This window comes from Cajanus cajan, chromosome 1 (assembly GCF_000230855.2).
Source record: "Cajanus cajan strain Asha chromosome 1, NIPB_CcT2T_4, whole genome shotgun sequence".
Taxonomy (NCBI): Eukaryota; Viridiplantae; Streptophyta; class Magnoliopsida; order Fabales; family Fabaceae; genus Cajanus; species Cajanus cajan.
Window position 1 is genome coordinate 86,408,744 of NC_138517.1, and position 72,089 is coordinate 86,480,832.

The 72,089-nt window shown below is 29.9% G+C and overlaps 5 protein-coding genes, 1 long non-coding RNA gene, 1 other non-coding gene and 1 pseudogene across 7 annotated transcripts; 2 read left to right on the top strand and 6 right to left on the bottom strand.

Annotated features, from left to right (window-relative positions):
- Positions 1-13,359: 13,359 nt before the first annotated feature.
- Positions 13,360-15,063, bottom strand: LOC109817771 (senescence-specific cysteine protease SAG39-like). Its single transcript, XM_020383117.3, has 2 exons — positions 14,567-15,063; positions 13,360-14,075 (listed from the first exon to the last, which is right to left on the bottom strand). The coding sequence occupies exons 1-2, from the start codon at positions 14,979-14,981 to the stop codon at positions 13,495-13,497; spliced, it is 996 nt and encodes a 331-aa protein (XP_020238706.1). The 5' UTR covers positions 14,982-15,063; the 3' UTR covers positions 13,360-13,494.
- Positions 15,064-23,727: 8,664 nt separating this feature from the next.
- On the top strand, positions 23,728-26,258 carry LOC145954439 (uncharacterized). Its single transcript, XR_014431641.1, has 3 exons — positions 23,728-24,095; positions 24,512-24,545; positions 25,481-26,258. It is a non-coding gene; the product is annotated as an uncharacterized LOC145954439 (long non-coding RNA).
- A 1,396-nt stretch (positions 26,259-27,654) lies between these two features.
- LOC109817777 (fruit bromelain pseudogene) lies at positions 27,655-32,213 on the bottom strand (annotated as a pseudogene).
- A 4,161-nt stretch (positions 32,214-36,374) lies between these two features.
- LOC109817776 (fruit bromelain) lies at positions 36,375-38,029 on the bottom strand. Its single transcript, XM_020383121.3, has 2 exons — positions 37,474-38,029; positions 36,375-37,244 (listed from the first exon to the last, which is right to left on the bottom strand). Exons 1-2 carry the CDS (start codon positions 37,964-37,966, stop codon positions 36,658-36,660), a joined length of 1,080 nt encoding a protein of 359 aa, XP_020238710.3. The 5' UTR covers positions 37,967-38,029; the 3' UTR covers positions 36,375-36,657.
- Positions 38,030-43,991: 5,962 nt separating this feature from the next.
- LOC109817774 (KDEL-tailed cysteine endopeptidase CEP1) lies at positions 43,992-51,091 on the bottom strand. Its single transcript, XM_029268698.2, is given in 3 exon segments — positions 43,992-44,785; positions 49,975-50,236; positions 50,945-51,091. Coding segments are annotated over 3 exon segments (993 nt in total). The 3' UTR covers positions 43,992-44,201.
- A 10,193-nt stretch (positions 51,092-61,284) lies between these two features.
- Positions 61,285-63,406, bottom strand: LOC109817766 (Ribosomal protein L34). The gene is made up of 2 exons (XM_020383110.3): positions 63,156-63,406; positions 61,285-61,680 (listed from the first exon to the last, which is right to left on the bottom strand). The coding sequence occupies exons 1-2, from the start codon at positions 63,343-63,345 to the stop codon at positions 61,430-61,432; spliced, it is 441 nt and encodes a 146-aa protein (XP_020238699.1). The 5' UTR covers positions 63,346-63,406; the 3' UTR covers positions 61,285-61,429.
- Positions 63,407-63,503: 97 nt separating this feature from the next.
- Positions 63,504-63,576, top strand: TRNAA-UGC (transfer RNA alanine (anticodon UGC)). Its single transcript has one exon. It is a non-coding gene; the product is annotated as a tRNA-Ala (tRNA).
- A 3,155-nt stretch (positions 63,577-66,731) lies between these two features.
- On the bottom strand, positions 66,732-67,806 carry LOC109817773 (F-box protein At4g00893). The gene has a single exon (XM_020383119.3). It carries the CDS (start codon positions 67,804-67,806, stop codon positions 66,889-66,891), a length of 918 nt encoding a protein of 305 aa, XP_020238708.1. The 3' UTR covers positions 66,732-66,888.
- Between the last annotated feature and the right edge of the window lie 4,283 nt (positions 67,807-72,089).

Consider the following 72,089-nt stretch of genomic DNA (forward strand, 5'->3'; position numbering starts at 1 on the left):
GATGATTGATTATGTTTATTGATTGTATTATTTTCTTAGACTATGGCTGGTAGAAATGATCGTGCGATTGCCGATGCTCTTCAAGCATTAGCACAAGCTATGAATAATAACAATAGGACTGAGGTCGCTCCTAACTGGTTGGAGCAATTTCAACGAAATCACCCACCTACCTTTAAAGGAGGATATGACCCAGATGCTGCTATGAATTGGCTAACAGAAATAGAAAAAATTTTCAATGTTATGGATTGTCCCATCGCTCAGAAGGTGAAGTTGGCCACATTCATGTTGACTGCTGATGCTCATTTTTGGTGGGAAGGAGCACTTCGGAGGATGATTGATGGAGGGGTGCACTTGAATTGGGACAACTTCAAGAAGGTCTTTCTTGAGAAGTATTTCCCGGATGATGTGAGAAGTCGGAAAGAAATGGAATTCCTTGAGCTGAATCAAGGGAACGACACAGTGGCTGTGTATGCTGCCAAATTTGATGCTTTGGTTCGTTATTGCACACACTACCATGGTGAGGGTGGTGAAAGAGCTAAATGCATAAAATTTGTAAATGGTCTGCGTCCTGAAGTGAAAACTGCAATTAACTATCAGGAGATATATCACTTTCCCACTCTGGTCAATAAGTGCAGCATTTATGATCATGACAACCGTGCTCGTGCTGCTTTTTATAAAGGAGTTGGAGGTCCTATCCGTGCTGTGAGTTCTAGTACTTCGGGAAGGAGTAAGCCTTACTTCGCTTCTAATAGATTTCAAGGGAGTAAAGCTGCTGCTAATAAAAGTAAGTTGCTTACTAGAGGATCCACTGTTAGTGCTACTGGAAGTGTTGGAGGGTCTGTGTCCACTCCTTCAGTAAGATGCTGGAAGTGTGGACTTGTTGGTCATAATCAGTCTGAGTGTCGTGACAGGGAAGTTACCTGCTTCAACTGCAATGGTAAAGGTCACATCAGTACCCAATGTCCTGAATCACAAAGAACACGTGTTATGGGATCGGGTTCGCAAACTGAGCGTCCAAAGACTGTGGGGAGAGTATTTGCTCTTAGTGGTGCTGAAGCTTCTCGGTCAGAAAATTTGATACAAGGTACTTGTTTCATAGCTGAGACTCCTTTTGTTGTACTATTTGATTCTGGTGCAACTCATTCCTTTATTTCTGTCTCTTGTGTCCAAAAATTGAATTTGCCTGTGTCTTTGTTAGATTTTGATTTAGTTGTGGAAACCCCTACTAATGGTCCTGTGACTACATCCTTAGTGTGTTTGAAATGTCCTTTGACAGTTTCTGATAAGCAGTTTCTAGTTGACTTAATTTGTTTGCCTCTTAGTCAATTAGATGTAATTCTTGGTATGGATTGGTTATCTTCTCACCATGTCCTTTTAAACTGCTTTGAGAAATCTATTTCCTTTGGTGAATGTAAGAGTACGGAATTTCTTAGTGCTGCTGACATTAAAACTTGTTTAAAAGACAATGAAAAAGTGTACATGATCTTAGCTTCTTTAACACTTGAGACTGATAGTAAGCTAGATGAGATTCCCTTAGTGAGAGAATTTCCAGAAGTATTTCCTAAGGATGTGTCTAGTTTACCACCTGAAAGAGAGATTGAGTTTAGCATAGACTTAGTACCAGGTACCCCACCTATATCTATAGCACCCTATAGGATGTCCCCTACAGAGTTAGTTGAGCTTAAGAAACAAATAGAGGAATTACAAGGAAAACAATTCATTAGGCCTAGTGTCTCGCCTTGGGGAGCGCCTGTTTTGTTGGTTAAGAAGAAAGATGGGAGCATGAGGTTGTGCGTAGACTATAGGCAACTGAATAAAGTGACCATTAAGAATAAGTATCCTTTGCCTAGGATAGATGACCTTATGGATCAACTAGTTGGAGCTTGTGTGTTCAGTAAGATAGATTTAAGGTCAGGATACCATCAGATTAGAGTGAGAGCTGAGGATGTTCCTAAGACTGCCTTTAGAACCCGCTATGGGCACTATGAGTATTTAGTTATGCCTTTTGGTGTGACTAATGCACCTGGTGTTTTTATGGACTACATGAATAGGATCTTTCACCCTTACTTGGATAGATTTGTAGTGGTCTTCATAGATGATATCCTAGTGTATTCCAAGACTAGGGAGGAGCATGTTGAGCACCTTAGGATCGTTCTTCAAACCCTTAAGGAGAGGCAGTTGTATGCAAAATTGTCAAAATGTGAATTTTGGTTGGATAGTGTGAACTTTCTAGGACATGTGATATCCAAGGGTGGAATAGCTGTAGATTCTGCTAAGGTAGAAGCTGTGTTAGAGTGGAGAACACCTAAATCAGTATTTGAGATTAGGAGTTTTCTAGGACTAGCTGGTTATTACAGAAGGTTTATAGAGAATTTCTCTAGGCTAGCTCTTCCTTTGACTAAGCTGACGAAGAAAGACCAACCTTTTGTGTGGGATTCTAAGTGTGAGGAAAGTTTTCAAGAACTTAAGAGGAGATTAACTAGTGCTCCTGTGTTAGTATTACCTGATCCTAGTAAGACTTTTGAGGTATTTTGTGATGCTTCTAAATTGGGTTTAGGAGGAGTGCTTATGCAGGAGGGTAAGGTAGTAGCCTATGCTTCAAGACAACTTAAAATTCATGAGCAAAACTATCCTACCCATGACCTTGAGTTAGCTGCAATAGTTTTTGTGCTCAAGTTGTGGAGACATTACTTGTTTGGGTCTAGATTTGAGGTTTTTAGTGACCATAAAAGCCTTAAGTACTTGTTTGACCAAAAGGAATTGAATATGAGGCAGAGGAGATGGTTAGAGTTTCTTAAGGATTATGACTTTCAATTAAATTATCACCCTGGCAAGGCTAATGTTGTAGCTGATGCTTTGAGTAGAAAATCTTTGAGAATGTCTTCCTTGATGATTAGGGAATTGCAATTGATTGAGGAATTTAGGGATATGAGCTTAGGGTGTGAGTTGACCTCTAAGAGTATTAAGTTGGGAGCTTTGAGAGTGACTAATAGCTTGATAGATGAGATTAGAGAAGGTCAGAAGATGGATCCTTTCTTATTGAGTCGGGTAGAGAAGTTGAATCAAGCTGTGAAAAGTGAGTTTAGAATTGGAGTGGATGGAGTTTTAAGATTTAAGGATAGGTTGTGCATTCCTAGTGTGCCAGAACTTAAGAGAGCAATCCTGGAAGAAGGTCATAAGAGTATCCTTAGTATCCATCCAGGAGCCACTAAGATGTACCAAGACCTTAAGAAGATGTTTTGGTGGCCTAAGATGAAGAGGGAAGTGGAGGAATTTGTGTATGCTTGCTTAGTATGTCAGAAAGCTAAGGTAGAACACCAAAAACCTTCAGGTTTGATGCAACCTTTAGATGTGCCTGTGTGGAAGTGGGATAGCATCTCTATGGATTTTGTAGTTGGGTTACCTAAGACTGTGAAGAACTTGGATGCTATATGGGTCATTGTGGATAGATTGACTAAGTCTGCCCATTTTATTCCCATTAATATTAGGTACTCTTTGGAGAGGTTAACCAAGTTGTACATCAGTGAGATCGTGAGGTTGCATGGAGTTCCTACTAGTATTGTGTCTGATAGAGATCCTAGGTTCACCTCTAGATTTTGGGAGAGTTTGCATAAGGCTTTAGGCACTAAGCTTAGATTGAGTTCAGCTTACCATCCCCAAACAGATGGCCAAACTGAGAGAACCATACAATCTTTGGAAGACTTGTTGAGGGCTTGCATCTTAGAACGTGGGGGTAGTTGGGATAGTTTCCTACCTTTGATAGAATTTACCTACAATAATAGCTACCATTCTAGTATTGGGATGGCACCATATGAGGCTCTGTATGGTAGGAGATGTAGAACACCTTTATGTTGGGTAGAACCTGGAGAGAATGTCATGTTAGGACCTGAGATAGTTCAACAAACTACTGAACAGGTTAAGATGATCCAAGAGAAGATGAGAGCAACCCAGAGTAGGCAAAAGAGTTATAATGACAAGAGGAGAAAAGACCTTAAGTTTAAAGAAGGTGATCATGTATTCCTTAAAGTCACTCCTTGGACAGGAGTAGGCAGAGCACTGAAATCCCGTAAGCTTACTCCACGTTTCATTGGTCCTTATCAAATTCTTAAAAGAATCGGTGAAGTGGCCTATCAAATTGCTTTGCCTCCATCTCTTTCAAATCTCCATAGTGTCTTTCATGTTTCCCAACTCAGAAAGTATATCCATGATCCTTCCCATATCATTGAGTCTGACAACATTCAGTTGAAGGATAATCTTACTTATGAAACGGTTCCTCTAAGGATTGATGACAAGAGAGTGAAACAACTAAGAGGAAAGGAAATCCCTTTGGTTAAGGTCGTTTGGGGAGGAAATATTGAAGAAAGTGCTACATGGGAATTAGAAAGCAAGATGCGAGAAGCTCATCCATTTCTGTTTTCAGGTAAATTTCGGGGACGAAATTTCTAAAAGGAGGGGAGAATTGTAACACCCAAATTTTTATTATTATTTTAATGGCATTTTCGTAATTTTAATAAAGTTATAGGGGTATTTTGGGTTCTGGAACGGGCCGTTCCAAAAGTGGAACGGGCCGTTCCAAATGTTGAAAATGTGAGGTTTTTGTAGTCCCAGAACGGCCTTGGAACGGGCCGTTCCGGTATGGAGAACGGGCCGTTCCGGAAGGAGAACGGGCCGTTCTTCTGAGATTGAGAACGGGCCGTTCTGATTTCAGAACGGGCCGTTCTGGTTTTTTGGGAACGGGCCGTTTCGATTTTGGAACGGGCCGTTCCAGTTACAAATTTTGCCCAGATTTGAAGGATCCGGAACGGGCCGTTCCGAAATCAGTACGGGCCGTTCCGGGTGCGTCAGATTGCCTATAAATAGGGGCAGGGGGGGTGAAATTTTTTATACAGAGGAAGAAAGTGAAATTTTAGAGAGAGAAAGAGAAGAGAGAGAGAGAGAGAGAAAGAAAGAGAAAGAAAGAGAGAGAGAAAGGAAGAGGGAATCCAGAGGAGGAGGCTCTGCCTAAGTTCAGCTCCGCTTATCCAGGTAAGGGGGGGAGTGAGAACCTCGCTCAGGGGTGTAGGGATAATTGTTGGATAGTTGTTTGTCGGATTGGCCCCCAATCCTTTGTCGTTATTCTGTCTAAATTTCTATTTACTCTACTTTGCTTTTTTGTTGGAGGTGCCGTTGTTCTGTCTAAATTTCTATTTACTCTACTTTGCTTTTTGTTGAAGGTGCCGTTGTTCTGTCCGATTTTCTATTTATTCTACTTTGTTTTTGTTGAAAGTGCCGTTGTTCTGTCTGATTTTCTATTTACTCTACCTTGTTCTTTGTTGAAAGTAATAAATGAATATGAAATTAATATTAATAATAAATGAGTTTTAATATGAATAAGAATGCTCTCTGGATCTCTGTGAATACCTATGCGGACCTTAAGAGGAGTATTGATGACATGACCATGTGAAATATGGACAAATGACATGAGACCTAAGAATTGACTATTGAGACAAACTATGATTATGAGACTATGACAAATGAGGACATGATGTACTAAATGAAATCATGTAAAAAGTTAAATATTGAGTCAATGAGATTATGATGGTATGACATGCATCATATGCATATATTATTACAGGTGTGCCGCTGAGGCCGCATACCAGTGATGTAACATGCTAACAAGGTGTATCTTAGGGTCACCAGTGATGTAACTTGTAACCAGGTGTACCTTAGGGTCACCAGTGATGTAACCAGGTGTACCTTTGGGTCACCAGTGATGTAACCAGGTGTGCCTTAGGGTCACCAGTGATGATATGTGAAACTTCCTTATGGCGCCACATGCATGCATTTATAAGTCAAGATCATGACATCATTGCATGATAAATGAATATATATGTGATATTGATGATGTATGTGTATTATTTATAAGTGACTTATATTTGTTGTGTGTGTGAGTGCTATCTAGCCTTTATTTCTGCACCTGTAACTGAGTGAGATGTTTCTCACTCCCTTGTTGTTTTTGTATATGTTTAAATTATGTTGCAGGTGATCAGCATCATGAGGATGTTGGTGATGAGGCTTAAAGGCTTCAATTGGGCATGCTCTGATAGGATGTGACATCGGGGCATAGTTATTTTAGTTTAATATGTTATTGTTTTTATAACTTTAGTTTCTCTTCTTTTGTAATTTCTAACGAAGAAATAACGTAGATAACATATATAATTCAAGGAAAATATATGTTAAGAATTGTAATTTGAACGTTCTTGATAAAAGACCAAGATGTACATTTTTGTTATATTTTTTATTATATGATTTGGGAGTATAAATTAATTCCTAACCAGGAGGCACTGCCACCTTTACTGGAGTTAATTTATATTTCCTTTATTATTATTTGTATATATATGATTTCTTGTGTTACACTAAATTGTATTGAAAATCTTAACTTCTTTTCTTTCATAATTTTTACACTGGAGTTATGATTTATGAGTTACGAATGTGAATCTTCTACCTTGTTATATTTGAAATATTTGTCAACTATGAAAGATTTTATTTACCCAAAAAGAAAATAAGAAATATTTTATTGTTACATTTGTTGTATATTAATAACGGGGTAGAGGGTGTCACACTCGGCTTAAAAAAACTAAGGTTGGCTTAAAAAAACTAAGCTCGACTTAAAAACTGCACTCGATGTCAAGAACTGCGCCCGACATCCCAACGCGAACTTGCATTACTTAACTTCGCAAAATCTTGCGTAATCACAACCAAACACGTAATTACAACATTCAATCGGTAAAAACACTCCAAATAACACCCAGATCACGAATCTATACTCAATTTTATGTAAATTACCTAAAATATTGTCAAAAGATCATACCCCTTGTAACACCCCAAATTTTCTATTAATACAATGTTGATTATTATTTATTTTTGTATAGTTATTTTAGTTAATTAAAGGGTTTTATAAAATATTTTTTTAAAGGTTTGTAATAATTTAATTATTTATGAAAATTTTATGCAAAATTCTGTTTCTTTATGCTGGAACGGGCTGTTCCAAAGGTGGAACGGGCCGTTCCAAACGAAGAAAATAAGTTATTTTTGAAGCAGTAGAACAGGCCGTTCCAAAAGTGGAACGGGCCATTCCAAAGTAGAAAAAATGCCTATGTTGATTTCTCCATAACGGACCGTTCCCAAAGGGAAATGAGTCGTTCCGAAAGTTTAAAAATGCCTAAAAAAATTTGTTAGAACGTGTCGTTTCAATTATAGTCAATATGTGTTAGATGGAACTCCAGAACGGGCCGTTATAATTTTAGAACGGGTCGTTCTGCTTTTTGGAAACGGGCCGTTCCAATTGAAAAATTTACGTATATTTGAAGGCTTCGGAACGGGCCATTCTGAAATTAGTACGGGTCGTTCCGGGTGTGCCAGGATGCCTATAAATAAGGGTAGGGGGTGAAAATTTTATAACAGAATAAGAAAGTGAAATCTTAGAGAGAGAGAGAGACAGAGAGAGAGAGAGAGAGAAAGAAAGAAAGAAAGAGAGGGAAAGAAAGAGGGAATCCAGAGGAGGAGGCCCTGTCCAAGTTTCAACTCCGCTTATCCAGGTAAGGGGGGGAGTGAGAAACCTCGCTCGGGGATGTGGGGATAATTGTTGGATAGTTTGATTGTCGGATTGGCCCCCAATCCCTTGCCTGTTGTTCTGTTTTTCTGTTTGGTTTACTTTGTTCCCTGTTACTTTGTTCCTTGTTACTTTGTTCCTTGTTACTTTGTTCCTTGTTACTTTGTTCCTTATTACTTTGTTCCTTGAAATTAAGTAATAAATGAATATGGAATTAATGCTAAAAAAATAAATAAGTTTTAATATGAAAAAGAATGTTCTCTGTGAATTCTTGTGCGGACCTTATGAGGAGTATTTATGACATGACCATGTGAAATATGGACAAATGACATGAGACCTAAGAATGGACTATTGAGACAAGCTGTGATTATAAAATATGAAAAGTAATGACATGATATACTAAATGAAATTCTGTAATAAGTTAAATGTTGAGTCAATGAAATTATGAATGTGTGACATGCATCATATACATATATGACTCCAGGTGTGCCACTGAGGCCGCATACCGGTGATGTAACATGCTAACAAGGTGTACCATAGGGTCACCGACAATTGTGATATGCTAACAAGGTGTACCTTAGGGTCACCAACAGTTGTGATATGCTAACAAGGTGTACCTTAGGGTCACCGACAGTTGTAACCAGGTGTGCCTTAGGGTCACCAGTGATGATATGTGAAACTTTCTTGTGGCGCCATGACATCATAGCATGATAAATGAGTACATATGTGATATTGATTATTTATGTGTATTGTTTACATGTGATTTATATTTGTTGCGTGTGTGCTATCTAACCTTTATTTCTTCACCTAAAACTGAGTGAGATGTTTCTCACTCCCTTGTTGTTTTTGTATATGTTTAAATTATGTTGCAGGTGAACAACATCATGAGGATGTTGGTGATGAGGCTTAAGGCTTCAGTTGGGCATGCTCTGATAGGATGTGACATCGGGCATAGCTAGGCTTATTTTGGATGTTATTGTGTTAAAAAGCTTTAATTTTCTCTTCTTTTGTAATTTTGAACGTTCTTGAGAAAAGACCAAAATGTACATCTTTGTCATATTATTTTTATTACATGATTTGAAAGTTATAAATTAATTCCTAACTAGGAGGCACTGCCACCTTTACTAGAATTAATCTATATTTTACTTTATATGATTTCTTGAATTTTAATACTTACATGTTGACTTTTTATGATTGTTGAGTTACGAATGTGAATCTTCTACCTTTTGAGACAATTGTTTTATCCATGAAAAATATTATTAAACTATGAAAGATTTTATTTACTCAAATGGAAAAAAAAAATTTGTTTACATTTATTGTGTATTAATGTTGGGGTAGAGGGTGTCACACCCCTAATTGTTTCTCATAGGGTTTCCCACAGGAACCTATAGAGCACTCTAATTTATATCAAAACTTATCTAATTTGAAAATTAAACATATATTCATGCATCACATCCAACTAGAAACCAACAGAAAACTCAAATATTAAAACAGAAAACTTTTATAATCTGCCTGTTCCTAGAGCATGCATCAAGCAAGGGATTGTGACCAATCCTACTACCCAACAATTATTCCCACAATCCCGAGTGAGGTTTCTCACTCTCCCCTTTACCTTGATGATCAAAAGATGAGGCACAAGCGAAATTCGGTTCGTCTCTTTCGCTTAGTTCTCCTTGATCTTCGAAGACCGTAAAAAGAAAATGAATAAGGAGAAGTCAGGAGAACGAAGCGTAAAGTAACTTCTGATAACTCTCTTGTTAAAATAATAATAATAAAAAGACTAACACGCCCTTCCTTTGTTTTCATAAAATAATTAATATAATTAAACATACCTCTTCCTTTAATCAAATAACATAAGCATAGTTATTAATATAACATATTTCATAAAAGTTACCTATATATCACTAATCAAAATAATAATTATAAATCACATCTCATAAATAAAATAGTGCTCATATAATTATTTAAATAATATCAAAACTCTAAATAATTACATTAAATATCAAAATAATAATTACAAATCATGCTTTATAATAAAATAGTGTTCATATACTTAAATATAGGGATGGCAACGGGGCGGGTCGGGTAAGGGTTTCATGATACCCCGTCCCCGTCCCCGCGAGTTAAACTCATCCCGTCCCCGTACCCGTACCCGTCGGGTATGTGATTTTCATCCCCATCCCCGTTCCCGTCGGGTATCGGGTATACCCGTACCCGTACCCGTCAATTTTTTTATTTTTTATTTTTTTATAAAAAAATATGATATTTTTAAATTATTTTTTTATTATATTAAATTATAATTAAGTTATTTCTCTATCTCATTTTATAATAAATAATCACACATAAAAATATATTAAAATTCCTTAATATAATTAAATTAAAAGTGGATATTAAATTAAAAATGTAAACGGGGACGGGTACGGGTACGGGTACGGGGCGAGTAAGTACATACCCGTACCCATACCCGATTTAAAGTATCAGGTTTTACCCGTACCCAATCAAACCGGGTATTTCCCGTCAAAGTCGGGACGGGTTTGGGTATTACCCGCGGGTACGGGTATATTTGCCATCCCTACTTAAATAGTACCAAAAATCCCAAAATAAATACATTAACATATTGAAATAATTTCTAAAATATTATTAATATAATTTATGAAAACTGAGGTGTTACAATATTTATTAAATATTATTTATAGACAATAATATTATAAAATATTATATTTATTAATTTTAACAAATTTAATATAAAATAAATAAATGTATAACTTTTTATAATAATCTGCATGCATTCGAAGCATATCATTAATGTAAAATACACATACCTACAAAAATAAATATAATATTTTGTTACTACTTAATTATTTTATAAATTTATAAATAAGAAAATTTTCTTATACATTATTATTTATTGTATTTATTAATGATTTCTAACCATCTAACACTAATTTTATACTAGATCAACCTAGAAACCACTAGCTAGGAAATGGATGTTGGAATGTACAGAACAATAGTGATAACTTTCTTGAGCATGAAAGGATATAATAAATGAAAATTCACTCGTGTGCATATTCTCATAAACTCTAATGAGGTTATATGCATGTCACTTAAAAAGTAAGGTTTCAAAACTGAGGATAAATAGTCTGTTTATTTATGTTTCTTTTCCACTTTTAATTTATACACTCATCCTCTTATTTTTAATATATTTTTCATTTTCATATAGGTTTGTACATAATACACTGTCAATATATTTTTTTTATTTCCTCTATGAATATTTGTAAAAAGAAAATAATTAACAATTTTGTAAATTAAGAGTGAAAAAAAAAATTAATTCTTATATATTAAACACAAACCTTTATTAAACACAAACCTTTATATATTAAACACAAACCTTTTAAATTAAATTATTAATAAATAAAAATAAATTTGTTACAATACAAGTACAAAATATTTATTATAAAGGTAAAATATAATTTATATTTAAAAATATATATATATATATATATATATTCATTTTAAATATAATTTTATATATTAATATATAATATTTATATATATATATAATTTATTATAAATTATTATTATATATAATAAATATGTCTGTGTATTATACAAATAAAAATAATAATAAAATATTAAAACAAAATAAATAAAAATATTGATAAGCTCTTAAAGGTGAATGATTTTATTCATGTAATATTAGAGACGTGACATGATGTATAATTATATATAATCAATAAAATGTGACATGATTAATAAATAATTTTATTTTTAAGAATATAGTTAGAAGATTGATTCTTAATCATATGTATGAAAAGAAATGTCTAATAGGTGAATAAAGAAATTACTCTTTAACTACATGATTAATAAATAATTTTATTTTTTAAGAAAATAGTTAGAAGATTGATTCTTAATTATATGTATGAAAAGAAATGTCTAAGAGATGAATAAAGAAATTACTCTAACTTTTAACTGGTTTAACTGGCTGATACCCTGATTTAGAAGATAAATGTATACAATTCACTGATTGAGAGACTAATAATTATTCAAAGCTTACAACTTCATACATATACCGAATATAGACAAAAACCTAGTTATAACTATGGAAAACGACATCTCCGTATAATATATTCGACACAAAGAAAAGACGAGATTCTTGAAAGAAAAACATTATGTGCAAATATATGATTAATTGTACATATAAATTTGATTCATTTTATTTGAGATGTGTCTAAAACTAAATAAACACGATTATTGTATATAGTTATTGAATATTGATATATATAATTCTACATGTGTAAATAAAGATATCTTTGTTATACAAATGGTTACACTATTACGAAGTTATTGATTGTTACACCAAACTAATAGCATATAAAAATATTATTAGTTGTCATATGCTAAGGGTAAATAAACATCATTACATCAATGATCAATGGTTAATATTATTACATATTATTAAAATGTTTATTAGTGGTTAATTTTATATTTGATTAATGATTAATCTATAATTTACAACTATAATTTATAATCTATACATATTATAAAAAAAATTTGAAATGATGTATTTATTTTGATCTCTATGTACAGTGAAACATTATACTTAAAAAAAAATCTCATTTTGTAAATGATCACTCACAATCACTTTTAATTTTTTTTTTTTTATCTTTAAGAAAAATTAAGAGACATGAAGTGCCTTTTATCCCTACTAGACTATTATATAACTTTCATATACATATTTACTTTGACCTTTTTACCTCTTAATTATAGATTTTTTAGTTATTAAAGAATAAATTTTGAAAATAAAATAAATGTTACACAATTTTTTAAATAAAAAAAAACACAAAATAACATGTCTTTTTAATGTACATTTTAGTTTCAATTTTACTCTTAAACTATTTTTTCATAAATTATAAATCATCTACATCTTTCAAATAATCATCATATGGAACATACACATTTTAGTTTTAATTTTACTCTTAAATATAACATGCCTTCCTTACTTGTATCGTCGGATTGAAGAAGCCTGGGTGCAGAACCGGATTTATCTTTGCTAAACGCAAACTGTGGCAGGTAAACACTCAATGGAGTCCCCCAAAACCATCTTTGGTTAAGTTGAATGTGGATGGATGTTTTGTTCCCTAGCTTAATGCTATGGGGTCTGGTGGTAATTTGCAGAATTCAGTAGGAGAGTGGAAACTTGGGTTTGTAGTTGGCCTCCAGGGCGGCAACTCTCTCTGGGCCGAGCTTCTAGCTGCTGTTGAAGGCCTTGAACTTTGTTGGAAGGAGTGGTGTAAGAGGGCTATCTGCGAATTCAATTACTTGGATGTTATCAAAACAGCTCAGAGTGTAGAGAGGGAGGCTCACCTTAGACATAAATACGATGATATATTATTAGGAGGTTGGCTGATCAATGTTTTTGGACTTGGGAGGTAGAGTTTGTTTGTATCCTCGTGAGATCAACCGTGTGGTCCATTCTCTAACAAAGTGAGATGTCCAACATTTGGACTTGAATGTTTCATGGAGGAGTCCTCCAAATTCTATTTTGTTCGTTTTAGGGGTTAACTTAATGTCATCCTAGTTCTAGTGTATTTTTGTCCATCATCTTTCGTAATGATACCAAAAAAAGTAACCACCATACTCTATTATTTTTTCTTTGTTTTAATTTTTTTAGAATAATTTTTTTTAATAACGCAGTCACAGAGAACCTTTTTACGCCGTTGTATATAATGTCACATTAGGAAGTTACGAAAATATATATCCAATAATAATTAACAAATAAAAAAAATAACCATATTTATTTTCGGATTATGATAATCCCTGCTGATGCTTAAATTCAGCAGAATACTACTATTACAGCACAGAAACACAAGAACAAATCGGAATTCTATAATTTTGCTTTGAAACTACATAGTTGGATAAGAAGGAGCTTTGGCGAGGCCACAAACACCTCCAGGTTGACCACTTTCCCTTAGCAACCTCATGTAACCATTTTCTCCCCATCCCTGGCTCCATGAATTCTTGACCAACCAGTACTTAGTGCCATCTTGGCTTGTCCCATAACCAATTACAGTAACCGCATGGTTGAGATCAGTTCCACATGGTCCTTCAAATATACCTGATCTGTATTGCCTAAAGTTATCATTGATAGCAACATAAACTGATACTGGTTGCGTGGCCACGGCTTGTAGCAGATGCTTTTCACTATTTGGAGTTACATCTATAAAACCACTTATTTTAACAGCAGGCCGTTTCATCTTACTCCTGCATGTTTCGACAGATCCTTCATATGGATAATCAATTTCGCTAGCGATACCCTGGTTTGTTATGATGTACTTGAAGGCAACATCCATGTTACCTTCATGACATCCATCGTTCTCTCTATTACAGTCTACTAGTTGTTGCTCTGACAACGAGATCAACTTATTTGTTTTGATTCGGACAAGGCCTTCTATAGCTGCCACACTTGTAAAAGCCCAACAGCTTGCTGCAACATAGAATTAAAACAGATTACCTTTTGCTTCATTAAATTTCTTTTCGTTAAACATTCTTTTGGGATAATCAGTTGTTTAGCGTGCATAAAATGCCATCATACTATATATTTAAACTTTCTAGATAAATGTATCAGATTGTAAGAAAAGAACATTTAAAAAATGAGATAAATCTATTTTTGCAGGCATAAAAGTTAAAACCAAACAAAAAAACATGAGAGGTTAAAACTAAAATTGTCAAGAGTTTCTCCTAATTATTACTAGATATTAATGTCGTTTATAGTATTATTACTATTATTAACCTAACACATCCATACATACAATGAAAATCAAACATAAATTTTTTATAAGATATATTATCTTCATAACGTGTGACCACCTATGTTTAAATGTTGCACCAATTCATGAGGTTTGCAAAAACGTATAAACAATATTATTTGTAAGTATAATGATTATTATCATAAAACAAAAAAAGGTCTTTACTCACAACATACGCCTTGGTCCTTAACAGCGGTGACGGCTCCTTTGTCTCTCCAGTCAAAGTTTGATGGAATACCAGTCAGGTTCAATGGTATTGTATCTGAGGATGAATCTGACACTAGTGGGCTAGAAACCTTGATAGTATGTGAAGCGATAAACTCTTGATCGGTTAAATCAGAAAATTGATTCAGACCCATCTTGTAACTCGTATTCTCAGCATTGTTGAACTTCTCTATGTATTCTAAGTTCTCCATAAATATTTTGAAGCGTTTCTGCTTTTCTGCTTCATCGGTATAGGAGCGTTGATGTTTGGACATCCATTGCTCGTGTGTTTTAGCAACAGAAGACTCAGACAACGTTCGGGACATGACTTGATATGTACATGTCCAGAAGATGACACAAACAACAATAAAATGCTTCATTTCAACTGAAATACACTTCTTCTTTCTTCTTCTTTTTTTTTTTTTCACACAAGAGAATATATTGTATGAAAGTGATTGAAAAATGTAGCGTGCATTGGGATATTTATAGCATTCAAAACCTATTGCTTGCTATATTTTAGGTTGACTGGAAACACAATTGTCTTCTGTATGCACGTCTATATCCAATGAATAAATGTATATATATTTTAAGTTAAATTATATTTTTTGTCTTTTATTTTTATTTTTTATTTCATAAATTTAGGTCGATAAAATATTTTCAAAAAATAATGATTCCTTATAAATTTTGTGACATAATTTTTAATTATTTTTTAATCAATTTAAGATTTACATTTATTTCACGAGATACACACTTATATGAAAAGTATCAAATATAATTGAACTTTAAACAAAAGGATTTTGCAAGCATGGTGAAAATCTCATAAACATAATAAGTCCAAAAAATAATTATTTTTTTAATTTCATATTATGTGTAAATATTTAGTAATTTTCACAATACTTATAGTTCTTTTGGATTAAACAACAATTGAATTTTATAATTTTACATAGGTAAATTTATTATTATAATTTTTACATCTTGAATTAATCAAAAATTAATTTATAATTATGTTACAAAATTGAAAATGATAACTTTTATAAAAGGATCACATTGATCCAAATATAATATATAAAGAATCAAAATAAATATTTTAACAGATAAATAATTAAAATTAATATATAAAATTAAAAATGTACCAAAATCATAATTTAACTTTCTTTTAATCAGTAGTCAACATATAATTTTATCTTAATGACTTATATAACAATATATGGTCAATATAAATTATTAAAGTAAAATTTTAATTTTGATTAAATAATGATACAAAAAAATATGTATCAAAGTCTTATTGTTTTATTTATACTATCAAGATAAATTAAAATATTTTAAATAAAAATTAATATTATATAATTACATTCTTATTTAGTGACATATATTTAAATTATTTCAAATTTTAAAGGTGATAACTGATCATTTCGTGTTTATTTTTATTTATTATTATTATTGTTGTTATTTAAGTGAAATTTAATCTAATTATGTATGTATAAAACTATTTTTTTTTATCAAATGTACGTCTCCTAAAGGGACATATATCAAATTTATTTTAAGTATATGGCATGCATGTTATATCTTTAAGGCATACTTCTTTGATACATGTATGTGATGCCTTGTGTATGCAGCCGCGTTAAATCTTAAGGCTATTTATCCCATCCTTTGAGATGTCTCCCTCGTAACGAGAAGATTAGTCACCGCTATCGACGGTGGATACTTGAACCAAAAAAAAAAAAACATGATATATCTGTAAGGCATATTTTTCTTATGGATAAATTACTGGTCTTACATTTTATTTTTAAAATTTGATTTTGTCTTATTATTTTTAAATAGTTCAATTTGATATTCTAATTTTTAAAAAAAGTTTTATATTTTTATTTCAATTTTATTAACGTTATTAATGTCAATTTAGACAAAAAAGATAAAATTGAACATTTTTTAAAAATTAGTCTTTAAAAAAGATAATGAAACTGAATTAAATATAATAAATAAATAAAAATATAATTTAACCTTCTTTTATACATATATTTTATTATTTTAAAAATTTGGATGAATTTAAGCTCACTTTTTGCCATGAAAGAGAAGAGTACTTGATATATTTCAATAAAGTATTTTTAAAAATTTAATACAATTTAGCACTAATTCTCTTAAATAATTTTTTTTACACCAATAAGGTATTTTTTTTATTATTTAAATAAGGTATTCTTAAAGAAGGTATTTTTTAAATAAGGTATTGAATTTTACTTTTAAAAATGACAATAAAGTTCTAAACGAAAAACTTATATAATGATAATAAAGTTCTAATCTACAATTTAATATAATTTAATATTTGATATATGTGATAGTTACTATTTATTTTATTTAATGTTTTTTTTTACTAATTCTCTTAAATAAGGTTTTTTTTTTACAACAATAAGGTACTCTTTTATTGGCTAAATAAGGTATTTTCAGTAAGGTATTCTTAAAGAAGGTATTTTTAAATAAGGTATTGAATTTTACTTTTAAAAATGATAATAAAGTTCTAAACGGAAAATTTTTATAATGATAATAAATTTATAATCTATATTTTAATATAATTTAATATTTGATATATGTTATAGCTACTATTTATTTTATTTAATGTTCTTTTAACGTTATCTATTATAATAATATAACTGATATTTAATCTAACAGTGATTTTGTTTTCTTCATGTTTCGTATTTAGTTAGACTCAATTATATTATACTAAATTTGTTTCCTATGATATACTTGAGTTATTTTAGTAACACATGTAATATGATATCTAAACTTTTTTTCATCACAATACTTGTTATATAATTTGAATTAATTTTTATAAGTTATATAACATAAATATTTTAGGTGAATTTTTAATGCAAATGAATAATTTTGTAATTAATAATAACGTTGAAGCAAGAAAATAATTAGTAATTAGTAATAATATTAAAGGGAAATATAATAATAATTAATAATCATTTACATTATAATCAATAAATAAAAATAAAAATAATTATTAAAGTATTTTTATCTAAATTTTTTCTTTAATTTTCAAATATATTTTTTGATGTATTTTTTTTTAATTATTTTTATTAGCAGTTTATTTTATGATATTACAAAATCTAATAATTATCAGTAATTATTAAAATATTTTTATGAAAATTATTTCTTTTATTTTGATATATTTATTTTTAATTATTTTATAATATTGCAGAAGTCTAATAATGATTAGTAATAATTATTAAAATATATTTATCCAAATTTTACCTTTTATTTTAATATATTTGTTTTGATATATTTATTTATTTATTTATTATTTTTAGTTACAATTTATCTTATAATATTGTTAAAATCTAATAATGATTAGGAATTATTAAAATATTTTAATCCAAATTTTATCTTGTATTTTAATATATTTGTTTGTTTTTCATTATTTTCAGTAAAAAAAAATTGATATATTTTTTTTTTAATTTTTTTTAGTTACAATTTATTTTATAATATCATTTTTACATAAAAAAAATATTTAGATCAAATTATTGAAGAAAATAAATATTTACAACACATTTATTGAAAATAAAAAGATTATTAGAGAAAATTATTAGAAGGAAACTTATTGGAGGGAAGGAGTTATTTCATATATATATATATATATATATATATATATATATATATATAATAATAATAATAATAATAATAATTAGAATATACTCTAGATATATCTCAGTTAACCACAAGCGTGTGGTTCAGTGGTAGGGGTTGATCCACGCTTAAGCAAGGTCAGGGGTTCGAATCCTGTCTTGTGTATGCAGCCGCGTTAAATCTTGGGGCCAGCTATCTATGTATATTCTCATTTGTAGCAAAATTATATTTATATTCCTCTATTTTTGGCTTCTTTTGATTTTACGATAGTTATCTTTATTGTTTTTTTATCCGTTTAAATAAAAGTAAGTAGAGTTATTCTTTTTTTAGTGTTAACTTCATACTAAAATATTTTATTTATGATTAAAATTATAATATGAAAAGATTCATGCCTTTATGAAAAAATTTTAATATGCAAATTATAATTATAATTATATATTTAAAAATTTTATATGCAAATTATTATGGATTTATATAAAAAAAAATATTATATTTATTTCACAAATTAGCGTATTTTTCATATTTGATATTTTTTTTAGAATTTAATAAGCATAATATGTGAACAAACTTTGCAAAAGATTTTATATATGAAGAAGAACTCGAAAAATTAGAATCAATGATTGATGGAAGATAATTAATTAAAAATTATTTAAATGTATATTTATTTAGACCACAATATAATTGTTATTTTTATAAGTATATATCATTTAGTTTAACTTTAATCTATTGAATTAATTTTAGGAAAACTTCAATTAATTTGGTATAGAAAATGAAAATATGATTGATTTTACGAAAACCCCGATTAATTTGTCGGTAATATATAAATATAATGGACTTACAATTTTTTAATTAATGGGTATAACTCTCCATATTAAAGTTAAAGAAAAAGTGATACCTTTTAATTACAGTTGAAATTTAAAGTAAGAATTAAACTCCTATTTTTAACTAAAGAATAAAATTTTCAAATTATTTATCTTAGCAACTTTAAATCTATTGGACTTACATATATAATATTAACAAATAATATCTATTAAATATTGATATGACTTGATACTATGCATGTCTATATTAAGTAAATAAAGGTCAATATATAATTTTATCTTAATAACTTTTATAATAAAAGTTTATATAAATTATTAAATTAAATTTCAAATTCCCGTTAAATTTTGGTTCGAATCCTGCCTTGTATATGTAGCCGCGTTAAATCTTGGGGTCAGCTATCCCACTCTTTGAGGTGCCTCCAACGTAGCAAGGAGATTAGTCACTACTATCGGCAGTGGATACTCCAGGAACGAACAAAAAAAACATATATGTATTTAAGTATTATTCTTTTATGTATAGCATCAATATAAATTGAAATATTTTAATTAAAAATTAATATTCTTATTTATTCATATATATATATATAATTATTTCAAATTTTAATGGTAAAATTTGTGTTTCTTTTAATTATTACTGCTATTATTTAAGTCAAATTTAATTTTGAATGCATACAACTTTATATTTTTTTTTATCAAATGTCTCCGATATATATATATATATATATATATATATATATATTATAATTTATTATAAGTATGCAAGGGTGATGATTTATTGTTTTCCGTGTGTTAATTTTGAATAAAAGATCTATTTATTTCAAGAATAAATCTTGGTGGATTTTATTATATTGATCAATAACTTATGTTTTATATCAAATATTAACAATCTAATTGATAAATTAAAAGTTTTTAATGAATAGATCAAATTTACAAATTAGTGAAATGAAAATTAATTTTCAAAATTTTTAAAAATTGTAAACTTGATTTATACATTAAGACTTCTAATTTAACAGTTGGATCATTAAAATTTGATGTAGAATATAAATTATTTAGTAGAATAAATATACCGAAACTTACTTTTAGGGAGCGTTTGGTAAAAAAAGTTTTTTCATATTTGGGAATCATGATTTATGAGAATTACAAATCTCAAAACTTATGATTCTCAAAAATTATGATTCTTAAATGTAACTAAAATTTGTTTGATTATTTATTAAATATTAATATAAGTTTCCTAAAATAAATATTATCATATTTAGTTATAATTTTATTTTTTGGTTATATAAATATTTTTTTCCTAAAATAAAGATTATCATATTTGTTCATAATCTAACATATTTAACTTAAAACAACAAATTAAAAATTTACATATAATTAAACTGTACACAAATTTACACTAAATCAATGTGAAAAATATAGTTTTCATAGTTTATCAAAATAAGAAAAAAAAATATTAAGTTAAAAATTAACAATTAAAATATAAGTAAACTAGAAAACAATAAAAAAAACATATATAGCATTATTTTGCTTAAATAATTTATTAAATTTAGAAGTTAAAAATCATAATAAAAAAATTAGTAGTGCAGTTTTTATAATTTATAAATTTTAAATAATTGTAAAATATCATATCTTATGAATATTATATAAGTATTAGTTTTTTTATTATTAGATTAACGAGAAAAGTAATTAAAAAAAATAGTAATTCCTACCTCAACATTGAGCTTAGTTAAAATGAGGAAGATTTATTTTATAATAGCTTTTTATCGGTGCCAAAAGAGGGAATAGTTTATGTTTTTATATTTTTTTTAAATTCTTTGAAACTCTTGTTAATTTTAAGTTTTTGAACAGTTCCTGATTTATTTGGTTGTAACTACTATGCACAATCCATACTTCTTTTATGTGTTTGAACATAATAACTCTGATTATGCATGTTCACAAGAGGAGTTACTTTCACTAAAATCTCTCATTTTGGTCTGATAAATTATATTTCTTGTTCTACTAATCATGAATGCTTTGATAAATATCAAATAGGCTATGATTTGTATGATATGTTATGCTTTGTATGATATGCTTTGATATAAATACTACATTTGCTCTGATACATGCCCTATGATCTGCTTTGAAATATATGGTTATACATATTCCTTGAGTATGACTTGATTTCTTGATGTTTTGGTCTAATATGTGCCTCATACAATTTCGTTTATCTCCAAAAAGCTTCGTTAAAAATTCTTCACAAACAAATTTTTCTTTATATGAGAATTTACCCTGATTTCATCTAGTGTTGTATGAAATCTTCTTCAAGAAAAGCAAGCTTTTTCACTCATAAAAAATTTTCAGCAAAATTGAACTACTTCGTTTTATTACTCAAAAAAGTTGTCTTTCAAACTTTTCTATTAAAACCTTATTTCAAAAACAAATATTTGTTACCATAAAAAAGGAGGAAAATGTTAGGTCAAAATATAATGTTAGACTCCCTTAGTCTTAATTTTGGCTGATGACAAACATAAAAGATTTTGATCTATAGTATAAAGTTTTTGAAATGATTAATGACAAATATTTCTCTAAATTCACATAGTAAGAAGAATCTTGTATATAAGACGATGATCTCACTAAGATGAACCTGTAAATAGACAAGACGAATCATTAATCATGACAAGTGATATGCATTAAATTTTCATTATTCATGATCTCTAAATGAAAAACTGATTATGTCTAAACAATCCCTCAACAAATTGCACATAAAAATGCTTCATTGATACCAACATTATACAAAAAGGAAAGAAAGACATGTTTTTCATTATAAAAGAACAAACAAATCCCTACAAACACAAAAAGTTGCAGTCAAAGTTGTTTCATCACTATAATGACCCAACAAACACGTGATTTACCTATTTGGTGCCAAAAGGTGATAAAGAGTTTCCTTGATGAGGTAAGAAGTGACAATTTGGTGAAAACATTTAATGCAAACATTTATTATGCTAATGAACATTTCTCTACTCAAGAAGCAAATCATGAAGAAAGATGAAGCAAGTCATGAGAGAGAAACTCAAGGATTTGCAATAATCATCTTCATTGGAGTCATATGAAAGGAAGTTTTTTAAGGCTTAGAAAGAGAGAGATTGACAACTACAAAAACTACATATTTTTTTTCAATAAAAAAAGTCTTTGTACTTAAATTGTTGTACCATGTCTTGATAAGAAGATGAAATAATGTTGTAAATCTTAGTAACTCTGAGTTAATAGATTTGAGCCTAAAGAGACTTGACTGTAAAAAAATATTTGTTGCTTGAGCCTGAAAAGGCTTGATTATTAGAGAATACTTATTGTTGGAGTCTAAAGAGGTTTGATTATAAAAGAATACTCGATGTTGAAGCCTATAGAGGTTTTGTGTGAAAAGAATACTTAGGTAAATTGCTTGAAGAGAGGATTTGAGGAGTACTTAGAGTTGAGCCAAAAATGACTTGGTAAATAATACTTGTATCTTTGATAAAATAATGTAACTTGATTTGGTTGAATAAAGAACTAAACATAATCTTGGTGGTTGAGGCAAACTAGTATAAATCTTTGGATTAATTCTTTACTTTGTCTACTCTCTTATATCTATCACGATTACTACTTCACTACACTACAAAAAGTGGGAGTTTTTGAGTAACATTATTGAACCCTTCTCTTTTAGTGTTCCTTTTTTTCTCCACAATGTATGTATCTACCTTTGTGTCCTATATATATATGTTGTTTATGGATAAGATGTATTCTCACTCCGTGTGGCTATATATTTGTGTTTTGATTGAATGTCACTTACAAGATTAGATCAGGTACAAAAAGACGTGTATGATGAGGGAGAAATATAAAGAAAGGTTTTGCTTTGATTTTTGTGACATTAGGGCATAATAGGTAGATATTATTGTTGTCATTTTCTTTTTCAATATATTTTCTTGTTAGAGACTTTATTGAAATTAGGTGAATATGCCTTACTTTTATTTAGATAATATTTTATATGTTTTCTTCATTTAATAGATTATGTTGAACCATGTTACAAAGTATTAATGAGAAGAGTTTTATCAAAATTTTCTTTATCTGACATAATTATTATATTTATGATTATTCATTTATTTAGAATAGAAGGGTGTCACAATAGCAATAAAATATTTTATAATAAAATATAAATAAAAGTGATAAAAAAAATAATATGTCTAATGAATTATATAAATTAATATATATTTTAATGAGTTAATTAATAAAGTTAATGTGTTTTCTTATTTGTTGTTCAAGTGATAATAGATAAAAAAAAATATTAATTAGGCTTCCAATTTAAAAAAAAAATGATATTGTGGTCTATTTATATACATAAATTTTTTCCTCTAAGTCGAAAAAGTTGAATTTTCACCCTCCTAAAAAAATTTTCTGTGAAAAAGCGGAGAAAAATGGTTCCCTTTAAACTATATTAATTTCATGAAATTTTTTTAAAATAGCTACCAAATATAAAAAACTTATATTTCTGCTTTAAGATTCTCAAAAATGTAAAAAGATTTCATAGACCAAAAAATTTACAATAAGTGGATTTCTTTCTATAAATATATATATACACGTGTGTGTATAACGATCTATAGGGGTGTGCAAAAAAACCGAACCGAACCGAATTGTTTAAAATTAAACCGAACCGATCTAGAAAATAACCGATCCAAATATAAATTATCCGAACCGAACCGGTTTAAAAAAACCAATTAACCAAACTACTTTATTTAAAACGGTTCGGATCATACCCTTTAAAAAACCATTTTAACCAAACCAGTTTCTTTTCTACCAAGTACCAACTGCTCCAAACTCGTGCTCCAGCCTCCAGCTCCTAGCGACATCTTCTACCGTTTTACGCGGTGCACTGCACTCTTTTGAGTTCTTTGCATAGTTGCATTGCAGGTTCATTATACAAAATCCCTAGAAATCCCTTCTTAATTTGTTGTCTCTTCTTCGCACTCCTTTTTCTCTCTTTCGAGGGTTTCTTCCTAATTTGCAGGTTCATTAATTTGTTGTCTAAAGTTCTCAACTATTCCGGTGAGTTCATCGATTCTCCCCGTTTTTTCTTCGATTGGGGTGTTTGGGTGATGGGTTTTGGTTTTAGTTCAGTTCTTTATTTTTTCTAAAACTGTATAATTTTCTCCTCTTAACTTTATTTCATTGTTGATTCTCCATGAGCTTTATGCTTTCCCCCTTTTTTGTTCCTTTATTATTTTCACATCCTCTGTTTTTTTAAAGAAGGGGTTGGTGTATGTGTGTGTGAGAATCTTAAAGATGAATGTATAATGCTATGTAATTAGCATTTGGAGAGGGATATTGGTATGCAGTTAGCATTTGTATAACATTGCACATAAGAATATGCTACTTCTATCTTTGAATTTTACAAATATATAATTTTTTTGAGGGTTTTAGTGTATTAGCTTCTAATGAAATGTAAATATGATGGATTGCAGGTGTTCCATGTATTGATTGGCTCTTCTAATTTGGGTTAGTTGCATTTTACTTTAGACGATCAACTATATTCTTACTTTTATGGTTAATTTAAGCCTTTCAGCTTTTCATAGTTTGCTACAATATATGAGCCCATTCTGATATTTTATCTATTGCTTGTTATAATTGATAAATGATTGGGTTTATTAGATAGATTTGGTACATGACTATTAATGCCTTGTCTAAGATGGCTATAGCTCTAGTGTTAGTGTTACTCTAATTGTAGTTTTACCAGGAACTTAACATTGCTTGGGCCTTGGTTAGCATTCTTTAGCTTGTTGGTAGACTTATAGTGTGTTTGTATAACACCCAAGAATCAATTCTACCCCCACAAAATCATGGCAATACCATGACAAAGTAGAAGCAACTATTTGTTGTTTTAATTAATTACTTATCACCATGAAGCTAATACAAACACAATATTAATTAATTGGTTTGTTAATTGATGGCTGCTTTTTTAATCTTTATTTAATTTTCCCACAATTGTTTTCTTTGCTTAATGCTGAGTTGGCCTTTGTCAAGTTTTCAAGTGTTGGTTTATGCTTTTCTGTTACAATTTGCATGCATTTAGCTGTTTTCTCTAGAATCTGGATACCTGGTTCCTTCTTTCTTCCATCATTCATTCCACTCGGTAGCTTTTGTCTCTTACCTTAAATTTCATTGATGTCAATGTTCTATTTGAGCTTTCATTTATTAATAATAAAGAAACAGAAGAAGAATTAGAATTAGTCTCACTATACCTTTTGTTTGTGTTTGGGGCGTTAACGAATATATCTTAACTAGGAATGCATTGTGCATTGGCTTCATAATTTATTTTGGTTTGGTCATTTTTGGCATCATGTATTGTATGTTCCTTTGTTACTATTTTAGATAAATGTGTTTGGAATGTTTGAGAACATCTCATTTTTCTCTAATTTTTGTTCTATGTTTAGGTTTCATCATTTAGAGTGACAGAGAATAGCTACCAAGAATAGCAGCGTATTATTTTGTGAAGATGGTACTAGGATTAAGATCAAAGAGTAGAAAAAGTGTCTCAATCCAAGTTCAATACATCATCCATGTTCAGGAGATCAAGCCGTGGCCCCCTTCACAATCACTGAGGTCTGTTCAATCGGTAGTACTGCAATGGGAAAATGGTGATCAAATTTCTGGGTCTCTGGCATCCACAGCTGGCACTGGATGTCTTTATTTTTTCATGTTATAGTTTATTTTTTCAGTTCAAGAAGTTTATCATTTATCTGGCAAAAATTGTTCTCCAGCTGCTCAATCTTGTTGGTTTTGGAAGTCGTCAAATGAAATGAATGCACACATGATTGAAGAATGTATTATGTTGCAGTAATCAAATTGAAGTCTTTTCAAACTGGTTAATAAATCTGGTTCAAAAAATTGATTTAAAAAATCTGGTTCAAAAAACTGGTTAATAAATCTGGTTCAAAAATCTGGTTTAAAAAATCTGGTTCAAAAATCTGTTTTAAAAAACTGGTTAATAAATCTGTTTTAAAAAATCTGATTTAAAAAATCTGGTTCAAAAAATCTGGTTCAAAAAATCTGGTTCAAAAATCCATTTTAAAAAACTGATTTCAAAAAACCGGTTTTAAACCGGTTTTTATCCGATCCATTTTGGAAAATGGATTAATCCATAAATCTGGATCGAAATTGGTTCGAAACTGATCCATTAATTAGGTTTGGTTCAAAATCGGATCAGTAAACCGGATCGGATCGGAATTTACTAAACCAATCCATTTAAAAGCGGATCGGATCGGTTTGGATCGGTTTTTTAAAAAAACTGATCCATGCCCACCCCTAACGATCTAATACTGGCTTAACGCATCACAGCATGGCAGAACATGTGCGGAACACAGGCAACACTCACATAGTCCACAAGTTAATTGTGTAATCTCATAAAAACAAACGCATTATGCCACATATGTGAAGCTTGCCACAACCCTTCAAATCAATGCATTCCTCTGTTCATATTCTTAACTTAAGGCATAGAAAGCCAATCAACATACACAGTCTACGAACTATAGAGCTTCAGTCAACTAATTTTTTTATTTTGAATTCTGTCAATCACATATAGTTTTCTCTTTGTACAATAGAGCATAACTTCAGTAGTATATTTCACTGTTTCTAATATACGCAAGAAAAAAGTTTGTTGCAGAAACCTAGATTAATTAAACTAATTAAAGTCCAATTTTTTTATACTTACTTTGTTCTGAAATATTGAGATCTAAAAGAACTGTAATAGGAAAATTAGATGAAGGATAAACTAGTTCTAATGTACAGAGGAAGGAGAAAAAAAGACTATATCAGTATGTTGAATTGGGGCATGTTAAAGTATTATGGTGTCTGTGCCTTGATAAAATCCCACGAGCAACTTAGAGAGTTGAAATAAACTCTATGCTATAAAATTAGACAGTTACCGCTATATGACAGCACGGAGCATTGTGATAAGTACTACTTTAGCAAACAGTTTTGGATTTGTCACATACAGCATACACCAAAATTTTTAATTGAAATTTTTTATACACAATCATATTATTTAATATTTTAATAAATTTGTTGTTATGATGCTTTTTTAACGTCTATTTATTAGATATATAAATATATATTAAAAACGCTTTTCATTTTATTAGCATTGATTAATTTTTATTCTTTTCTCTAGTTTATTAATGTATTGCTGCTTTTTTTTTCTTCATAAATTTTAAAAAAATTCAAATACAGAATAATATAAATAGATTATTTAAATAGTAGTTGCAGAATTTAAATTATTTACATATGGGTTTGATGTGATAGCTATTAAATTTAAAATTATTTTCTCATAGATGATGCCGGATGTCCACATTTTAGTAGCCTTAATTAATTTTAGTAGTCTTAATTAGATAGGGCATTAAAATCCTCTATCTACAGCGTTTTAGTGGTCTTAGGTGTTTTTTTTTTACACGTGGTCTTAGTTAAAAATTGGCATTAATACACTTTGCTTACAAGTAATTATAAGAAATTAATATATATATATATATATATATATATATATATATTAATAAAAATAAAAAAAATTATAAAGATAATTGCAATAAAAATCAAATATAAATTTCATATTTGTAACTTCCTCAACTCTTTCTCTCCAATCAACTAACAACTTATGAAATATATATTAAATTAAATTATTAATAGTAAATCGTAAATACGAGAACGAATTCTATAAACTAGACGACACACAAAATAGAGAGACAAAAACCTAAATTATAAATGAGAATAAATGGTATAGATTACGCATCGACAGTTGGATAAGTAGCATGTATAGCTATGCCACAAACACCTTCAGGTCCACCACTATCCCTCAGCAACCTCATGTAGCCATTCTCTCCCCAACCCTCACCCCATGAATTCTTGATCAACCAGTACTTGGTGCCCTCTTCATTTGTCCCATAACCAATTATAGTGACCGCATGGTTGAGATAAGTTCCACATGGTCCTTCAAATATACCTGATCTGTATTGCCTAAAGTTATCATTGATACGGATGGCAACCGAGATACTGGTTGGTTAACTACAGCTTGTAGTAGTTGCGCTTCACTGTGTGAAGGTACATCTTGAACACCGCTTATTTGGACACTAGAATGTTTCACTTCACTCTCTCATATACCTGCAACTCCTTTGTATCGATAGTCGCTTTCACTAGCAATTCCCCCGTTTCCGATGATATAGTCTAAGGCCGTATGCACGAATTCTCCATGACACCCATTGTTACCGTTATCACAGTCCACTAGTTGTTGCTCTGACAAGGAGATCAATTTGTTTGTTTTGATTTGGTAAATGCCTTCTACAGCTGCCACAGCTGAAAAGGCCCAACAACTTCCTGCAATGCAAACAGTTTTGGGTTATTTAGCTACTTCATTAACTTTTCTGATGCTTAAACACCTAATTTTTGGGTTAATTAGACTTTTTGCCTGTAAAAATTGCCACCACACTAGAATTAAAAAACTGATAGAGGAGAAGGTCAAATTTCTCTATTTTATTTCACTGTATAATCAAACAATACAATGATATATATATAGATTAATATTTGTCCTTCAGAAGCTCAAAAGCTTAAAATTCTATTAACAGCTTACAATCAAAACCCATTATTGCTAATAACTATTGACTCTTGACCTTTTATTTGAACCAAATAAGAAACTGCTAAATTAAAACCATTAAAAACTGACATTTAAGTTTATTTCAACAAAACTCCCACGTAAACTTAAATGCTTCTGCCATCTTTCATGCCAATCAATTTCTTGCTGTTATTGAAAAGTACTGTCGGTAGCGGTTTCGTGAAGATATCTGCGACTTGGTCTCGACTTGCCACGTGCACTAATTCCACATTTCCTTCCTTCACATGATCTCGGATGAAGTGAAAGCGAACATCAATGTGTTTGCTTCTCTCATGATTTACTGGGTTCTTTGCCAATTCAATTGCTGATTTATTGTCAACTCGTATCACAGTCGCAACATTTTGTTGTTGCTCCAATTTACCCAACAGATTTCTAAGTCATATTGCATGACATACACACCAAGACTCTGCCACATATTCTGCTTCACATGTCGAGAGTGTTACGATTGGTTGCTTTTTGAAAGCCAAGTAAAAGTTGTGTCTCCTATAAAGAACACATATCCCGACGTACTTTTTCGATTGTCTAAGTCTCCACACCTGTCACTGTCAGAATACCCAATTAACTTGTAATCTTCCGCACTTGAATAGAATAAACCGAGTGACACTGTTCCTTGAATATACCGTAGAATTCGCTTCAATGCCTTCTAGTGTGAATAAACAGGCTCCTCCATGAATCGACTTACAATGCCAACACTTAATGAAAGATCTGGTCTTGTGCATGTGAGATAGCGAAGACTTCCCACCAAACTCCGATATTTGCTCGCATCGACTCGATCTCCTCCATCAAATTTTGAGAGTTTTGCACCCGGTTCCATTGGTGTTGATACTGGATTGCAATATGTCATCTTGTATTTTTCCAAAATCTCCTTTGCATATGTCTCCTGTGACACAAAAATCCCTGTCTCTCCTTGTCTTACCTCTAGACCAAGAAAAAACTTCATCAAACCCAAATCTGTCATCTCGAATTCTCGTGCCATTGTGCTCTTAAACTCTTGTACCATCTCATTATTGTTCCCCATGAAAATGAGGTCATCAACATAAAGAGCTACAAATAACATATTAACTCCACTCTTTTTCACATAAAGGGCATGTTCATAGGGACATTGTTCAAACATGTTCTCCTTGAAGTATGTATCAATGCGAGTATTCCATGCCCGTAGTGCTTGCTTCAACCCGTAGAGCGCCTTCTTCAATTTCAACACCTTATTCTCTTCTCCACTTTTCACATATAACCAAGTGGTTGTTCGATGTAGATTTCTTCTTCGAGTACACCATTCAAGAATGTCGTCTTGACATCCATTTGAAATATCGGCCATTTGAATTGAACCGTATGTGAAATGAGCAATCGAATTGTCTCCATTCTTGTAACAGGAGCAAACACCTCATCATAGTCAATTCCCTCCTTTTGCTTGTATCCCTTTGCAACAAGTCATGCCTTGTACCGTTCTATTTCGCCTTGAGCATTCATATTTCTCTTAAACACCCACTTCACACCAATGGGTTGACTTCCTTTTGGCAATTCTGCTAACTCCCATGTGTTGTTGCGGTCAATTGCTCTAATCTCCTCGTCCATGGCTGTTTTCCACTTCATGTCTTGCATTGCCTGTTCAAAACTTATATTTTCAGAATCAGCCAAGAGATAGACAATGTGTACCTCATTTGTTGAGTCATACAAATCTTGCAAGCTTCACATTTTGGGTTGTTGCGGTTCATTTTCATCATCAATAGTTTCAGGATTTGTTGATTTAATTGTTGGTATAATGGTTGAAGATCCTCCATCTTCATTGATAACCTCTGTTGAGTTACTCCAATCCCACTTGCTTGCTTCATTAACTCGTACATCACGACTTACCACGACCTTCTTGCTTATTGGGTCTAACAACTTGTATCCTTTTGCTTTCTCGTCATACCCAATAAAAATATACCTTTTGCTTTTGTCTTCGAGCTTCGTTCTTCGCTGATCTGGCACGTTTGCATAGGCCACACTACCAAATACTTTGAGATGAGAAACTGTTGGTTTTTGTCCGCTCCATGCCTTTTGTGGAGTTTGATCATCCAGCTTCGCATGTGGACACCGATTTTGCACATAGACAGCACATTGCACAGCTTCCACCCAAAATTCCTTCGGCATCTTCTTGCTCTTGAACATTGACCGAACCATATCAAGAACTGTCTGATTCTTCCTCTCGGCCACACCATTTTGTTGGGGAGAGTATGGTGCGGTTAGAAATCACCTTTTCGTCTTTGATTGACGCCTTGATTTGGAGTGCTTGCTCAAGTATCTCCTCCTTCTTCATCTTCTTACATTTTTCATGTGCCTCGAGAGATCCGGCGAGCTCGTCGACCGTGAGCATTGTTAGGTCCTTTGACTCTTCTATAGCACATACGACATTCTCGAAACTATCAGTTAATGACCTCAAAATCTTCTCCACAACTCGTACATCAGTTAACGTCTCTCCGTTTTGGTTGAGTTGGTTCACCACGGTTTGAACACGTGTGATGTAATCGGAGACCCCTTCTGACTCCTTCATCTTCATGCTTTCCAACTCGCCGCGAAGAGTTTGAAGGCAGACTTGTTTAACCTTGTCAGCTCCTCTGTACACTTTTGCCAAAATATCTCATGCTTCCTTTGAGGTTGACGCACGCGCAATCTTCTCAAAGCCTGATTCATCAACAGCTCGATACAACAGGTACAAAGCCGCCTTATCTTTCGATCGCGTCTCTTTCAACGTTTTGTGTTGGGCAGTAGAATATCCCGTGGTAATTTCCGGTTCTTCGAAACCGATAGAGAAGAAGGTGAAATTTCTCTATTTTATTTCACTGTATAATCAAACAATACAATGATATATATATAGACTGATATTTGTCCTTCAGAAGCTCAAAAGCTTAAAATTCTATTAACAGCCTACAATCAAAACCCATTATTACTAATAACTATTGACTCTTGACCTTTTATTTGAACCAAATAAGAAATTGCTAAATTAAAACCATTAAAAACTGACATTTAAGTTTATTTCAACACACACTACGTACGTGTTTAAATAGTAGTTAGTAGTTACAAAAGTGAAAGAGATTCACTTACGAGAAACAAAAAATAAATAAACTGCAAAGGTCATTGCTTACCACATTCATGTTGGTTCTTAATATTGGTGACAGCTCCTTTATCTTTCCAGTTAAGTCTGTTGGAATATCAGTCAGGTTCAAGAATGTGACTGACGATGAATGTGGTCGACTTGGAATCTTGAATCCAGTATGTGATGCGATAAACTCTTGTTCAGTTAAATCAGAAAATTGATTCAGTCCTAATTTGTATTTCTTATTCTCACCACTGTTGAATGTTTCTATGTATTCCAAGTTCTCCATAAATATTTTGAAGCGTTTCTCTCTCTCTGCATCATCAGCATAGGACTGATTGTATTTTGACATCCATTGCTCGTGTGCTTTGGCAACAGTAGACTCGTACAACGTTCGAGACATGGCTTGGTACGCACATGTCCAGAAGATATAACCCATACAACAATAAGATGCTTCATTGCAACTACAGTAGTCATTTCTTTTTCACACGAAACAAAATATTATATGAAAGTAACTATGAAAAAAGTAGAGCAAGCATTTGGAATATTTATAGCATTCAAAATCCAATTGCTCAGGATAATCTCTGCAGTGATATATGCATGTGATTAAAGATTTTTCTTTTCTTATAGCATGATCAAAGATCTTTTTTTTTCTTTTAGCATGATTAAAGATCCTATTATTACATTGATGTTTATTGTTTATTTAAGTTCGACTACGCATGTTTTTATACTAAATAAAATTATTAATTGTTTGTGTGTGTTTTTGTGTGTGTCCATTTTAGATTTGACCTCTTGGTAGTGCAAGTATTTGACAATTGAATATATATAAAACTTTTATTATACAATGTCCCTAAAATGGACACACACATACTGTTGCACACACGTATTAAAATTACTTCAAAATTTGAAGTGGATTTTTTTAATTTTTATTACTTAAATATAAATAAAACTTTCATCATAAACTTATATACAACGCGCACACACATGATCACACGTACATATGATTTAGGTTAAATTAATCTTTAAGTAATTATAATTTTGTCAAATATTTAAATAGGTTCTTAAAGTTAAAAACCATCTTAAAAACATATTTATAGCTTAAAAATTTTGTAACTAAATTATTCGCTCACTAACATGTCTGGATGTTGTGAAATGACAATTACTTTTTAATATGGACATCCATTTATTTTTATTTGTTTTAAATTAAATCTCTAATTTTAATATGTTAATTATATAATACTTATAATTTCTTACACATTTATATTTTAATTTTCTTCTGACAGCAAAAGAAACAGATTCGTTCTATTAAAATAATATTTTGAATACAATGAAGAATTTTATTATAAATATTCTTAGAATAAAAAAAAGAATTTCTATATAGTTAAGGAATGAATTACCAAGTTACTTTCTTTTTTACTATGCTAAATAATAATATAAGAAGATATCATAATTTTTCTAATTTGATCAAGAATTATGTCATACTCAAAATTATATTTCTCATTACTATAAATCTAATCCAATATTAATTTGTAATCTTATTCAACAATCAAATTATAAAATTGGTGACTGTAGAATCAATTAAAAGTATATATATATATATATATATATATATAAAGGCTTATTTCACCTTCCTTTATCATTTACATGACATCTCTCGGGAATGTTAATGTAAATGATATTTTGATAATAATTTTTTTTTTATAAAGAAAGTTAATGGAATTTCAATGAAAAACTAAAAATGGATAAAGTGTTGTGTATTTGGAATTTATCAAGAGAGAAGGCCGTAATTTAAAAAATAAAAATAAAAAATAAATAAATAAAAGGAAAAATAATGTAATATTCATATCTCAGAGAGGAAAATGGAACTTACTCTAAAAGTCAAATGTTGTATAAACAAATTTTTCCTCAAAAAATTGAGGATACAATTGTCAAATTATTTCCAAATTGAGGACATAATTCTCAAAAAACAAAGTTTATTTAGTTATGTAATATAGGTTCACGTGTATTTGATATTATTTACACTTCATTACTATTTATTACTTTACTAAGTGAAGTTAAATAAAAAATATATATTCACAGTTTAAAAATATAGTTTTACTTGTGCGATACATTATATATATAATAAGTATTTGTAAATTTAAATAAAAAAATTATTCCTCATGTAAGATCTCAAATTTTCTATTAATAGTATTTGTTTAATTGATTATTATTTATTTTTATAACTAATTAGGTTAGCATTAATAGTTGTTTTAATTAACTATATATGTGTGTATAAATAATTTTATAATTAAATTATTTATTTATTTATTATTTGAGGAAAGAGTTGAGTAATTTGAGTTAAATATTTTAATTGTTGGGATTAGTAAGAAGTTAAGTTTTATAAAGAGAATTGGAGTCCGTTTTCATTTTTCACTTTCTTACTTTTCCTCATTGTATGTTTGTTCTCAAAAGATTTTGGAGAACTAGAGTTTGTGCGAGAATACCACGGAGATCCATATCCCTCGTCTAATGTTCACCAAGATAAAGGAGAAAATGAATAGTTTCACTCTGAGTGTAGAATATATGCTAGGTAATGAGAGTATAGGATGACAATGGGTAGGGTCAGAATATGGTCTTATAGTACACATTCTCATATGCACATTTAAAAATAATATCTGCACCCAGTCGGATATCCATGCAGATAATAATTTTAATCCTCATCCACATACCTGTCGGGTGCTTATGTACCCATATCCACACCTATAACCCGCATTTTACTTATGTATAAAGTAAATAAATCGATAAAGAGGTAACATTTAACACAAGTAAACATAATATTAATTTGTCATGTCTTTAACATTACAAAATTTTAACATAGCCATTCTTATAAATAAATATTACAAAATATATTTAATTCTTGTAAATAAACTTTAAAAAAATCAACATAATAAAAGTTGTAATTAAACTTCCAACATCTTGATCATGTGTTAACAATATTCTCTGAAACCTATGAAAAAACATATATAGAAATTAGTTAGATTAAAATTATAGATTAAATTATATACTATAAATTTTAAAAAAATAAATATATAGACATTTGACCTCATCATTAGAATCAACTTCTACATATTTTTGCAAATACTTGTCTTTTAAGTTTATATATTGTTTTGGTGGTCCAGTAATACCAATAAAAACTATATGACAAAAAATGAATGATTAGATAATTTAAATTAATAATTAAAACAAATAATAAAAAATAAATAAAAACAACTTTTATTAAATAAAAAAGTTTAATTATTTATTACCTTATTGTTTGTGTTTCAACCAACTTTGTGCACACATAACTGCATTTAGAGGAAATTCATGGAGTCTAAATGATGAGGACTCAAAAATCTATCTTTTGTGCTAAATGCAGATTCTGATGCTACAACTGAAATTGGATACTTGATCCATTTATTTTTCACCATCTAAGAATGTTAAAAGTAACACTCATATAGGCAAAAAAATTTCTTCCAAGTAGACCTCTATTTCAAATTTAGTCTGTGTTTTAATTGTGTCATTCACAAATGAATCATAATCATTAAGAAAATTTTTAATATTTAGATTATCCAAGTTTGACTCATTGACATTTGCTTGTGAAGTTGAAAATTTCGTTATTCTCTTAACTTTAGTTTGATACTCTTCAAATAATGAGTAGCATCATTTCTTGGTATTATTAATTTTAATTGAAAATGAGTTACCATAAAATTTAGAAAAAAAAGTAGTCTAACAACTTCAACTTGTATCTTGGATATAAAATAATAACAATATTATTATATTAATTAATATATTATATATATATAAATAAATAAATTATCATTAAGTAATTACACACATATATATATATATATATATATATATAACTAAGGGGTGGGGCGGGTTAGGTACCATGATATCCAACCCGCACCTGTATCCACTAAATTTTGCGAGTCTATATCTATCCTATACTTATCCCCATATAAACGGGTATTTACCCTCCCGCATGCAAGTCTTTTTGCAGGTGTTCGTAGGGTCTGGATTCATTTTGTCATTCCTATGAGATTGACTCTCAATCTCTTATTTGTTGCATGTATTGTATAAAGGAGATTTTTCCAATTATTATGTATATAGTGTTTTAGTCTTATCCATAATTATTCAATGTGTTAATTGATGTTGTTAACATGCATGTGTAATTAATTTCATATTTTAGATTGTATTTTTGAATTTTGGATTGCCAATGGGATCCTATATAAGAACCCTGAAAGAATACATTGATAAATGTATGAGAAAATTAGATGAGTATGTAATTGGTATGTATAATTTGTGCCTTTTAGAAGTATATCATGTTCTTTAGAACATTTCTATCAATTGAATTGTGAATTGGATAATTGGTATATGAAGAGATTAGATGAGTAATTACACGGATAGTTAATTTATATTATTTTTTATTATTGAAATATTTAAGAGTTACACTATAAATTTAATATCTAAAAGTAAAATTCAAATGAGATTATAATATTTAACAAATAAATTATTTTAATTAATTTTAAAAACATTATTTTAAAGGTGACTTTAAGCCTATTATACACCTTAAATTATCACGATTGGCCTATATATATACACGAAAAATTAAAGACAAAAAAATCTATGAAGGTGTTAAAAAAATCCATGAGAAACGTAATATATAAATTCTATAATTCATTGATTAATTATATATTCAGATTTTTCAATAATAACTCGGTACATGACGAAATAGAGAGACAAAACCTAAATAGTAAATATGAGAAACGATACGTTGGTACTCTAGATTGGAGACAAAGACGAGATGCTTAAAATAAATTACTACAATGGTACTATAACAGCGCACAAGGAACGAATTCTATAAACTACATATCAATAGTTGGATAAGAAGCATGCATAGCTAGGCCACGCAGACCTTCAGGTTGATCACTATCCCTCAGCAACTTCATGTAACCATTCTCTCCCCAAGTCTCACCCCATGAATTCTTAACCAACCAGTACTTGGTGCCCTCTTTATTTGTTCCATAACCAATTATAGTAACTGCATGGTTATGAACGGTTCCACATGGTCCTTCAAATATTCCTTCTTTGTATGAATGAAAATTACGATTGGCATCAACAGAAATAGACACTGGTTGGTTGGCCACAGCTTGTAGTAGTTGCTCCTCACTGTTTGCGGCTACTCTTTGAAAACCATTTATTTTGACAGCAGATAATTTCATTTCACTCTCGCAAGTTCCTGCAATTCCCTGGTATGAGTAGTCGCTTTCGGTAGCAATTCCCCCGTTTTCTTTGATATAGTTGAAGGCCCTTTCTTTGGATCCTCCATCACACCCATTATTACTGTTATCACAGTCCACTAGTTGTTGCTCCGACAAGGAGATCAAATTGTTTGTTTTGATTTGGTAAATGCCTTCTACAGCTGCCACAGCTGAAAAGGCCCAACAACTTCCTGCAATGCAAACAGTAAATTATGTTTTTGGGTTACTTAGCTGCTTCGTTAACTTTTCAAGTGAAACACCTTTTCTAAATTTTTAGTTAATTTAGTCTTTTTGCTGGTGAACTTGCCACCTCACTACAAGTTACAAGTTAAAGAGATCCGCTTTAGATAAATTTATCAAATCTATAAATACTAGCAAATTAGAAGAAGAAGAAAAAAAACTCCAAAGGTCAATACTTACCACAATCTCGTTGATCCTTAATATCGGTGACAGCTCCTTTATCTTTCCAGTTCAAGCTTGTTGGAATATCAGTCAGGTTCAAGAGTGTGACTGACGATGAATGTAGTCCACTTGGAATCTTGAGTCCAGTATGTGAAGCTATAAACTCTTGCTCAGTTAAATCAGAAAATTGATTCAGTCCTAATTTGTACCTCTTGTTTTCATCATTGTTGAATTTCTCAATGTATTCCAAATTCTCCATAAATATTTTGAAGCGTTTATCCTTCTCTGCGTCATCAGCATAGGACCGTTCGTATTTGAACATCCATTCCTCGTGTGCTTTGGCAACAGAAGACTCATACAAGGTTCGAGACATGACTCTGTATGCACATGTCCAGAAGATAACCCATACAACAATAAGATGTTTCATTGCAACTACAATAGCCATTTCTTTTCCTTTTTTTTGCAGAAAATAAAATGTTATATAAAATTGGCTATGAAAAAAAGGTAACATGCATTTGGGATATTTATAGCATTCAAAATCCTATTGCTGACGATAATCTCGGCAGGTATATGCATGCGATTAAAGATCCTATTCTCTATTACATTGGAGTCTATTGTTTGTTTTGGTTGACTAGAAAACACGATTGACTTCTTTGCATGTCATTATACAAAAAATACATAGTTGAATATGTAATTTTATCTTGATTATAGGTTTAATGCATTATGTATATTTAAATCTTATTTTTTATTTAAATTGAGAAATTTTAATTAAAAATTAATATTTTATAGTTATATTTTTATCAAGTAACGTATTAAAATTAATTCAAACTTCAGAAGTGAAAATTTTTTTTTCTTAATTTTTATTACTTTTATATATATATATATATATATATATATATATATATATATATATAAAAGAAATATTCTTTTTTGGTGTCTACTTTTCCAAAAAAAAATTATATCCTTATGTTTTATTTTTTTTCTTATTGATTTATATTTAAGAATAAAATAAGAAATATATATAAATAAATAACTGTCTCTTTAAAAAAATATCTACCCACTTTTTTAAAATATTAATTTATAAAAAAAAATTTACGAAAGTGTCTTTTTCCTACTAATTAATTAATATATATATATATATATATATATATATATATATATATATATATATTACCATCAAATGTCCCTAAAATAAACACACACATACACCAGGGCTGACAAAAAAATAAGTACCAGTTTAATAACGGAACTTGAACAAGTGGAAAGCTACTATGCGGGTGCCCACACTTTAAATATATTAAAATACTTCTAATCATATATAAAGTAACTTAATTTAATTGATTTTTACCTAAACATATATGTTAAATATTTATTTTAGCACAAAAATATATTACATAGTTATTTTTTAATATAAATATGTTTTAAAATTGTTGTTACTATTATTGTTGTTATCATCATTGTTATTGTTATTATAAACACTAATAGTAGTAGCAACAATAACAATGATTGTGTTAGTAATAACAGTGATAGTGATGATAATTTGATGACAATAATAATAACAGTGTCCATAATAATGAAGTCAATAGTGGTAATAACAATGATAATGATGACAATTATAATAAAAATAACTATAATGATAATAGTACATGATAATTTTTTTAATAACATTTTAATTTGAACGAACTATTTTATAGTTTTGGTTTTATTATATTAAGTAGTTACTTATTTCAAATATTTTACACACACGAGTATATGTGGATTATTCTAAAAGTAAGTCTTGATAGACTTACTTCACTCAATAACTAATTATTTGTATCAAATTTCAATTATTTACTTATTAATTAAATATCTTTAATCTGTAGATAAAGTTTACAAATTTTTTTTAAAAAATTGAAAACTATTTGATACTTCGTTTCATCCATTCAAATTGATGGATAATTGTAAAAATATTTATATGTTGATTTGAATTTATATAATGAAATATCATATAGTTTTCAAAAAATTTAAAAATTTATAAAATTGATCTATGTATTAAATTTTTTTTAATTTAACAGTTAAATCATTTAAATTTGATAAAAAAATATAAGTTATTAAATGAAATAAATATCAAAATTCATTCTTGAAGTAAATAAATCATTTTTGTTCTCTCACTCCCTCTCTATATATATAGAGAGGAGAAGGGGGAATAAAAAGTGAGAAGTTTAAAAAGTATCAGATACCTCGTATATCAAATTGTGAGTTTCTATATAATAAAACTTCGAATATCCCTCCTACATAAATAATTATATTTTTAGAGTTATTTTTTCTTCATTTGGCCACTTGACTTCTCTTGTTTTAAATATGAAACGTGCATGAAGATATAGTTAATTATATTTATACATATGAATGTGTAAATACAATACAAATTAAATATTTTTTCATATCAATTTGGTTGTGAATTTAAATTTTGGAGACAATAATCTTAAAAACTCAGTCATTTAAATAAGATACTTTTTAATGGAAATGTTATAGTTGTTTTCGAAAAGAAATAATGCCCTAACCGCTCATATCTTAAAAAGTTTGTGACTAAAAAGTGGCATTACATTTGCTTTCCCTATTTTTTTTACAACATAATGTAGGTTTTAGATTTCAACACACATCGAAAATTGTTAGAGATTTTACATTGTTTAAAAATAAAACTTTAATAGATTATATAAATAAATAATAATTTTTATTTTATAAGTCAGTTTTTTTGAATATTTTAATTATAACCGTGATAAGATTTGAGTACTTTGAATTTCACCTTAAGATTGGATATATTTATTTTTATGTTATAAATTAGAATAAATAATTTAAAGAGTTATTTACTTATTTTATTATTGAATTTAAATATATAATTTATATATTTAAATTAAATTTCATTTTACTAATTTTTTTCTGATAGTATATATTACATTAATTAGTGAATTAAATATGGTTGTGAATTAATAAAATTTATAAAAGGTATATACAAATATATTGCTTGTTTTTAATTTACAGACAGCTGAACGAAATTGAAGGGCTGACTTAAGACTTAAGAGTGTGAGGATATTTAAAACACTTAGAAATTTTGTAACTTGAATGCCGAATGAGACGACAAATGGATATATGAAATTAGTGAACAATGAACATACGACAAAGTGCGAGCAAGAACAAGTCATCCAAAAAAGTAAAAAAAGACTACTGTGCTGATTATTGATTAATTTGGGTATTTGCAGAGTCTGGCTTTATTTTCATATTTAAGCTCGACGGACGTCAATCATGATGAACCCGTCATGCACGTTTGAATGAAGGATGTGTTGGAAATTAAAATTTAGAAAGACCAATTAACGAGATTCAATCATGTAATGCGTGTTTCTTTGTTGACGCGTCTTTTGCGTTCGATGTGGATTAAGCTACAATACGATTCGTCATGTCTGGATTGATGGAAAGGAAACAAATTTGATGAAAATGGAATGAGATGAATTTAAAAAAATGTAATAAAATAAAAAGATTTCTTTTATTTAGATATTTTATAATAGAATTAAGTACTCATTCTATAATCTGATGGTACATGAAAGAAAGGGAATGGATAATAACTATTATTCTTATATTTATATTTACTTTATAATTGTTGGCATTTTATTTTTTTGTTCCTTGAATATCAATGAGATGTAGTATTGATATTAAGGATTTATTATTATTAGTTTATAATTTTTATAGTTAAATGATTTGAAGCTATAATGGTTTTCATTATTTAACACATGCCTTAATTTTTATTAATAAAAATGATATGCTAATTATTTAAAAAGGATTTTAGAATGAGTGTAACAATTAATATAAGAAAACTACTATATCATGATATTATTTTGTTTGAAAAAACGTGTATAAGATTAGGAAAAAAAATAGAATAAAAGAGTATCCTGAATTTAGTATCATTAAGATTAAGATTTGCACACTATCATTTTATTATGTCTTTATTATTGTATTTTAAAATAATAGCAAGAGTATGTCATTTTCCCTTATATAATAACTTTGTTTGTGAAAAATACTAGCGGTATATATTTTTATGTATCTTATTATTAAATAAAATTTATATGGATTTTATTAGATAATATGAATTTTATTATTCATTTAATAAATTTTACATAAATCTTATTAAATAATAATAAAAGCGCTAAAAAAATTAATATACTGAGAACATTTTTCTTATGTGTGTATGTGAAGAGTATACTATGTAAATGACATTTCTTATGTGAGAATAGAAACTTTTATTCACAAACGTTAGATTAAAATCAAAGATCATGGTTAAAACATTCAATAAAATATATCATAGTCTTTTATTTATCAGATTTCTTTTTATCCATAAAATGGTAGATAGGGGATGATGCTTCCAAAATTAACTATCAAGCATGGAGCCAATGACATGTTACAAATCCTTAGACCAAATATCATTATCTACTTAGTAGTTAACTAAAGTTCAATAATATCAAATTTAATCCAAGACTTTACTTATTAGAGGCTAGCAGAGGCTTATTTCAAGAATTTCAATCTAACGTTAGGGGATCTCCTTGAGTAGATATACCCATAACGTATGATTTTAGTAGTTACAAGATTTGTCGAACTTGTGTCATGGAGAACACATGTTTGGACTAAATCCTATACCATTTAACACTTAACAGATTAATCTTCTAAATTTTTCTTATTTACTCATCCTCTCACCTTCATCACATCTACCACCACTAGTATCACTACTACCGCTGCCATGAATTATTTTAATGAGTGTTTTAATCATGATTTTTTATTTTAATTTGAGGATTTAGAGTGATATATAGTTTTCATTCTCACATAAAAATGTTATTCTCATATTATTCCTTATGTGGAGATATTCACTTACTCCAAAGTTAAATCTTGATAAACTTGCTTCATTCAATAACCCGTGTTATATATTGAATTTCAACGACATAACCATTAAATTAAAAGTTCTTACTCCATAGAACAAGTTTACAAAATTTTAGAAAATTTAAAAACTATTTAATACTTTGTTTCATTAATTTAAAGTGACGAATAATCACAAAGACATTATATACGTTGATTTGAATATATATATATAATGAAGTATCATATAGTTTTCAAATTTTGTAAAACTTTTGAAGACTTAATATTTTCATTAAGAACTTTTAATTTAATAGTTGGATAATATTATTGAAATTTGATGTAGAACTTGACTTATTCCACTTAATAACTCACTCATATTCTATATCAAATTTCAACAATTCAATCGCTAAATTAAAAGTTTTTAATATATAAATCAAGTCTACAAACTTTTAAAATTTTAAAAGTTATTTGATACTTCATTTCATTAATTCAAATTGATGGATAATTATAAAAATATTTTATACATTAATTTGAATTAATGAAACGGAACATCAAATAATTTTCAAAATTTTTAAAACTTTGTATACTTGATCTATGCATTAAAACTTTTTAATTCAATGGCTAGATCATTGAAACTTAATGTTCAACATGAGTTATTGAGTATAATAAGTTTAAGTAGACTTACTCTAAAAGTAAATAGATCTCTCATCTCTTTATATATATATATATATATATATAGAGAGAGAGAGAAAGATAAGAGATCAAATTACTCCAAGAAAAATTCTTAATAAAGTTACTTTACTGAATAATTTATAATATATATTAAATTTCAACAATCGAATCGTTAAATTAAAAGTTCTTAATACATATATTAAATTTAAAAATATTTAATAAATTATAAAAAAAAATTAATATTTTATTTCATTTATTTAAATTGAGGAATGATGATAAATATATATGTATATATATATTTTTTTTTTTTCTACGGTTAAAAATACTCTGCATCGAGAGAGATATGTAAAGCTCTCCCACTTAGCCTGTGTCTAGGTTTATGTACCCAACCCATATATATAGGACATATATTAAAGTTGCCACCATGCGATAATGAAGATGGGTATTTTTTTCAAATGTGGATACGGAGTTCTTTTTTTTTTTTTCTTTTTCTGAGTGGACCGGACAAAACATCCCAGATCAACAAATTAACTATAAATAACTTGATGTTATAGTATCTAGTTAGATCTTACCCATTATCATTTTTAGTTGCTTAAAAGAAATAATTTTCAAAACGAAAATTAATACATTATTCATTTAAAAATACCTCAACGAAGACATATACTTGAACAAATTAATTTACTTTATTACTTATTACTAAAGAAATATTAAACCGTTATGATAATTTAATTAATAAGTAATTTTACACTCTAAATTAAAACATCTAAAATAAAACTCAAATGAGATTATAATATTTAACAAATTATTTTAATTAATTTTAAACTTATTATTTTAAAGGCTGTTTTAAGTTTAGATACACTTTATGCTATCAGCTCAATCTAATGATAAAGATCAAAATAATAATATGCATGAGATGATAGATTATAATGGGAGTATTATAAAAAAAATGACTTCATATATATAAACACTCAACATTACAGACATAAGAATTCCACGAAAACGTAATATATGAAATCTAGAATTCATTAATAAATTATAGATTCAGTTTTTTTTTATAAATAACTTGGTATAGAAAGACAAACCTAAATAGTAAATATGGAAAATGACATGTTGGTACGCTAAATTGGAGACAAAGAAAAGACGAGATGCTTAAAATAAATGACTACAATGGTACAGCACACACGAAGGAATAGTATAGACTACATAGTGATAGTTGGATAAGAAGCTTGCATAGCGACACCACAAACACCTTCAGATTGATCACTATCCCTCAGCAACTTCATGTAACCATTCTCTCCCCAAGTCTCGCCCCACGAGTTCTTGATCAACCAGTACTTAGTGCCCTCTTCATTCGTCCCATAACCAATTATAGTAACAGCATGGTTGAGATCCGTTCCACATGGTCCTTCAAATATTCCTTCTCTATATGACTTAAAGTTATCATTGACTGCAACGGCAACCGACACTGGTTGGTTGGCCACGGCTTGTAGTAGTTGTTCTTCACTGTTTGCAACTACATCTTGAAAATCGCTTATTTTGACAGATAGTTTCATTTCGGTCTTGCATGTTCCAGCAGATCCTTGGTATGGGTAGTCGTTTTCAGTTGCGATTCCCCCGTTTTCTTTGATATAGTTAAAGGCCTTATCCATGAATCCTCCTTGACACCCATTGTTACTGTTATCACAGTCTAGTAGTTGTTGCTCTGACAAGGAGATCAAATTGTTTGTTTTGATTTGGAAAATCCCTTCTACAGCTGCTACAGTTGAAAAGGCCCAACAACATCCTGCAATGCAAACAGTAAATTACGTTATGGCTTATTTAGCTGCTTCGTTAACTTTTCTGGTTAAACATGAAAATTGTTGGGAACAGCTGCCACCAGCTGCCAATGCCACTTTCGGTGGCTTTTAATTTAAAATTAAAAGCGGGTCCCACATGATAATAAAATAATATTAAAAGTTTAGGAGAAATTACAAAAATGCCATTGGGACTTTCCTATAAATAGGGAAGCTGAAAACCATAATTTTCATCCCAAATCTTCTTCTCTTCTCTCTTCCTCTCTTATACACCTTGAGATCTGTTATCGGTAGTAGTAGTCTCCTAATTCAAAGGAGTAAGTTATAGAGAGAGAAGTGTTGTAATTTCCTCCCTTTCAGTAAATAATATTTTTACTGTGGTTATTTTCTCCCTTGTCTCTTTTTTACTCATCTCTTATTTTAGCTGTGAGTAACTATTAAGCCTACTCTGGACCTAACAGTGGTATCAGAGCCACTAGGTTGTTTATTATTCCGCTGTAGTGTACATTGGTATAGTGCCGGAGAAAATTCTTAGTATGCTCTGTGGCTGCAGTATTGTCTGATCAGTCACATCAGAAAAGAATTATTCTTATTACTGGATTTTATCATTGTTCCAGTAGGCGGTACTATTCTAGTGGAAGTTACTTAAGTCGGTTTAATAGAAGAAATTATGGCAGCAAAGTTTGAGATAGAGAAGTTCAAAGGGAATAATTTCTCTTTGTGGAAATTGAAGATAAGAGCAATTTTGAGAAAAGACAACTGTCTTAAAGCAATTGAAGGCAGGCCATCAGATATTACTGATGAAAAGTGGAGAGAAATGGATGACAATGCTGTTGCCAATTTGCACTTAGCAATGGCTGATTCAGTTTTGTCGAGCATAGCAGAGAAGACAACTGCAAAGGAGATTTGGGACACGCTCGTAAAATTATACGAGGTCAAGTCACTTCACACCAGAATATTCTTAAAGAGGAAACTCTACACTCTTCGAATGAGTGAGTCCACAGCAGTGACGGACCACATCAACAATCTGAATACGCTATTTGCTCAGCTTTCAACAGTTGATTTCAACATAGTGGAAAATGAATGTGCGGAGCTTCTACTTCAAAGTTTACCAGATTCATATGATCAACTCATCATCAACATAACAAACAATAATGTTGTTGGTCGTCTATCCTTTGAGGATGTTGCCGGAGCTATTCTTGAAGAAGAGTCCAGGCGAAAGAATAAGGAAGACAGACTGGAAAGTTCAAAGCAAGCAGAAGCTTTGACGATGATGAGAGGAAGATCAATGGAACGTGGCTCCAGTGGGAGTCAAAATCATGGTAGATCAAAATCTCGAGGAAGGAAGAACCTCAAATGCTATAATTGTGGCATGAGAGGGCACATGAAGAAAGATTGTTGGCACAAGAAGAGTGGAGGAGGGAAGAATTCTGAAGCGTCAACCTCTCAAGGTTGTGTTGCTAGTACCCAAGAAGATGGAGAAATATTATACAGTGAAGCAATAAGTTCTAGAGGCGAAAAACAACTCCATGAATGTTGGATACTGGATTCAGGTGCAACCTGGCACATGACTCCAAATAGAGATTGGTTTTGTACTTATGAATCAATCTCAGGAGGATCCGTATTTATGGGAAATGATCATGCTTTGGAAATTGCTGGAGTTGGTACTATCAAATTAAAAATGTATGATGGTACTGTTCGTACAATTCAAGGGGCACGACATGTGAAGGGCTTGAAAAAGAATCTATTGTCCATTGGGCAACTAGATGATCTCAAGTGCAAGATCCACGTTGAAGGTGGAATCTTGAAGGTAGTTAAAGGCAATTTGGTGGTGATGAAAGCTGAGAAGATCACATCAAATCTATACTTGCTTTTGGGAGAAACGTTGCAAGAAGCAGATGCATCAGTTGCAGCAATAAGTCAAGAAGAGGCAACGATGATGTGGCATCGTAGACTAGGACATATGTCAGAGCGAGGCCTGAAAATTCTTGCGGAACGTAATCTCTTGTCAGGGCTTAAAATGGTAACCTTACCATTTTGTGAGCACTGTGTGACAAGCAAGCAACATAGATTACAATTTGCCAAAGTAACTACAAGGAGCAAACACATACTTGACTTGATCCATTCTGATGTTTGGGAATCACCAGAAATTTCCATGGGAGGAGCAAAATATTTTGTATCATTTATTGATGATTATTCCCGGAGATTGTGGGTGTACCCAATCAAAAAGAAGTCAGATGTGTTCCCAGTATTCAAGGAATTTAAAGCACAAGTAGAACTTGATACTGGAAAAAGGATTAAGTGCTTGAGGACAGATAATGGAGGAGAATATATAGATGGTGATTTTCTGGCATTCTGCAAGCAAGAGGGTATTAAAAGGCAATTTACAGTTGCTCATACACCTCAGCAGAATGGGGTAGCAGAGCGGATGAATCGAACTCTTCTAGAAAGGACAAGAGCTATGTTGAGAACTGCAGGATTAGCCAAGTCTTTCTGGGCAGAAGCAGTCAAAACTGCTTGTTATTTGATCAATCGCTCACCATCAACAGCAATTGGTTTGAAGACACCAATGGAGATGTGGAATGGAAAACCATCAAATTATTCTTCATTACATGTGTTTGGATGTCCGGTGTACGTGATGTACAACTCCCAAGAAAGAACAAAGCTGGACCCAAAATCCAGGAAATGTATATTCTTGGGTTATGCTGACAATGTTAAGGGGTATCGCTTGTGGGATCCCACTGCCCGCAAGGTTGTTGTTAGCAGGGATGTAGTCTTTGCAGAAACTGAACTGCAAAAGGAGCAGGAGAATGACAGCACTATCAAAGACACTAGTATAGTGGAGATAGGAGGAAAGTCTAAAAAGGATGACACCTCTGAAGCAGAACAAGAGCACGATGAACAAGAACCAAATGAGGACAATGATGGAGATGTTCGACGAACAACACGTCAGACGAAGAAACCATCTTGGCATTCAGACTATGTTATGGCAAGTCATGATGCGTACTGTCTCTTAACTGAAGAAGGAGAACCATCAACCTTTCAAGAGGCGTTGAGGAGTTCTGATGTTTCTCAGTGGATGGCAGCAATGCATGAAGAAATGGAGGCCTTACATAGAAATAAAACATGGGAACTTGTTGATCTTCCAAAAGGTCGAAAAGCCATTGGTTGCAAATGGGTCTATAAGATCAAACGTGATGGCAATGATCAAGTGGAGAGATATCGTGCAAGATTGGTGGTTAAGGGATATGCTCAGAAAGCAGGCATTGATTTTAACGAGATATTCTCGCCAGTTGTCCGATTAACGACAATCAGAGTTGTTCTGGCTATGTGTGCTGCATTTAATTTACATCTTGAGCAACTTGATGTAAAGACTGCTTTTCTTCATGGGGAACTCCAAGAAGAAATATATATGCTCCAACCAGAAGGCTTTAAAGAACAAGGAAAAGAAAACTTGGTTTGTAGGTTGACCAAATCTCTGTACGGTTTAAAGCAGGCGCCAAGGTGTTGGTATAAGAGATTTGATTCCTTCATTATTAGCCTTGGTTACAACAGACTGAGTTCAGACCATTGTACGTACTACAATAGGTTTGATGACAATGATTTCATCATCTTGCTGTTGTATGTGGATGACATGTTGGTGGTAGGCCCCAACAAAGATCAGATCCAAGAATTAAAGGCACAATTGGCTAGGGAGTTTGATATGAAGGACTTGGGACCAGCAAACAAGATTTTAGGGATGCAAATTCATCGAGACAGAAAAAACAGGAGGATTTGGCTTTCTCAGAGGAATTATTTACTGAAAGTCTTGCGGCGCTTCAACATGCAAGACTGTAAGCCAATTTCTACCCCACTTCCTGTCAATTACAAATTATCCTCAAGTATGAGTCCTAGCAACGAAGCAGAGAGGATAGAAATGTCTCGAGTGCCGTATGCATCAGCGGTGGGAAGCCTTATGTATGCCATGATTTGTACGAGACCAGACATTGCACAAGTAGTGGGAGCGGTCAGTAGGTTTATGGCAGATCCTGGTAGAGAGCATTGGAGTATTGTAAAGAGGATCCTTAGATATATCAAAGGAACCTCAGATGTTGCATTATGTTTTGAAGGATCGGAGTTTGTTGTCAGAGGCTATGTTGATTCAGATTTTGCAGGAGATCTGGATAAACGAAAATCTACTACTGGTTATGTGTTTACACTTGCTGGAGGAGCAGTGAGCTGGTTGTCTAAGTTACAGACTGTTGTAGCTCTATCTACTACAGAAGCTGAATACATGGCAGCTACGCAAGCATGCAAGGAAGCAATTTGGATTCAAAGGTTATTGGAAGAACTCGGGCACAAGCAGGGAAAAATTACTGTGTATTGTGACAGTCAGAGTGCCTTGCACATTGCAAGGAATCCAGCCTTTCATTCCAGGACAAAGCACATAGGAGTTCAATATCACTTTGTTCGTGAAGTAGTAGAAGAAGGAAAAGTGGATATGCAGAAGATCCATACAAAAGACAACATAGCAGACGTAATGACAAAGCCTGTCAACACTGACAAGTTTATATGGTGTCGATCCTTATTTGGCCTATTGAAGACATAAGCAACATGAAGTATCAATGATGTGAAGATATGATTAACTTAATCATAATCTTCAAGTGGGAGAAATGTTGGGAACAGCTGCCACCAGCTGCCAATGCCACTTTCGGTGGCTTTTAATTTAAAATTAAAAGCGGGTCCCACATGATAATAAAATAATATTAAAAGTTTAGGAGAAATTACGAAAATGCCATTGGGACTTTCCTATAAATAGGGAAGCTGAAAACCATAATTTTCATCCCAAATCTTCTTCTCTTCTCTCTTCCTCTCTTATACACCTTGAGATCTGTTATCGGTAGTAGTAGTCTCCTAATTCAAAGGAGTAAGTTATAGAGAGAGAAGTGTTGTAATTTCCTCCCTTTCAGTAAATAATATTTTTACTGTGGTTATTTTCTCCCTTGTCTCTTTTTTACTCATCTCTTATTTTAGCTGTGAGTAACTATTAAGCCTACTCTGGACCTAACAAAAATTGCCAACACACTTATAATAGTTGGCAGTTACAAGTGAAAAATATTATCTTTAGACAAATTGATAAAATCTACAAATACTTGCAAGCTAGAAGAGGGGGAAAAAAAATCCAAAGGTCATTACTTACCACAGTCATATTGGTTCTTAATATCGGTGACAGCTCCTTCATCTTTCCAGTTCAGGCTTGTTGGAATATCAGTCAGGTTCAAGAGTGTGACTGACGATGAATGTGGTCCACTTGGAATCTTGAGCCCAGTGTGTGAAGCGATAAACTCTTCTTCAGTTAAATCAGAAAATTGATTCAGTCCTAATTTGTACCTCTTTTTTTCACCATTGTTGGATTTCTCTATGTATTCCAAATTCTCCTTAAATATTTTGAAGCGTTTCTCCTTCTCTGCATTAGGCCTGAGCATCGGTCGGCCACGGTCGGTTTCGGACCAAAATTCCTAAAATCATCCGAAACCGATTAAGAAAAATCAGGGGCCATTTCTGACCGACGAAGAACTCAGATTTTGGCGGGTTCAATCCGTGTGGGTTACGGGTTCATCGGATGGATTTATCGGTTTGAGAAGCTTCCTCGTCGCCATCCGTCACCATTCTTTGCCGGTCTCTGTCGCTGCTTCATTTGGGGGAAATCACGGAGTTTCAGATCTCCGCATCACCACCTTCATCAACCAGAACAGGAAGTTTCTCAGCAGCGGTAGCCATGGAAGAAGAAGAAAGAAGCAGAAGAAAGAAGACGAAGTGAAGAAGAAGAATAAAGAAGACAGTGTGAAGAAGAAGAAGAAAGAAGCAGAAGAAAGAAGATGGAGTGAAAAAGAAGAAGAAAGAAGACGGAACGAAGAAGAAGAAAAAAGAAGACGAAGTAAAAATGGAGAAAATAAACGGTGAAGACGAAGGTGAAGAAGAAGAAGATAAACGGTCGGATTCGGGTACATCGGATGAGAAAATTCCAACACCGAATCCGACCGTTCAAAACCGTTTGAACCCGAAATTTGCTTCAAAAAAAATCCAATATACCTAAGAATCAATCCGCCTCACCCAATCTGATCATCGGTTTGGCCGGTTTCGGATCGGCCGGAAATTTTTGCACAGGCCTACTCTGCATCATTAGCATAAGACCGTTCATGTTGTGTGATCCATTGCTCGTGTAATTCAGTAGCAGAAGACTCATGCAACGTTCGAGACATGGCTTGATATGCACATGTCCAAAAGATAACGCAAACAGCAATAAGATACTTCATTTCAACTGCAATAGTCATTTCTTTTCACACAAAACAAAATATTGTATGAAAATGGCTATGAAAAAGGTAGCATGCCTTTGGGATAATATTTATAGCATTCAAAATCCTATGCTGGCGATAATCTCGGCAGGTATGTACATGTGATTAAAGATCGTCTATTGTTTATTTAAGGTTGACTAGAAAATATGATTGACTTCTTTGCACGTCTTTGTAATATATATATATATATAATATGAGAAAAAAGGTTTCTTATGTAGAAGTGAGAGGAATTAATTTTAATCATTAAATTAAATTTAATGACTCGAATTTAATTATTCATTAAATAATTTATATGTTTCTCTATTTTAGTAACTATAGAAAGATATCATCTTTCTTCTTTCTATTTCTTTTCTTAATTCTTAAAACAATAGAAAACATATCTTGACAGTCTCTTTTTTTTACTCTTCTTAATTTTTCAAAACTGTTTTTTTTTTTTTTTGCATTTCCTTTCTATTGCTCTTATTGAATTCTCCAAACAATATTAAGTTTCTTCGACATCCACCAGTAAAATTGTGCACCCATCAAATTCTACCTCCCCTCCGCTTGCAACTAGATAATACAAATTGCCATAGCAACCACACATCACCAAGTTTAAGAGAATAATATTTTTTTACCAATTATAACTGTCTTCACATGCTCATTTGGAAAGGGTCACTACTTGTCTTAATAAACCTTGGTCATGATAAACAAACATTGAATCCACAGTGAGAAGTTGGCAAAGCATTAGTAAGGTTTTGGGGTCAAAAGCACCGAATCCAAAAAACATAAATGTGTTTATTGTTATATACCTTTTCCACAACTATCTAATGCACATGAAGTATATTATAAGTATAATTCTTAATTTTACTAACAATTTGACATTACCACATATCATTGCATTTTCTTTAATTAAGAGGTTATAGAATATTCTTCAAAATGGTGGTGTTTTTGATCCAATAGTTGAAATTAACTCCTCTCATTCTCACATAAGAAACCCTCTCATTAGATATGTCATATATATTTATTTAAATATATAATTATTTCTTGATTATAAGTTTAATGTGTATCTAACTCTTATTCTTTTATATTCATCATCAAGTTAAATTGAGAAATTTTAATTAAAAATAATATTCCATGGTATATGATACTCTTTGACAAATTCATATATAATATTTTACTCATTTTTTTTATTTTCTGTAAAAGTTCTGTTAATTTCGTTATAATAATGGTATTAACAAAACACTTTTTACATTAACATCTCAAATATGTAAATATTACATCATCTTTTCTTCTTTTGTTAAAATAAACATTTTTTCTTTAACAAATTTAAATATGTTACACTTTAACAATTTATCTCTTGATTTATATATTTAATTTTTATTTTAAAGTTATTATAAATTTTGTCAAAATTAATTATATATTTTTTTAAAAAAGATTATTATTTTTATAAATTATTTTTAAAGTTATATATCAAAATAAAAATAATATATACATATATAAATATAATAAAATCAAAACAAGTATTAAGATAATAATTAATAGATATAGTTAATGTAATATTTTTATAAAGTTTAAAAAACATAATATTTTTATTATAGAGTATTAATTATATATATTAAAGGTGATATATATAAGTATTAAGATGTTATTTAACTTATATTAATAAAATATTAAAATAATATCTAAATAAATTAGTGTTTTATGATAAAGTATTATTTATTATGTTTAATTAATATAACGGTAAAATATGTACATTAAATATATAATTTTTAAATAATTATATTCATATTAATAATTTATTATTAAATAAAATAAAATTATTACAAAATTTAATATATATATATATATATATAATTATACATATATAGTTTATTTTATAGTTCATGTTTTATTTATTATTTTAATAAAATTTAAATTTAATTATATATATTTACAAATTTTTAATCAAGTTAATGAATGACAATGAATTAAATATATTTTTTAAAATTTTATAATGATTATTTTTTATTGATGTTAAGTTAAATATTTTAAATTAATATAATAGAAAAGTGATAGTATAACACTTAAATATCTAAGAAATAAAAGTGTAATTTTTTTTATATTTTAATACACGAAGAATGAGTAGTATAATACTTACATCTATTAGTAAAGGGGGTGCAATTTACCTTAACAACGTTAAGCTAAATTGACTGAATCGTACATTTTAATATAAGAGATGATAGCGGTATAATTCTCTATATTAAAAGATAGAGAAAATACTAGATAAATAAAGTAATTAGTTTTACAATATTGTTGTTAATCACAAATTACTATGTATGATGTGACATCTTTCTATCACTAAATTGTTTAATATGATATTATTAGGGAAATACATTTCTTTAAAAATATTAAATAAAATAAATCTCTTTACTTGCATAGGAAAATGATTCACACATCTTAAATTATTGAATGAAAACTCTAATATTAAATAAAATAAAATAAAATAATAAATAAACTTGCAAACGAAGACATAAATCAACCTTTCAAAACCTCAAGAAAATAAAACATAATAAACATAATACTAAGGACATGGTTCTAATAAAATACATAAAATAACATAAATATCCTCTAACTTCAATGTCACAATAATCAAAGTAATTAAGACTCATAACCCAAACTGAAGTCTCAAGTTGTGTCTTCCTCGTGCACAACCTCATCTACCAGATTAACGCTTACATAGAGTCCGGTCTAAGCAAGAAAAACAACCACTACAACAATAAGAGGAGTGAGAATGTCTCACATAAAAGATAAGGATAACATCTAAAAACATACACATCATCATTCAAGCCAACTCAAACATCTATTAGTGATGCACATTGAACACACTGATATCAATATCTATTATAACATTCTAAAAAACTTTAGCTGACTCATGCTTCTGATACTATATGTGTGTGATATCAATCTCTAATATTGTCAAAGGCACTTCAAATATAAGGGTCTATTTGGTTTCACCGTTTTCTATATATTTTCATTTTCATAGAAAATAGAAAATAAAATGTGTTTGCTTTTAATTTTAGAAAAGGTTTTCTTTAAAAACATTTTCAAAAGAAGTCCAAAAATGTCATATTCACTATTTTCTGCACTTTTGAAAATGTGAAGACATGCGATGGTAATTATTAAAAAAATTTATGAACTTACTTCTAAGTTTACTACCTTGTACACATAATTCAATAAGCTTATTTTTTTTATACATGTAATTCAATCAATCTGTGTTATATTTTCTTTTGTGTATAGAGAAGTTTTATTTAATGTTTGCAAATGTATTATATATATTAATATTATAAAATTTATTAGATATAATTATTCTATAAAATTTTAATTACATATGTTGTTTATATTATTAAATTATTTTAATTAAATATTATTTATTAAATATGATTAATACTTTGTATGATTAAGTTTTGGTTGCTATATTTTAAGATAAGTAGTATCAATTATATATATATATATATATATATATATCATTTATAAAGATAAAATATATATTTTATTTTGATATACAACTATTACTCGTTAAATAATAAATTGTTCATTTGATAAAAAAAAATATAAGGAATATTTATACATTTTTAGAGTGAAATTTACCTATTATAAGATAAGAGTATTCAAATAAAAATAAATATAAAATATTGTGAAAAGAACAAAATATTTACAAAACAAAATATTATTCTAATTCATATATAGAGGGTAATTTTGATTGTAAATTTTATATCAAAAAATATTTTATAAATTCTTATTAAAAAATAGTTGAGGCAAACATGTTTTTAAAATTTTAAATTTAGAAAATAAAAATTATTTTTTAAAAATAAAAATAGAAAATATTTTCTAAAACCAAACACATCCTAGGTAGCCTAGAAACACATGAACTAGATCATAGGTGACTCTCTCAATTTGCTGTTGTTCCAAGCATAAGGATGATTAAAGAGTTGAGTTTTGATGGTGAGAATGATTAAGTATGAAAGATGTAGAATATTATTTAAAGATTAAATAGATGTAACGGTACATAAAAGTTGTGGACAAAACTGTATACAATGAGATGGACCACCGTGGAATTTATCTAATTAATTATCATTAAAAAAAATTATACCCAGTTTGTTTTCATACTTGAGCTCGACCGACGTGGGTGGTCCGTCAGACATGGTTAACCCATCGTGCACGCGAAGATGATGGATGTGCATCACGTGTTAGAATTAGAAAGATCAAATTAACGTGAATAACGTAGGCCAGGGGTGTGTGTCTGTTCGGCTTGGGGACACAGGGTTCCCACACATATAGATATTTTCCTCTTTCGGCTCTTATTTTTTGAACACTACTCAAACAAATCTCTTGAAGATAATTGTGTGTATATAAATTTATAATTATTTTTTTGTTTGAATGATGTGAGATTTTACTTACATATCAACAGTTCCATATATTATAACTTTATTTGTGAAAAATACTATAAAATATTTTTATGTATTTTATTATTAAATATAATTTATATGGGTTTTATTATTAAATAATATGAATTTCATTCTTTATTTAATGAATTTCACACAAATCTTATAAAATAATACTAAAAATGTGTTAAAAAGTATATATAAGTTTATTGATAACATTTTTCTTATATAAATATAAAACCTTCTCTATATATGTTGACGAGGCGTTAAACCTATTTTTTCCCCTCGATTGGCGCATGAATTTGCAGAAGTCTTTCTTCTCCTGGGATATAAAGTTATAAAACATAAATCCTTATAACCAAAGTTTTATTCCAAAAACAAATGAGACCAGAAATCTCCAATTTAAATTGTTAAAAAAAATTTAGTTCAAATGATATTAAACACCATAAATAAGATCTTACATTTTAATATTTTATATATATATATATATATATGGATAGGATAGGATGAGAGAATTTCACTAAAAAATGATTAGACAGATTTTCAATAAAAATTAGTCCCTTGTATCAATAATATAAAAAAAATATTAAAAAATATCTTCAATTTAATAGCCTTAAATGTCGAATAATTGAACTTCATGAACTTCGATCATAAGTATTTTATGTAAGAGGTATTTTAATTATAAGTTAATTTTGTAGGAATGACTCTGATTAAAAGTCTACTTTCTTAAAACACTTATTTACTTTTAGTTAGTGATATTAACATTTAATTTTTTTTTTATATTTATAAAGTTTAGTCTTCTAAGAGGCTTGGGAAACTTCTACTTTAGTAAAATGTGTTTATTTTAACAATAAATCTGCATTTTACATGAACTAACGCTACACTTGTATTAGAATTTTAGTTCGTGAGTTTTATAGGCTAAATGTTTATAATATATAAATAACATTGTAATAAATTATGTATACAAATTAATACTATATTAGAAGATTGGTGGGGTTACAGACTTACAATCGTGGTAAGTGAGGCCGTATGGGAATGTTGGTTGGTTGGTTGAGTTGGGAGGCATAAAGATGAAATCACCAAACTGTTAGTAACTACTAGAAAATTTAGGATTTGGGGAAAAAATATATAAACTTGAAATATAAAACTTTTTAAGAGAATTTCTATGGTACCTTTAATTATTGAAGGGTTTTGGTACCTGTTCCAGCAAGAGGATAGCAGCCGGAGAACCCTTAGCGATGTAAACCCTAAGAGAACCTAGCCGCCGTCCTAACCTAGAACATTTGATGAGTGTAACCTCACATTAGTAAAACCATTCTTCCTTTATATATATGGGTGTCATATTTAAGGATACGAATCTTTTTCTCTCATCCCAATCCCTTGAAATAAGCCTTCATTTTATTTCTCATAATGAGCTTATAAATCACATTTATAACCGTAATCAAATATGTGCGAGAATCATGGAAATTACTGCCTTAATCAGTCTTAGAAAATCCGTGAGTGATCTTGAATTCGACCTGCTCGGTCGGATGGAGAGTTGGAAGGTACGTGACCCTCCATGCTTAATTGTTAAAAGTGCAAAGAGTCTTTACTCGGTCAATTCGGTCAATTGGGGATTTGGAGGGTACACAGCCCTCCAGGCTCGAGCGTCAAGGGCGCGAAGAGTCTCGAGTTGGCCAGTTTAATCGGTTGGAGAGTCTGACGATATATAGCCCTCCAGGCTCGAGCACTAAAGTGCAACGAGTTTCACTTGTTATACCAAATTCATGTTTTTACATTGTCGAATTAGTAATTGCTCACAAGAAAATCGTTTTTATTGAACAACTAATTACCAAGTGTATGCTAGTGAAGTCGATAAATCGGAATTTAGTCGACCTTAAAACGCGTTTTAGGCCCTAAGGGTGTATGCTGGTGAAGTTATTAAATCAGAATTTAGTCGACCTTAAAACGCGTCTTCGGCGCTAAGGGTGTATGTTGGTGAAGTCGTTAACCTGGAATTTAGTCGACCTTAAAACGCGTTTTCAGCGCTAAGGGTGTATGCTGGTGAAGTCATTAAATCGGAATTTAGTCGACCTTAAAACGCGTCTTCGGCGCTAAGGGTGTATGTTGGTGAAGTCGTTAAATCGGAATTTAGTCGACCTTAAAACGCGTCTTCGGTGCTAAGGGTGTATGTTGGTGAAGTCGTTAACTTGGAATTTAGTTGACCTTAAAACGCGTTTTCAGCGCTAAGGGTGTATGCTGGTGAAGTCATTAAATCGGAATTTAGTCGACCTTAAAACGCGTCTTCGGCATTAAGGGTGTATGTTGGTGAAGTCGTTAAATCGGAATTTAGTCGACCTTAAAACGCGTTTTAGGCGCTAAGGGTGTATGCTGGTGAAGTCATTAAATCAGAATTTAGTCGACCTTAAAACGCGTCTTCGGCGCTAAGAGTTGTTAATCGTTTATCATTCAGTTGATTCAATTTTTGAAACAATAGCAATTTATACATATAACATAATATAATATAAAAGAATTCACGGTGCAAATTAAAGAAGAAAAAAAAGAGAAAGGGAAGAAGTAATTGAGAACACGACACAAGAGGGGGGAGAGAGGAGAATCAGGATAAAAATAAATCAAAAGGAATAAACCTCTTACGTGTCCGACGTCTAATGGCAGAATTGGCTTTTAACCACGTGGTCGTGGGTTGAAGTTGTAATGGTCGTGGGAAGAGTTTTCCCGAGGCCCCACGGTGGGCGCCAAAATGTTCCAGCAAGAGGATAGCAGCCGGAGAACCCTTAGCGATGTAAACCCTAAGAGAACCTAGCTGCCGTCCTAACCTAGAACATTTGATGAGTGTAACCTCACATTAGTAAAACCATTCTTCCTTTATATATATGGGTGTCATATTTAAGGATACGAATATTTTTCTCCCATCCCAATCCCTTGAAATAAGCCTTCATTTTATTTCTCATAATGAGCTTATAAATCACATTTATAACCGTAATCAAATATGTGCGAGAATCATGGAAATTACTGCCTTAATCAGTCTTAGAAAATCCGTGAGTGATCTTGAATTCGACCTGCTCGGTCGGATGGAGAGTTGGAAGGTACGTGACCCTCCATGCTTAATTGTTAAAAGTGCAAAGAGTCTTTACTCGGCCAATTCGGTCAATTGGGGATTTGGAGGGTACAGTACCGTTAATGATGTGTTATGATGTGTTGCTGATGTGTATTTATGTATCATTATTTAAAGTCTATGTCAATTTTAATCTTTTTTATTTAAAATTCACGTCAGTTATATGGTTAACGTTCACGTTTTTTAAAAAAAAAATTTCTGTATCTTTCCTGCTTCTTTCTGGCTTCATGTTTCTTCCCTTTCTTCCTGATTCTTTCTCACCGACAATCTAGCCCTGCGGGCCAGCAAGTGAGACGACGAAGGCGGAAAATGCGATTGCCGGCGAAGCGTGAAGGAGGAGTGTGGCGGAGAGGGAGAGGACATCAAAGTGACCGTGGAAAGTGATGGTGGCGCCAGGGTGACGGAGGGTTGACGGAGGGTTGACGGAGAGTGACGTTGGCGACAGTTCCCGAACTAGAGAGGACGCATAGGCCCGTGTTCTTTCTGCGGCTGAACCGGGCCAGGGCCTCGACCACGTCGCTCTCACCCAAAATTTCTAAAATAAAAGGGGTTATAGCGGGCTCAGGCTCCCAGGTTATAACGAGCGGCGGTTTGAATTTGTTTTTGGAGCCAGAAGTGTGGCCTTTGGGGCGCCTGACCATTCTGTTTTCATTTTCTCTTATATTTTCACGAAGCGAGAAAGATGCAAAAAGATACGAAAAAAAAATTAAAAAAAACTTAAGTTAACCATTTAACTAATTTGAATTTTAAATAAATAAAAAATTAAAAATAACAAATTTTAAATAATAACACATAAATACACATAAATTACACATGATCAATAGTACGAAAATCTTTTTTTAATAGAGGGTTTAGTTAAAAGGTTTAGTAGTAATGCCCAATTTTTAATTCCTTGTCCTCATAACAAACAGGAATACGTTTTAAAAAAGTCAACCACCGGTGTGTACAATGGGCCAAAAAAACCACCGGAATTTAGGAAAAGATAAACTATTATTTCAGTATAGGTAGGCCTGACGTCATACGCTCGTTATCAATGTGCGTGTATATTCTACTACGTATACGTGTTTGGGAAAAAATGTGTTTTACTATTTATCGAGGGAAAAATATGTATAAAAACAACAATGTTAATGATTTTTATATATAATTAATACTGAAATTAAATTAATCAAGTCAAACAATTTATTTGACGGATTAAAATTAATTAATTAATTATCACTAAATATATTAAAATTATCATTAATATGAGTATATGACTACTCCTAGAACAAAGTTGTTAAAACTTAACTTTTAAGAAGCTTTTGGTAGAAAGAATTTTCTTTCATGTATCAAAATCATAAATGAATCCTGCTTTTTACGAATAATTAAATTTGATTGATTAATCAAACTTGGTTATATATAAATGTTATTTTGCTTTTAACCCTAGTCTGAGACTCTTATAAAATCAACTCCATATATCAATTTGTTCAACAATAAAGACTTTAGTATGATAAGTGTTGATGGATAAAATTTTTGAAAAATTTAAATCGAATCAAATTCATTTTTAATAAAAATGAATCAGTTCAATTTTTTTAAAATATGTATATATTTTTTTAAAATTAGATCAGTTCCATAATGTACAATTATCTAATTTTTATTCATGTATAGATCAATATTTTTTAAAAAAGATGAATCAAATCAAATTAAATCGATTTATTTTATAAAAATAAATAAGATAACAAAATTAATTTTGTAAAAAAGATCAATTTAAATTTTTTTCAAAATAAATCAAATTTTTTAATATAAATCAAATCAATCACATAGCAATTCAGATCGATTTAAATTTTTTTCACAAGACTCGGGGGAGTAATTCCACTAGATAAGGAGGTGCACATAGACAACTCACCTCAGTTTTCTAAGCTTGTCGATTACATTGGCTCCGCTGTTAAAACATCCATCGTAGTATTGTATGATTAAATTGTTTTCGTGTGGTAAACAGCAGCATCGGAGTCATCTCAAACAGATCAATTAATAAACTTAAATAAACAATTAGAAAATACTCAGACTATACACTTCTAGACGTATCCCACATGTATCGATGTCACACACTCAAACAACATCGATATTCGATACGATGCCATTGTACCACTTGTTGAAAGCTAACATCTAACTTGATTTCATAAGATACTGAATCAAACAAAGTTGTACCTTCAAATATAGTTTACCATCATGCAAACAGACCCTAAAAGAAACACATGGTTTAAACATTCCATTGAGCATACATGGTTGAAAGACTAAAAGTATCTTGTCAAATGCACCCATAACCCATTAATGTAAAGGGGGCTATTTGACATTGTGCACAACAGGTAATGCCACATTGCCACAAGAGCCAAATGAAAAATCCGTTCTAACAAACAAGCAGTTTAAAATGTTTGAGTAAAGAAGAAAATATCAATCCACGAAATATACTCAATCACATAGTGTGCCCTCAACAGTTTTATTAAAAAAAATCAAAAGAAAATGATCAGTGGTCAACATAGCATAAGAGCAATTACTTGCAAAACCAATTCCATCAAGTCTGATTTGTGATTCGAATCATTCGATTTGTAGTAAAGTAAACATCTTTGAAGCAAATCTAGATGCAACATAGCAAGAATTATAGATGACACGAACAAAAAGTAAGCCTAAATTTTTTAAATATAAAGGATACAGAAAAACCAGTGTTAGGGGAAAAATAAAAAACTTGAAATGCAGACAAGTTTGGAGGAATCAATACATGAAGCCGCTGAAATAGAACATTTGCAAGCCCTATTTTCCACTATTTGGGTGGGACTTGGTGCAAAGGATTTTCCGTCCCTTGGCACGTCGTCTCCTTAAAACATTTCTTCCACCTGGTGTGCTCATTCTTTTGCGGAAACCATGGGTGCGTGCCAATGATTTTCTTGATCTGTTTCTCTTAGTTTGACAAAGAGCAGCCTTCCCTGCCCTCACAACCAGGCCATAACCTTTTCTTCTTCTGCCTCCAACGTTAGAGGTCAAATCCAATCCAAGTGACAAGCCTTAACATTCACAAGTTAGTTGAGATCAAGTCAACCTAAATCTGAACAAGAATTTTATCTATATACATGCAGATTAAAAACAAATCAACAACAACAACAACAAAAAGCCTTATTCTACTAGAAAAGTTCAGCTAGTCATATTAAATAGAACAACTATGGTTATATGCAGATTAAACAAATGTGTCCAACAACTCAAAGCTAGTCAGTTACTACTGCAAAAATGTTAACAACTCACGTCTCTTCTCTTATTCTACACACTCTTTCCCCTTTCTTTGTCAAGTTATTTGCTAGAATGTTTCATTGGCAAAATATGTTCAATTTTAATCTTAAAGTGACATAGTGCTTTTATGTGCTAATCTCCTCACTTATATTTATGAACTCACGTCTTTGAGGAATTCCTAACTGACATGCTATGGTCTCAGTGAGAGTCTTCCCATCATAACCTACCAAAATACTTAACTTTGAGCCAGAAGGGCAGAGCAATTCAACCTTACATATTACTATACCAATCAACACAACAATAAAATTTCTGGAATCAATTATGTTTGTGTCCCAACTACACCTAGAAAAAAAGAGTAATACCAGCCTTAATGTTAAGGATACCATTAGGTACCAGTACCACTAATTACCATATCACAATCCTTGGAGAAAGAAGAACAAGGATTTTCATCACAATTTCACAACAATTGAAAGCATTGCTGCACCTATTCAACAACTTTTAAAATTTCAACCGAGGATTCTGGGAAATAAAACGACCGTCCTCAATCTGGAATACACCAGAATGCAGGCGCGAAGCAGGCAGCAAGCTCATTGGATCTATTCCAACTAAATTACACATTCAAACTTCAGAGACGTCTCTAATTGCATTTACGGTTTCTTTAGGTAAATTTCTCCAAAAATCCTTCTAAGAGAGAAAAATCTTAAAGAAAAGAAATAATCTAAACTATAAATTGAAACTAGTTTATTCGTAAGTTAAAAATAAAATTTTGGATAAGTCAATGGGAAAGAGTTTCTAAGAATTAACTTATACATAAACTAATTTTATTAACTTACAAAAAAAAATTATTTCATTTTTTCTTGAAGTGTTTTTTGTAAACGTTTAATCAAACATATCCTTAATCTAACAATCCAAAAGTCCAAAATTGCAGGCATCTTAACTTTTATTATTGTAATTGATATATTGGCTTGGTTTCCAACGAGAGCTCTATCCACTTACTACCCAACCCCATTGCAGCATCAGAAAGTAGTAGCACCAACTCCTATTTGGCTCAAATTGACAGAATTTTTTTTTAAAACCCAGAATGTGCCCATTTTGGAGTTAAACTAATCCCAACAAAAAAACCATTATTTATTTATTTGAAAACAAGGCATTAGCAACAGCAACCCCTAGATGAATTGTAAAGAAGGAAAATTGAGGGGGAAAAAGGAATTATAGAAAGAGGGCAGTGGGGAAATAGTAATGAAGTGCGTCGTACCTGAAAGGGAGGGAGGGGAAGAGAGATGGGAAGGAGAGGAGAGGAAGGAGCAATGGAGGAGCGGAGAGCGAGCGTTGGAGGAAGTGCGGGCAACGCTCAAAGAGAGCGAAGATGGTTTTGGAGCAGTGAGAATGAGTGAAGCTGAGGGGGTCGGAACTCTCATACCTATGCTAACTGATAACGAAGCCATTATCCACTTTTTTTCCTTCACCTCTCTGTTTCACTAGTTTCAACTTTCATAAAGCGATGAGGGAGAGAGAGGATCATCTTTTTTCTCAATAGAGCCTCAGATTGGGGGTAAATTACACAAATTATTTATACCTTCGTAGTACTATATTAACAATGAATGGGGATGTAGCTCAAATGGTAGAGCGCTCGCTTTGCATGCGAGAGGCACAGGGTTCGATCCCCTGCATCTCCAGAAATTTTGTTTCCTTTTTTAGTATTTCCTATCGTCCAACTCCAGCGTCAGTTTTTATGATATGTTCTTATGACTCTAATTTAAAATAGTATTTTTTTATATTTATAAATCAGAAAAATAAGTTTTGAAAGTTTGATTCTCTTCTCTCTCTTACGATAGATTTTCTGTAGTTATTTTTGGTATAACGGAGGGTTAAAAGTTAAAAGTTAAAATCTCTAATAAAAGACGGTTGAAACATGTTATTTGTATTTATGAAGGAGAGAACTAAAAGATATGAACATCCTCATACATTAACCATCTAGGTTTTGTAAAGCTATCAACAAGTCATGCTTTCCTCATCGTCACTTTATTCACCGAGTAGTTAGAGTAATTTTTAAAATATTTATTATTATATAAGAGGTATTGTCTCTTTTATCATTTATTGGACTATCACAATCTTGTTCTTGAAAAATCATTTTGATGGGCTAAGGAATGAAAATGTTTATAATTATCATTATTAAGATCATCACATCTGAGGTATTATTTACTTTAACACTCATTGAATTATCACAATTTTGTTCTTAAAAAGACATCCATTGAATTAAAGGAAAATGATATTTATAAACTATCACTGACCTTAACTCCAAAATAATATGAGATTTTTAAACATACTAGAACACATGATAATTACCTCATAAATCAACTTGAATCACCAAACATAAAATCTAAAACTAGGATGAGTACCTTCAAATTATTGTTTAATTTTAACAATATTCGTTATCAACATACACATACAATATGATATGAAATTATAATTCAATAATTATATAAATGAAATTAATATATATAATTGAATTTATATTATCAACAACGGTTTAATATATTTTTTTATGTATAAACATCAAATTCGAATCCACATACATACAAGGACGAAAATATGTTCAACAAAATAATAAACTCGTTTATTTTGATAATTTCTTCAAGGCAATTAACTTTAATAGTATGTTTGATATAAGAAGAAAATAAATTTAGTGAAAATAAAAATGTTGAATTAAAGATAAATAATATGAAGAAAAATAAGAAAGAGAATAATTAATTAAATAAATAAATTTAAGTTAAACAACTAATTATTTTTTTTTTAAAAAAACTAATCCATTATTTTTTTCGGAAAATAAAGGATTTGAAGTATTAAAAATTGCTGGCAATTAGTTATCAATCATTAATATTTATCATTTTGAATAGGAAGAATTTATCATTAAAAATTGTTGGCAATTAGTTACCAAACCTTTGTTTCACTCCTCTCAGTGTTTTTTTTTTCTTGTAATTTTCATACAGTAAACATACCTAAGCAATAAGTTATGAGAAAGGAAACATTGACTTTGATTTTAGATTGCAAAATGAAAAGAGAAAAAAAAAACAATTATTAGGGCGTGTTAAAAGAGAAGCTGACATCCTCTGTTGAATGCAAGGCAAGTTACACATTCTTTCATGATTTCTTCAAAAGCTTTATTTGTTGAGTCAAAATCAGTTATATATATAAGGTAGAGAAACAGTTCACTCCAACAGATAATTCAGGCACCGACTTAAAAGATTAAATTGAATATATATATATATATATATATATATATATATAACTTTTATTAATTATTATATTATTTAAATATAATTTTTTTTAAATTTATTATCAAATTATTAAAAATTATTTATTTTTATATCACATACATACAAAATTTTATATTATTTAAATTATTTAATGTCTTAGAATAAAATTTATGTAATATATATATTTAAATATATTAAAATATAAATTTTTTAATTATTTTTAAATTATTATTCAATTTTAATAAAATTTGATATAAATATATAAGGTGATATAAAATTATAATTTAATGATTAAATAGATAAAATTTATATTTTATATAAAATTATTGAGTAGTATAATAATTAGGAAAAAATTATATCAATGTCGTGTTATATATATATATATATATATATATATATATATATATATAAAGTTTAGATCATATATACAAATTTTATACCTTCAATAACATTTTATAAAATATAAATTTATCTTATATAATTATAAAATTATATGATACTATATTTAAGATCATATATATTGAATTTCAGATAATTTCAAAAAAATTAATAATTTTTTATATTATTTTATTTTAATGTGTAATATAGTATAAATATTAATTTTTACATAATATACCTATAAAAAATTCAAATTATATGAAATTTGATATATTATGCAAAAATTTTGTAATATTGACTTTTGTTAGAATTTATTTTGAAATTAAATGTTATATATATATATATATATATATAATTTTAAAGTAAGTTATATAGTAGTAAATTTTAATATATTTTTATTCAATGTAAAAATTATCTAAAATTATTTTAATTCAAAATCAATTTTATTTAAATCTAAAATCAATTCCCAAACATAAAATCAAATACAAAAATTTACTTAAAATCATGTTTTGAATCTCCAACTAAACATGTACTAACAAATAATCCTCTGAAGGATTCGGCAACTGTGTTAGCAATATTCTATTTGACATCTATACTTATTTATAAAAAAAATAAAAATAAAAATAAAAATTTCTTACTTTTGCCCACATTATTCTTACAAATTTAATTTATTTAATATTAATAAAAAATCACAAGATAATAATTAATAAATATATTATAGTAACAGTTTTATCTTTAAAATTGTTATTAAATATATACTAATAATAAATTTTACATTTTCTATTTTACCCTTAATAACAACACATAATTAAAATTCTTCTTTTGTTAAGAGAGGTAGAAAGTGTGTTTTTTCTCACTGTTTATATAAAGATGATTTCGTATTTTCATGTCCACATTTTTTTTTATAATTTTAATTCTTTAAAAATGAACAATAACAACTAATAAAAGTGAGAAAAAATTTTCAATATATAAGTTTTTCCTTAAATATCTTAATAACTATTTACTACCTCTGCTATATTAAAAAAAAAAACTTGAAAATATTTTTTTCCTACTAGTACAGTGTTGCAGTAGGAACTGATTGTGTTATCTTTTATTTTTATTTTATCCTTCAAACTGTTTTTTAGTTAAAATAAATGGAAACACAAGAAATATAGATGGTATAGATGGAAGAGTTAGAACATATAAAGCATGATAGCAAATAAAAATCTCTCCAAATCGTTAACAATAAAATGGTTTTGATCCACAGCCAATAAACCATAAAATCCCAAAGTTTGAAATAAATAACAAATCATGAAAGGGTGAGCAAAATGACAACTAGAAAACAAAAAAACAAAAAAGTGACACCCTAAAAAATTACCATCTTTGACCTGGAGGAACATAAATGTATCTGGGTTGGATCCATACCCCTTTAAGATGACGGCTTGTAGATGGTTCTTCTGCCTCAATGCTTTCATTCGGAAATATGTCATGTTCACCACCATCGTGTGGAATTATAGTCCCACATGTAGAAAGTGAAGCATCTCTCACCTTTGACCTATACTTTGATTGAAAAGGATTGTCACGTAACTCATAGTACAATAGATCCGAAGCAGGTACATCAGAAGTTGGACCTATGGAATAGGTTTTCCATCGTGATTCTTTAGTTTTACTCTCGGAATTGAAGGTAACCAAGCCATCACCCCCATCCAAGAAGTGAATTTCCCCTTGATAAAACAAAGCTGATCTTATTATATTAAATTTAGAACGACGCGAATAGTCATACATAGCCCATTCTTTCTGTCCCCGGCAAATTGTGTAGAGATGTAATTCACACTCTTTGCTGCGGTTAGCCACAGCAACAATGCAATCTTCAGAAGTGGGAGCAGAAGAAAACGCTGCCACATGTTCGGTTACTTCGTTGAATGGACAATCTGGAAGCTCTATTTTTGCCCTAGAAAAGGGACAAAAGAAGAACAAGGAACCACAGCAAAAGACAAGTAACCATCCTTCTTTTGATGCAAGACATGTTGCTCCAACCAGTTCTGGAATGCTAATGGTGTAGGGTTTATGATCCTGGTCGGTTAGCAAGGAAAACTCAGAACCTTCACCTTCGTATATAAGAAACCAAGGATCAGAGCGAAAAGATTTATCTTCAGGTTCGGGCGAAAGTTTTGAAGAAGCCACGTACCAATCTTTGCATACACCACGGAAACTCAGAAACTCGATAAGCCCTAAACCACTTGCAATTTGTGAAAGTAGTTCATGAGGCAGATCTGACCATCCCTTTCTCATTTTTTCATGAGGTTGAATCAATCAACCTTTGAGGTCATCATCATGATATTTCACCTGCTTTGTACAACTATATGTGGAATAAAAATCAACGGATTTGATAACTGATTTCTAAATCAATATTGTGATTTTGAAAATAATAAATTTAAAAACCTTAATTAATAAATAATTAATAGTTAATGTTTTATTATTGTACTATCTTTGCTATCCTCAATTCTAGGAATTTTGTAAAGTTGTTTTCATTTTCTGTTTTACAGAGCAAAAAAATCGTAACAACTTCAACAGATTTTCAAAAAAAAACAATTTTATTTTGACAGTAATAAATGTATGAATAACTTACAATATTTTTTTCTTCTCTTTATATTCTTAAAATTATTTTCAAAGTTATGAGAGAATTTTTATTATTTTAAAGAACAGTAACAGTTTTTAAAACTATATAATTAAATATCAAATGATTGTAGTTGATCTTTAAATTTCAAAGTTTCAAATTGTCAATATATGGTAGCACACAAAAATTAGTACTACTACATTTGTCAAAAAAAGAATCATGTGTTACATTAAATACTATATAATTATACAATAATATTATCTTAAATTCATTAATCAAATATTCATTTTATTATTGATTTAAGTTTATAATTTATTAGTGTGTATGCGCCCGTGACATTAATTGACTTTTTTACATATCATTCATTTAAACTTTTTCATTATGAGAAAATCATCATTTCCTCTAATATTTCATCTTTTGATAGATCTTAACTTTTGTTCTCTCATTTTTCAAATTGATTATTTAATTTTTTTTAACTATTTTACTCCCTTTTTCTATGTTTTGATTTGCGTTTTTTTTGTTACTTTCTTCTATTAAAGTTAGTTTTTCATTTATGTTCATTCATTTGCAGTCTTTTTTTCCTTACATTTCTTTTTATTTTATTATTTATATTACTTTATTTTATTGCATTTATATTGTTATCACACACACTTTATTTACAGGTCATAAGAGATTTCGTAAATATGTTTATTTTTATTTAATTTTACATAAGGTGTTAATTATGATTTAAATAAATAAAAAAATTTGGTAGACATTAAGAAAAATAAAATTGAACTAAATACCCAAAATAGGAAGTTTACATGAAATTTTAATGTGAATTCAAAAGTATTAGATTAACTCTCATATCTCAAGACTAATCTTACAACTATACAAGTTAAGAGGTTTGATTAATGTTTATTTCAATTTAATTTTACATTAGGTATTATGATTAAAATAAATAAAAAATTTGGTAGACTTTAAAAAAAAATTGAACTAAATACCCGAAATAGGAAGTTTACGTGAAATAGGATAAGTCCCAACATTTTCCCCAATTGCATTGAACCAATTTTCTTGCAATCTTACATATTAAAATAGAAAAATCCAAAAATAAATCTTTCTTATTTTATTTAAATTACAGTTATTGTTTTCTCGAAACCAATCGAACATCCATTCCCTTTCTTGGTTCCTATAAAAATTGATTAGTTAGATTATGAATCAATTTTCGGTCCTTGTTAATTTTATCTTATTGTTTAATTTATTACTTACAACAATTTAATTGATACATAAAAAATAAAAATAAAAATAAAAAACCACTTTCAGAGACATAAAATAGAAGAAAAATTGTTCAGGCAGTATCCAAGTTTAATACTTAACAAAAATAATAATAATCTTTGGTCAAGCTATACTTATCTTCTGATTGAATCAGATTAATTTAAAGTAAAATTTTAAGATAATAATATAAAATCAAATAAAAAATAGAAGAAAAAAAAACACCAAAAATTAAGTACATATTTCAAAATTTATTTAAAGTAATTACACTCTCAAAGTAACCAAATTTCCATTCTTCATTTTATGTATTTGATCTTACTGTTCTAATTTATTACAACAATTTGATACATAAAAACAAAAACATTTTCAGAAACATAAAAAAAGAAGAGAAAATGAAAGGTATTTGTTTCAAATTTTAGTCAAATTATTAATTTAGTTCTTACACATAAAAAATTTATTAAATTATCGATCTCTAAACATATCACGAATTCTTAAACTATACATAAAAAAGTTAATTGGATGAAAAATTTGTTATGGTTGTGTTGCGAGAGTGAGAGATTATGAAGTTATAGAAAAGACATTGCGCTTTATTGCAAGTTATAATATGAGCATAGGATGGGAATGAGATATGGAGGAAGAGTAAACTAGATGAGGTTGAAGCAGACAATGAGATATGGGCCCCGGAGGGCCCATTAGGTACATGTGTTGTGGATGAGTGTAATCTAATCTATGGCCGACATGGGTTTCGTAGTGTAGTGGGTTTGTTGAGAGCAGTGACCAGAAAAAGAATCTTAATCACCTTTTGGGCTTTGGCCGTTAGCAAGATCTGTTGTTTTGTTTATAAGACCAAACCGACAGATGGAAGCGTCGTATGGAGGGTGGCTAGTCAAACCGGAGTTGTTGGAGGTTTTTCATCTTGTTATGTCAGATGGAACCCTAACTATGTTTACTTTCCTGCCCTTTTCTTCTGCATATTTCTTCATAAGTTTTCGTTTTGGAAGACAAAACCATGTTGGAAGATAAGTTGTTATTCTATCAAGATAACATATTCCAAGGCTTTAAAACTGCCATAACTTAATTAGGATTTTCAAACAGCCAGTAAATTCTAAATTTTTAGGGGTTGTTGAAAATTCCCACCAACACATTTTCGACCAAGAGTTTACCAAGGGTACACGAAACCTCCGAAAATGCGTTTAGCGGAGTTATAACTCTAATTAAATTTAAAATTAACTTCCATTAAATTTTTTTTTGGTAGTGATTAATATTCTTAATTATAAGATATTAATAGAGTTGGTTTAATGATGACATTAGGTAATATTTTATTCTCTATAAATAATGTAAATATTAATTATTAAAGTTTATCTAATAGTGGAGTTAAATAATATTTACATGATCTTAAGTTTTAATTTTATTATTATTATTATTATTATAACTTTGATAAATAAAAATATAATATAAATATTAATATTTACATCATTTTGGGTGAAGAAGAAATAAAAATATGTCAAGACTTGTCTCATCATGTTCATATCTACCATTAGTATTATTAAGTAATGAATATATGTTATTTTTATTTATTATTGGATGTTATATTGTATTAAAAAAATTAAAATATAATATTTTTAATGACTAATATCAACCAGGACTAAAATCAATTTTCTGACTTTTACGAGGATTATAATCAAATTTCAAATTTTATACGGATTAAAATTCAAATTTATAATTTTTTTAGGTTGAAAAAGCTACCAATCACATGGTAGCCACATGGGTTTCATCCAAAAATTCACGTCTAGAGTCCTAATGTGAAATTCTCTTATTCATATCAATATTAAGTTAACCATATTAAATATTTGGATTAAAAAAACATGTTTTAAATTTCGAAAAACTAAAATAGTACATAAGGTTTTGGGGACTAATTAAAACTGAATTTATAAAATTTTAGAGGAGTCAAAAACATAATTTATCAAAATATTTTAAGATTCTTAAATAAATTTCACTATTCAATTATATTTTGGATTTATATTAAACCGTCTAGAGTTTTAATCTTTGGAAACTCAATTAATTTACACTTTCATTTTTACTTTCAATTTATGCAATTTATAGATATTATTGTACAAATAAACATAGATTACTCAAACAATTAAAAATTACTAGTGAGTTGGTAATTGTTAAGTTAGCCTATTGGATATGATATTTAAATTTTATCTATTGTTATTGTTGTGATAATGTACAACTATCTTAAACATATTTTATATATAATAAACATAATTTTGCATGATAGAATTCAAGTAGATAATGACTTTATCCAACACACAATTTTAATGTTGAATTTGAATATGATTCAACAACATATATTATGTCTCATTATAATCTATACATATACTTTTAATAAATATATTAATATATATTGTATTTATAATATATATATATATATATAAGTAATTTTTAGTAACAATTAGTATATTGTCATGACAATTTTTTTTAGGGAAAAATGGTTATCCATTAACAAGAGCAAAGCTTTGAAAGATACAAAAGGCAATTGAAGCCCATATGAGTGCAGCCTAGCCTGATAAAACAAGGAAAAAGCAAATCAAGATGTGGTTTTACTTGTTCAAGCCTAAGGAAATTAAAGGTGTATAGATTAGAATTTCGATGGATTTTAAAATATTTTTTTATTATTAAAAAAATATCAATGATATTCAATCAATAT

Excerpts from the sequence above, each read along its gene's own strand:
- LOC109817771 (XM_020383117.3), bottom strand. The coding sequence starts at position 14,981 with ATGAAGCATTTTATTGTTGTTTGTGTCATCTTCTGGACATGTACATAT. Across the intron at positions 14,076-14,566 it reads TAAGGACCAAGGCGTATGTT|CAAGCTGTTGGGCTTTTACA; the intron begins GTGAGTAAAGAC and ends TCTATGTTGCAG.
- LOC109817776 (XM_020383121.3), bottom strand. The coding sequence starts at position 37,966 with ATGTTACCTTTTTTTCATAGCCAATTTTATATAACATTTTATTTTCTG. Across the intron at positions 37,245-37,473 it reads TAAGGATCAACGAGATTGTG|GAAGTTGTTGGGCCTTTTCA; the intron begins GTAAGTATTGAC and ends TTTGCATTGCAG.
- LOC109817766 (XM_020383110.3), bottom strand. The coding sequence starts at position 63,345 with ATGGCTTCGTTATCAGTTAGCATAGGTATGAGAGTTCCGACCCCCTCA. Across the intron at positions 61,681-63,155 it reads TTCCCCTCCCTCCCTTTCAG|GCTTGTCACTTGGATTGGAT; the intron begins GTACGACGCACT and ends GTGAATGTTAAG.
- LOC109817773 (XM_020383119.3), bottom strand. The coding sequence starts at position 67,806 with ATGAGAAAGGGATGGTCAGATCTGCCTCATGAACTACTTTCACAAATT.